At 47.2% G+C, this 71,427-nt stretch overlaps 1 long non-coding RNA gene and 1 pseudogene across 2 annotated transcripts in view; one reads left to right on the top strand and one right to left on the bottom strand.

The window, feature by feature from the left end:
* Window positions 1-23,679: 23,679 nt before the first annotated feature.
* Window positions 23,680-53,709, top strand: LOC149997534 (CDK5 regulatory subunit-associated protein 2-like; annotated as a pseudogene). Its single transcript, XR_016507245.1, has 7 exons — window positions 23,680-23,744; window positions 34,391-34,505; window positions 37,939-38,015; window positions 44,410-44,533; window positions 47,715-47,869; window positions 51,297-52,577; window positions 53,439-53,709. The product of XR_016507245.1 is annotated as a CDK5 regulatory subunit-associated protein 2-like (transcript).
* An 11,596-nt stretch (window positions 53,710-65,305) lies between these two features.
* Window positions 65,306-71,427, bottom strand: part of LOC149997535 (uncharacterized) — a 6,831-nt gene continuing 709 nt past the window's right edge. The window contains exons 1-4 of the long non-coding RNA XR_016514172.1: window positions 71,394-71,427; window positions 66,696-66,892; window positions 65,543-65,682; window positions 65,306-65,359 (exon numbers count right to left, since the gene is read on the bottom strand). The exon at window positions 71,394-71,427 is cut by the window's right edge and continues 709 nt beyond it. This is a non-coding gene — a long non-coding RNA (uncharacterized LOC149997535). The remainder of the gene's footprint in view (window positions 65,360-65,542; window positions 65,683-66,695; window positions 66,893-71,393) is intronic.

Consider the following 71,427-nt stretch of genomic DNA (forward strand, 5'->3'; position numbering starts at 1 on the left):
AGAAAAATATAAACGGAGCCTCTGAGAAATATGAGCCACCATTATGCTTAATGGTAACATCAGATGAAGGAAAGAGAAGGGACAAGAAAAAGTATCTGAAGAAATGCGACCACCCATCAATCTATATGCTATACAAATATAAAGATATACTATGCAAATAACAAACACAAGAGAGCTGCAGGGGCTATGCTAACAATAAACAAAATGAACTTTTAAAAATGTTACTAGAGATCAAATAAAACATATTATAATAGAAAGGTCAATCCAATCAGAAGATATAACCATTATAAACATATAATGAGTTGGGCAGAGCCTCAGAATACATTCCCCAAAATGTTTTTTATAACATTAGTCTATACATTCAAGAAGCTCACCAAAGTCAATCCAGAGAAGATAAAACACAAAGAAATTCACCTTCAGATGTATCACAGTCAAAATGTTGAAAGAGAAAATTTTGAAAGCAGCAAAAGAGAAATAATTCCTTGCACACAAGGGAACCCCAATAAGTTTAAAAACTGACTTCCAGTCAGAAACAATGGTGACCACAAAGGAGTGGGATGGCCATATTCAAAGTGCTGAATGAAGAAGCTGTCAGCTAAAAACATTACATCCGGCAAAACTATGTTTCAAAATCAATGGAGAAACTAAGACATTACAAGGCAAACAGAAACTTCTAGCAGACCCAGTGAACAAGAAATTGTGAAGGAAGTTCTTCGAACTATCAGCAAATGGCACCATACAGTAGTTCAATTCACAAGAGAAAACAAAGAGCTCTGATGAAAATAATTTCATATGTAATTATAAAATACCATATTAATGCACATTTGTCCTTTCTTCTCTTAACTGACTTAAAAACAATTACTGATATACAGGATAGGGCAAAAGTACATTTACAGTTCTGAGTACATGAAACACAGAGTTTATTCTCATATTATCACTTACTAATTATTCTATTATTTTCCACACAAACAACTGTAAACCTACTTTTACCCCATCCTGTATATATCTAAACATATGTGAAGATATAAATTATATATATGTATATCTAACCATGTATCTATTACATGTTGTATATCTAAACATACATAACACATATATCATACGTGCATGTTTGTGTTCTTGGACCTCTAATCTACAGAAAGAGCCGTGTACAGCAGGAGGCGGGGACAAAGCTGCACACTTCCCAGTAACAGTGGGCGGGACAAGGGAGCACGGAGAGGACACCAGGTGGCAATTTGAATTCACAGAAAGAAAGAAAACAAAATTCTTAAATAAAGGGATTAATACAACAAACTCCATAAAAGTACTTGCTCTTCTCTATTCTCTCAGCTTCACTAAAATACACAGAACTGTCGTCGTCGGCAGCCGTCCGTCTCGAGAGACGATGGTGTAGCTTCTCAAGAGTCTATCTGCACCGCCGAGAATGGCTGTGCAGTCCGACTCGGGAGTGACACGGTATCTGTCTCCTCCCGTGTTGAATCAACATCTTGTGATGATGCTGGAGTGTCCTCTCCAGTGAAGCTGAAGCTACAGAGCCTGGGCAGGGTGATATGGAGGGTCTGCTGTTGCCCATGCAGCAGACCCCCCCTCTCTTCGCAGCTGAAGGGTCCAAGGGAAAGACGGAGTCAATACAGCTTGGCTTCAGGTGCGCCGCAGGAGTTGCCGGTGTTGACTACAACGTCAAACCGCCTTAGGGACTCCGGCTCCGGATTTTCTGTCGGGGTTTACTCCCTTAGCCTTTCCCCTAAAGAGGTATGCCGCAAGGCAGCGGAGGTTTTTTTGGAGTCAGAGTTTTCCTTCTCTGATGTGCCCTGACTGGAAGATCGAACCAGCGACACTTAGCTCGCAGGCCGACGCTCAATCCACTGAGCCTAACCAGCCAGGGATATATATGCATTTTCACTAATTTCATACCAACAAATATAAATATATTTTCTCCCCATTTCATTTTCTCAGAAACTGGTGCTGCTCTCTGAGCTCTTTTTTCTTTTTCCCCACGCTCTGTAGTGACTTTCTTTAAGCCCCTATTTTTAAAAGTTTATCTTGCAGGGTTTCACATATTTTAACCATTAATTATTGGCAGTATATTAGAGTTGATCTTTGCTACTTGAACATTTCTTGGAACCTAGGTTTGCCACTTAAATGGCCAATCCAATAATTCTTCCACACAAGTGCAGTTTTCTCTCTGAAGAGAGCTGGTGAATAGCAGAAAAGTCATATTAAGTTTCTCTTTCTGTACATATGAGGGTTTATCTTAAACATAGCACTATGTATTCCAAATATGGGGACTAATTTGAAGTTGAAAATAAAGAAAAATAACTAAACACCTATATAATAACATGACTTGATCTCTGAAACTACAAAAACTACAGACACCATTTGCATTATAAAGAAATTTGGGTAACATATTTTTCATTATTGATTGTATTCACTATATTTTATAGTTAATGTTGGTCTTGAAAGATGTCAGAATATGTCCAAGAATTCTGGTGGACATCTTTCTTTATGAAGATTTCCTAGAAACTGGAGAGTTTCCTCGTTGTACTTGTTCATAGATTTTAGCTAAGTAATTTTAGCATTACTTAGCTAAAATCTATGAACAGAACTATAAAAAGTAATAATTATAACAATGTACTGATGGGCATGGGCATGCAGCATAAACATTATACATCTACATATACATGTAACAACAGCACAAAACACAGTGAGTAGGGACTAGAATTGTACAGGTGCAACATTTCTACATTTTGCTGGAACTGAGATACTATAAATCTGAAGTAGAGTCTGGTAAAATCTATAATGGAGACCTAGAGAAGCTACTAAGAAGCTGTCTCAAAAAATATAGATTAAAAAAAATCAGTAAAAGAATTAACATAGCACAATAAAAATATTTGCTTAATGAAAAAGAAAGCAGTAAAGAAGAAAGGAAGAAAAATGATATGAGACATAGAAACCAAAATATTAGACATAAACTCTATCAATAAGCGTACCATGTGTGAAAGGATTAAACAGTCCAATTAAAAGAGAGAAAGAATGCATAAAAAACAAGACCTAACTGTACGCTGACTAAAGGAGCTACATTTTAGACCCAAAGGTACAGACAGGTTTAAAGTAAAAAGAGGAAAAAGATATACCGCGCAAAGAGCAACCACAAGAGCACGGCAATGGCTGTACTAATAACAAACATACTTTAAAGCAAAGTGCTACATATTATAATGGAACTTATTATAATGAAAAGGTCAATCCAACAAGAAGATATAACCATTATAAATATATAATGAACCTAACAGAGGATCATAACACATGAAGCAAAAATTGACAAAACTAAAGAAAAAAATACACAATTCAACAATAATTATCGGAGACTTCAATATTTCTCTTTCAATAAAGGGGAAAAATGAGAAGATGCGCAAGGATATAGAAGACTTGAAAAACATTATAAACCAAAAGACCTAACAGACAGGCACAGAGAGGTGTTCAGCAAGCAGAATACATCTTCTCAAATGCACATTCCCCCGTTCTCAAATGGAAAATTCCCCAGGATAAGCCATTTGGTAGGCCGTAAAGCAAGCTACATTAAATTTTAAATAATTGAAATCCTATAAAGCACATTTCTGACTACTAGGGAATTAAATTAGAAATTAATAACAGAAGGAAAGTTGGAAAATTCTCAAATAACTGAAAAATAAACAACACACTCTTTAATCACCAATGGGTCAAAAACGTCATAAGAGAAACTGAAAGCACTTTGAGACAGATGAAAACAGAAACACAACACACCAAAACTTACGGGATGAACAGCTAAAGCAGAGCTTGGAAGGAAGTTATGACTGTAAATGCTTATGTTAATTTAATTCTTTCGCTAATTCTCCACCTCGAAAAGCAGAAAAAGAAGAGCAAAGTAAACCCAAAGCGAGCAGAAACAAGGATGTATAAGGTTTAGAGTAGAAATAAATAGGAGTAGAAAAAACAATAGAGAAAATCAGTGAAAGCAAAAGATGGTCCTTTGAAAGCTCGACATTCACAAATCTTTAGCCAGATGAACTAAGCATAACGGAGGGGAAAAAACTTGAACTACTTAAGTCAGAAGTAAAAGAAATAACATCGCCAATGCCATTGCCAAAATAAAAAGAAGTATAAATGAGTACTATGAACAACCATACGCCAACAAATTACGTAATTTAGATGAAATAGGCAAATTTCTATAAAATTGATGCAAGAAGAAACAGTAAATATGAATAGGCCTATATAAAGAAAAGCTCAGGGATATTAGTGGAGTGAACATAAAGTTGGGCCAGGTGGATCAGGCCGACTTTATTAATTTAGGACCACTAAGCAGAGATTCTGGACCTGACGTTGTAGCTCGAGGGGTTAGAAAGCATTCTCAGTTAGTTTGGTCCGTTGGACCAAAAGGGGATGCACACTAAGTGAAGGTGAAACATCGAGGGAAATTAGCCTGTTAGAGTGGGTTTGTCATGTAGGACCTGCCCACCCATGCCAGGAGGACCCAAAGGACGCACTTCTCACAACTGGGAAAAATACATGTGTGAGGGGAGCTCGAGGGTCCTTGAATAGCCCTGTGGCTCCTCTTTTCTGTAGTGAGAAGTTACAGTGAAAGCTGGGGCCACTGAACTGGGATCCTTCATCGCAGGAGAGCTAATTGTGTCTTGGAATGGCAGGGGCCAAATAATGGTCCTCACCGGTCAAAGACAGAGGGTGGCGGAGCCAAACACATCACCAGGACAATCTCATTCACAGACGCCTTTGGCTCTGGCTAGTGGATCATGGTGCTCCTGGAAGAGAAGCAGATGAGCTGTCTGTTTGGTTCTTTTGAAGATTTTCATTTATTTGTTTTTAAAGAGTGGAGAAAGTAGGGAGAAAGAGGGGGGAAAAAGATGTGAGGGAGATACATCCATCAGTTGTCTCTCACACAACCCCCAGCCAGGGACCTGGCCTGCAACCCAGGCACATGCCCTGACCAGGAATTGAACCAGCAACATTTTGGTTCACAGGATGACACTCAGCCCACCGAACCACACCAGTCAGGGCTAACATGGGCAGTCTATTAAACTCCTACCTAATCTATATAAGCAGAAGAGTCCTAGGTCAAGTAAGCAGAAATATCAATTGAATCACCAACACAAAGAGTCATAGCTCCTTAACTGTGTTCCTGACTGAGCCAGTCGGCAGACCCCTTGAGGAAGGACCCCAGTACACTACCCAAACTGTATACTGTTAATTTTTCTCCTGACTTTCCCCCAAGGCACCTACAGTCTTTCACCCATGTAACCCTGCCGTGGGGAAGGAAAATAATCAGACTCGGGAAATTCCTGGCCCCTGCCATTCCAAGACGCAATTGGCCCTCCTGCAATGAAGGATCCCAGTTCGGTGGCCCCAGTTTTCACTGTAACTTCTTACTACAGAAAAGCGGAGCCACAGGGCTATTCAAGGACCCTGGAGCTCCCCTCACACATGTATCTTTCCCACTTGTGACAAGTGTGTGGTCAGCGCGGCTGCGCGGCGAGGCCCGACGGCCCGGTCCGGCGCGCTGCGCGGCGGCCGGCGGCGGCGGCACCATCCACGGCGGGCTCGGGAGACGGAGGCCGGGCTCAGCGCGGGCTCCCCGGCATGCCCCGGCCGGCCGCCGCCTCAGAGACGGGCCGCGAACGCAGGGTGGCTCCGCAAGCGCCGGGATGCGGGCCGGGCCTTCCCTCGCACCACGGTGCTCCGATGCACCGCGCGCCCGGGCACCTCCGCCCCGAGCCCCGCGCCCCCAACAGAGCGCGCGGTCCCTGCCGCCCGGCCGTCGCGGGCCCATGGACGCGGCCTCCTGGGCCCGCTGCCTACCTGCGCTCGGGCCCGCCTCTCAGGTGCCGGGCCGCTTCGGGTCCCTGCGGTCGGGGCGCCACCAGTGCCCCGGGCGCCCCGCGGCCGCAGCAGATGCTACTGGAGCCTCTACGCACTCCCGGGGCGGGGCAGTCTGGTGGGCGGGCGCAGGGGAGGAGGAAGCCAGAGGGGCAGTGATCGGCGGCCCTGTCGGCCAATGGCAGCGCCGATCTTCGCCTACCAAAGGAAGCCCTCGGCCAGTGGCAGCCAGGGGCGGGGACAAAGGGCAGGGGGTAAGGTCACTTGCGTACGGTGGGGCGCGGGGATGGGGCCTTCAGGTTGGGTGGGCTGGTGTGGGGCCAGCAGACTACTCCCAGCAGCGACGGTGGCGGAGGCGGTGGGTGGCAGCGGCCGGAGCGGGAGCGGTGGCGGAGACGGCCCCAGCGGCGGCGGAGGTAGGAGAGGCCGTCGGAGGGGCGGTGGGAGCGGGGTCGGTGGCGCCGCCTGTCGGATCAGCGGCGGCGTCTTTGACAGAAGCGGGGACGGCGACGGAGGTGCTATCGGCAGGAGGGCCCGGAGCGGCGGCGGAGGAGGCGGGAGCGGGGGCGGCGGGAGAGGCGGTGGCCGATAGCACCTCCGCCGATGCCACAGGTCCTGCCGACGCCCCAGCTACCGCCGCCGCTCGCGCCGCCGCCTCCGGCCCCCGTCCCACCGCCGCCGCCCCGGGTCCCACCGCCGCCGCCCCGGGTCCAACCGTCGCCGCCGCCCCCGGTCCCAGCGGCGGCAGAGGTCGGAGAGGCCGTCTGAGGGTCGGCGGGGGCGGGGGCGGCGGGGATGGATCGCTGGGGCGGTCGCGGTGGGACCAGGGGGCGGCGGCGGTGGGACCCGGAGGGCGGCGGCGGCCGCGGGACCCGGTGGCGGCGGCGGAGGTGCTATCGGCGGGAGGGCCCGGAGCGGCGGCGCTGGGACACGGGGCGGCGGCGCTGGGATGGGGTCGGGGGGCCGCGGCGGCGGGAGTGGGGGCGACGGCGGTGGGACCAGGGCCGGAGGCGGCGGCGCGAGCGGCGGCGGGAGCTGGGGCGGCGGTGTGAGCTGGGGCGGCGGCAGGACCCGGGGCGTCGGCGGTGGAGCTATCGGCCACCGCCGCTCCCGCTACGGGCCCTCCCGCCGATAGCACCTCCGCCGTCACCCCAGCTCCAGCTCCCGCCGCTCCCGCCGACGCCGGCCCCGATTCCACTGCCGCAGCCCCCGTTCTCGCCACCGCCGGCCACGGTCCCACAGCCGCCACCCCCGCTCCAGGCGCCGCCGACCCCGGCCCCAGTGGCGGCAGAGGTAGGAGAGGCCGTCGGAGGGGCAGTGGGAGCGGGGACGGCCGGCGGAGGTGTTATCGGTGGCAGCGGCCGAAGCGGGGGCGGCGGCGGCGGAGGCGATGGGAGCGGGGGCGGCCGGAGAGGCGGTGGTCGATAGCACCTCCGCCGCCGCCCCAGCTCCCGCTCCCGGCGCCGCCGTCCCCGCTCTCCCACCGCGGGCGCCGCCGCTACGGGCGCTGACACCGACCGCCTCCGCCACCGTCGCAACTGGGAGCACTCTGCTGGCCCCACACCAGCCCACCCAACCTGAAGGCCCCATCCCCGCGCCCCACCGTACGCAAGTGACCTTACGCCCTGCCCTTTGTCCCCGCCCCTGGCTGCCACTGGCCGAGGGCTTCCTTTGGTAGGCGAAGATCGGCGCTGCCATTGGCCGACAGGGCCGCCGATCACTGCCCCTCTGGCTTCCTCCTCCCCTGCGCCCGCCCACCAGACTGCCCCGCCCCGGGAGTGCGTAGAGGCTCCAGTAGCATCTGCTGCGGCCGCGGGGCGCCCGGGGCACTGGTGGCGCCCCGACCGCAGGGACCCGAAGCGGCCCGGCACCTGAGAGGCGGGCCCGAGCGCAGGTAGGCAGCGGGCCCAGGAGGCCGCGTCCATGGGCCCGCGACGGCCGGGCGGCAGGGACCGCGCGCTCTGTTGGGGGCGCGGGGCTCGGGGCGGAGGTGCCCGGGCGCGCGGTGCATCGGAGCACCGTGGTGCGAGGGAAGGCCCGGCCCGCATCCCGGCGCTTGCGGAGCCACCCTGCGTTCGCGGCCCGTCTCTGAGGCGGCGGCCGGCCGGGGCATGCCGGGGAGCCCCTGCTGAGCCCGGCCTCCGTCTCCCGTGCCCGCCATGGATGGTGCCGCCGCCGGCCGCCGCGCAGCGCGCCGGACCGGGCCGTCGGGCCTCGCCGCGCAGCCGCGCTGACCACACACTTGTCACAAGTGGGAAAGATACATGTGTGAGGGGAGCTCCAGGGTCCTTGAATAGCCCTGTGGCTCCGCTTTTCTGTAGTAAGAAGTTACAGTGAAAACTGGGGCCACCGAACTGGGATCCTTCATTGCAGGAGGGCCAATTGCGTCTTGGAATGGCAGGGGCCAGGAATTTCCCGAGTCTGATTATTTTCCTTTCCCCACGGCAGGGTTACATGGGTGAAAGACTGTAGATGCCTTGGGGGAAAGCCAGGAGAAAAATTAACAGTATACAGTTTGGGTAGTGTACTGGGGTCCTTCCTCAAGGGGTCTGCCGACTGGCTCAGTCAGGAACACAGTTAAGGAGCCATGACTCTTTGTGTTGGTGATTCAATTGATATTTCTGCTTACTTGACCTAGGACTCTTCTGCTTATATAGATTAGGTAGGAGTTTAATAGACTGCCCATGTTAGCCCTGACTGGTGTGGTTCGGTGGGCTGAGTGTCATCCTGTGAACCAAAATGTTGCTGGTTCAATTCCTGGTCAGGGCATGTGCCTGGGTTGCAGGCCAGGTCCCTGGCTGGGGGTGTGTGTGAGAGACAACTGATGGATGTATCTCCCTCACATCTTTTTCCCCTCTCTTTCTCCCTCCTTTCTCCACTCTTTAAAAACAAATAAATGAAAATCTTCAAAAGAACCAAACAGACAGCTCATCTGCTTCTCTTCCAGGAGCACCATGATCCACTAGCCAGAGCCAAAGGCGTCTGTGAATGAGATTGTCCTGGTGATGTGTTTGGCTCCGCCACCCTCTGTCTTTGACCGGTGAGGACCATTATTTGGCCCCTGCCATTCCAAGACGCAATTAGCCCTCCTGCGATGAAGGATCCCAGTTCAGTGGCCCTAGCTTTCACTGTAACTTCTCACTACAGAGAAGAGGAGCCACAGGGTTATTCAAGGACCCTGGAGCTCCCCTCACACATGTATTTTTCCCAGTTGTGAGAAGTGCGTCCTTTGGGTCCTCCTGGCATGGGTGGGCAGGTCCTACATGACAAACCCACTCTAACAGGCTAATTTCCCTCGATGTTTCACCTTCACTTAGTGTGCATCCCCTTTTGGTCCAACGGACCAAACTAACTGAGAATGCTTTCTAACCCCTCGAGCTACAACGTCAGGTCCAGAATCTCTGCTTAGTGGTCCTAAATTAATAAAGTCGGCCTGATCCACCTGGCCCAACTTTATGTTCATTCCACTAATATCCCTGAGCTTTTCTTTATATAGGCCTATGCATATTTACTGTTTCTTCTTGCATCAATTTTATAGAAATTTGCCTATTTCATCTAAATTACGTAATTTGTTGGCGTATGGTTGTTCATAGTACTCATTTATACTTCTTTTTATTTTGGCAATGGCATTGGCGGTGTTATTTCTTTTACTTCAAGTTTTTTCCCCTCCTTTATGCTTAGTCCATCTGGCTAAAGATTTGTGACTGTCGAGCTTTCAAAGGACCATCTTTTGCTTTCACCGATTTTCTCTATTGTTTTTTCTACTCCTATTTATTTCTACTCTAATCCTTATACGTCCTTGTTTCTGCTCGCTTTGGGTTTACTTTGTTCTTCTTTTTCTGTTTTTCGAGGTGGAGAATTAGAGAAAAAATTTAAATTAACATAAGCATTTACAGTCATAACTTCCTTCCAAGCTCTGCTTTAGCTGTTCATCCCGTAAGTTTTGGTGTGTTGTGTTTCTGTTTTCATCTGTCTCAAAGTGCTTTCAGTTTCTCTTATGACGTTTTTGACCCATTGGTGATTTAAGAGTGTGTTGTTTATTTTTCAGTTATTTGAGAATTTTCCAACTTTCCTTCTGTTATTAATTTCTAATTTAATTCCCTAGTAGTCAGAAATGTGCTTTATAGGACTTCAGTTATTTAAAATTTAATGTAGCTTGCTTTACGGCCTACCAAATGGCTTATCCTGGGGAATTTTCCGTTTGAGAACGGGGGGATGTGCCCCGGACCTGGCTCCAGTTCCCGGGCTTGCTGTGCCGGACTTTGGGAGAGTCGCTTTGTCTCTCTTGGCCTCAGTTTACTGATCTTAAGTGTGTGTGAGCCCTAAATGTAATAAAGGGTCACAAGCAGAGATTGGAGAGTAAGTGTTGCTGACCATTCGGCTCCCGGGAATGAGCTTGTTTCAAATTAAATGCGCAAATTACTACTTGAGTTGGGATTCTACAGGTCGGATTTTTCTAAAGGGAGGCAGCACAGGATTATCTGGTGAACTTCAAGCCAGGGTGGAAGGAAGCAAGGCTTTTGGAGGAACATATCGGTGGTGGTCCTTATCCTAGGGAAGCGTAGAGCTGGTTATGGACTCTGACGGTCCCCAAGGGGCCGGATTCCCAACTCCCGCTTAAATTAAGGGACCGAGGCCAACTTTGCCCTCAACAAAGATGGCACGTTCCCTGGCCTCGGCCTGACTGACCTCACCAAGCATGGCCTCCACGCTGTCTTTCCTTGGTCTTGGTGGCCCAAGCGCCGATGTCCTGCCCTTAGTTAAGATGCCGCCCGCCCGCGGTTCCCTGCCCGGCTTCGGGTCCGGCCGGTCGGCTTCACGGCACGCACCGCGGTGGCCACGCCTCGTTTCCGTAGGAAGAAGCGCCGGGAAAGATGGCGGTGGCTGCGGTTTGAATTGCAGCCGCGCCGCCGGAGTCCGAACAAGAGCGGGATTGGAGGGGGCGGGGACCTGGGAAGCCGGGCGGGTCGAGACCGCGGTGGGGAACCAGTGGTGCCGCCGCCACCCCCACCAGTGCCACCACCTCCTCTGTGTCCGCGATGGACTCGGTGTTGGAAGAGGACGTCACCCTCCCCGGGTCTCTCAGCGGCTGCAGGTGCGGCGCGGGTTTTGCGGGTTCGCGGTAACGAGGACGGGGTCCCCGCTGATGGGGGTTCGCTTCAGCGGAGAATTGGGGTTTGATCTTGAGGGTGTGTGAGGGTTTCCGGGCAGAGGCAGGTGTGCATGTTGGGCTTCTTGTGCGGAGGTCTCTTTGGTGACCCGCCAGCTGATACTGACCGGGCAGGGCTGGGGTGCCGGCGCCACACTGGCCTTTCCTATTTCGGGACGTCCTTTGAAGAGGAGGTGAGGGGCAGGTAACAGGCTTCTCTGGAAGAGCGGGAGGAGGGCCACCTCTTGGAGTGTGGCCGTGAGCGGGAGCTGGTTGAGGGGCATGGCCGTGAGGGTACTTGATGGTTCATTCTGGTTTCGGGGTTTGCTTTCATTATGGGGAGTGTAGTTGGTCTGTCCGGACTTTGCATATGGGGTCACGTAGTGGCTACTGAGACCGAGGCAGTGGGACCGCAGTGGTTAGGAAACTTGGTTGGAGTTAAACAGAACTGGATCTCAAATCCAGTCCTTTCAACTAACTGGCGGTGTCACCTTGGTCGAGTCGTTTAACCTACTTTCCCATCTGTAAAATGGGGCGAGTAGTAATATCCACTCAACAGAGTTGGGGTGAGCATTAAAGGAGAATATGCTTGCCCAGCCACTTGCTTGGCAAGGAGAGTGCCTGGCACATAATCAGTGCCTAACATGATTGTGTTGCCGTCATCATCACCTTCTTCATCATCGTCATCATCGTCGTCATCGTCCTCAATAGCAATATAAATTAGGGAATAATGACCAAGAGTGGCCTCCCAATGGGCCTGTTTCAAGAGGCAGTTGGAGGCCACAGTGCTGGTGGGGCCAGGGTCTCTCCTGATGGGGAGGCCTGACAGAGCCTTGAGCTGCTCGAGTGCTGGGCACTGTGGTTGTCTGCGACTCCCGGTTGGAGAGTGGGTGGAAGGATGCGGAGACGAGCGTGGCTGAGACGACGCGGTGTTTATCCAGGTCTGCTGGGGACAGGCTGCTGCTCTTAGTCAACAGACCCTAATGGAAAGGGTAACCGTATTATTTGTTGTGCAAACCTGGACGCTTTGAAGAGTGAAATGGACACAGTATTTATGCCTGGACAGCAGGCATCAATAAGTCCTATATTGAGCAAACGTGGAAAAATACTTTGTTTATTGCCAACCTACTGTGTATAAAGCAGTGCAAGGCCCTTTGGAGCTCCTGCCTCATTGGATCCTGTGGTAGTTCATCATGCCTCTTCCTCATTGTCTTGCTCCCACTGCCCCAATATATTGTGATATGATGTCTCACCCAGATTGTCCTGTTTTCCTTCCCGTCTCTAATATTAATTTACTGTTTCCATGTGTTGCCATCCTAACTCATAAGTTCTTTTAGGAATGTGATTCTGATCACAGTTTGCTGCTTTATGTGTTCATTGCTTCTCATTGCCATTAAGATAAACCCCATTATTATTCTCTCAGATAGCTTTTCTCATCTCAGTGCCAGTTGGCCAGACCTAGCTGGGTGTCAGTCCCAGTTCTGCAACTTAACGGTCCTGTGACCTTGGATGGCTCTCTTACCCTCTGAGCATCAGTTTTCGTCATCTGTAAAGTGGGTGAGCCTAAAAAGGTTAAGCCAGGTGCCTGACCCAGGGTAGCAACTTAACAGGTCACCAGGTATTTTCCCTTCTCCCCCTCTCCCTGACTTTGCAGGACCCAGGGGGCTGTGTACGTTCCTGGCAGTGACTCCCTTATTCACCTGCTTCAGACCCTCCCTGGCTTCTTTCCACACTCAGTGTGAAATTGTTCGATACAGCTTCCAAGGTCCTTCCTAACCTGGCCCCATCTACTTCATAGCCTCCCCGTCCTCCCTCTCCCTAGCCTGTCTCCTCCCCAGGCTCTTCACTCTTTGTCATGAATGAGCTTGCCTTGTTTTTTCTTTCTGCTTGGCCTGTGCACTTGCTGGTCTTGCTGCTTGGATTGCCCTTACTACACCCCTTTGCCTTATTAAGGCCTGTTATTTTTCAGATCTCAATTTAGATGTCATGGCCAGGAGACCTTCACTGACATTCCACCACCCCTTCTGGGGCCCTCGTTACTCTCCTAGCTGCCCCATCCATCACCGACCCTACCTCAGTCCTTATCTTGCTGAATTTTATTGACTGGCGCTGTCCAATAGAAGTATATATTCAGCCTCATATGTAATTAAAAATTTTCTAGTAGCTAAATTAAAAAAGTAAGAAGAAACAGGTGAAATGAACTTTAATATATTTTATTTCCATATTTCCATATATTATCATTCTAACTGTAAACAAGAAATATTATTAATAGTTATTAAAAAGAATTTGCATTCTTTTTTAGCTTACTGAGTCTCTGAAGTCCGGTATGTGTTTTGCACTGACGGCGCTTCTCAGCGTGGATTAACCAGATCAGGTGCTCAGCAGCCTCATGTGGCCGATGTCCCCTGTACGGACGGTGCAGATATGCTGTTCACTTGTCTGTCTCCCAGATTAGACTATGACTTATTTGAGAGCAGGGGCTGCATTTTGATCGTCTTCGTAACCCTAGTTCTTCACCTGGTAACTGGCTCATAAATGGGGCTCAGTAACTTTGTTAAATCACTGAATAAACAGCCGTTGTTTGACAGTGTTACCCCCTTTGTATAGGTGAGGACACTGAGGCTCAGAGATGGGAGGTGAACAGGTCTGGGATCCACCAGAAGTACCTGATTGAGCCAAGATTTCATCCGGGCTTGCTGACTCCAAAGCCGGGTTCTCAGCACCCTATCCTGCCTTCTGACTAGTTCTCTGTACCCATTCTGACAGGCTTCTGGGAGGATTTTACAGAACTGCTGGTACTTGAACTGGCCTTAAAGACTGGCAGAAACATCCTGAGAGATTGGCTCTCCATTAGGTGGTCACAGAGGAAGGGAAAAATCCATAGACTAAAAATCACCTCATCATCTGCTAATGAGAGCACTCTCCTGCTTGGTAATTTCCAAGCCCCAGTTTTAGAGACTAAACTGGAGTCCAGTTTGTCCTTAGACTTTTGTTGAATTAAGGTTCGTGGTGCGTCATTCTCCCTAAACCCGATCACCTGTGGGTGTCCCAGAGCACTCCAACCTGGTGACATTTAGGCCCAGATCCGGGCCCCGGGGGCCTCACCCAAGCTAAAACCTTTTATTAAGCCCTACATGGTGGTGTTGAAAGAACCTGGGCTTTGTGCTCAAATGACTGGATCTGAATCCTGCTTTAGCCAGCTACTTACTAGCTGTATTGCTTGAGTAATTTACTTAATCCTTCTGAGCCTCCGTTTCTCTTCGGTGACTTTATCTGTGTAGATATTACCGGATAATATCTCTTTTATTTGGGTGTCTGTGTAGATTAATGGAAATTATTAGAGCCCGGCACGTACTGGGAGTGTATTAAATGTTAGTTGTTTTTCTTATATCGCTACCGTGTTGCACTGTTTCCTGGACAGAATCCTCCGATCCTCACCCCTGGGTCAGTGGCTTCGATTTCTTGCCCAGGATTCTGCCTCTCCCTAACTGAGCTTACGAAGACCCGGGCTCAGTTTGTTCACCTATAGGTCCCTCCGTCGTGTGGCCGCTAAGTGCTTGCTGTCTGCTTAGGGGCAGACCAACAAAGAAATGTTTTCTTATTAGTTTGTGTTTTCCTAAAAGTTTGTACACGGTTTGTTCTCCATCAGACAGAGGGTGCCTTTGCGGAATTTTGTAGAAGGGGGTTGAGAAAGGGGATGGTGGAAGGGAATTTTCAGTGAAGGCCTACGAACTTGATCCTAGGCTGACCTTGGATCAGGGGTATCCCTAGACTGTGAGGTTTGAGGGGAGCACTCCTTGTCACCCGTGTAAACTCTGAGGACAGTGGCACGCCTGGCTTGTTGCCCACTGTATCTTTAGACCCAGGACCATGTCTGGCACATAGAGGCTCAACAAATATTTGTTGAATGAATCAATTTTGTTCATTCTCTGTGTGAAAAGATAAACATTATGTAAATATAGGTCGGTTATTCAGTAGTGAAATGCTGCTTTGTAATCACTGAAAAAGTGCAGTGTCAACTTATACAGTCTTTCTGGAACACAGCTTGGCATCTATTAACATTAACAATGTGCCTGTGTGTTTTTAAATAGCTTTATTGAAATATAATTTATATGCCATAAGGTTCATCCATTTAAAATATGCTATTTAATGACTTTCCAGTATTTTTACAGTTGTCCAACTGTCACTACAATTTAATTTTAGAATTTTTCATCACCCCCAAGATATGCCCGTTAGCAGTTGCTCACTGTCTTCGTCGGCTTGGGCTGTAAAAAAATTACCAAAGGCTGTGTGACTTATAGACAACAGGAATTTATTTCTCATTGTTCTGGAGGCTGGAAGGCCAAGGGCAGGGTGCCAGCACGGTCCGGTCTGGTGAGACTTCTCGGGGCTGACTTCTCATTGTATCCTCGTGTGAAAGAGAGTAGAGAGGAAGCAGGCTCTCTCTCATCTCTTCTAAGGACACTGTCCCACTCCTGAGGGCTTTGCCTTTATGACCTCATCTAATCCTAATTCCCTGCCCAAAGCCCCACCTCCTAATAGCGTCACATGGGAAGGGTAGGGTTTCAGCTTGAATTTTGGGGGGGACACAACGTTCAGTCCATAACATTCCCCATTCCTCCTCCTTCCCCACCTGAGTCCTAGGCCACCGCACAATCTACTTTTTGTCTATAGAATTTCCTATTCTGGATGCTTCATGTAAATGGGATCTTATGCTCTGTTGTCTCTGTGAGACGGAACCATGTCGTAGCATGTATCGGTACTTCATCCCTTTTTATGGCTAAATGATACTCCATTGTATACATGTGCCATGTTTTGTTTATTCATTTATTGGTTTGTGGCATTTGTCTTGTTTCTACTTTTCTGGCTATTATGAATAACATTGCTATGAACATCTACTTGTATACAGGTTTTTATATGGACATATTTTTATTTCTCTCTAGATATAAACCTGGGAGTGGAATTGCTGGGTCATATGATAACACTATATTTAACATTTTAAGGCACTAACTCTTTTCCAAAGTGGCTGCACCATTTTACACTCTGATTGGCGGTGTATGAGGGTTGTTATTTCTCCATACTCTCACCAACACTTGTTATTGTTTGTCTTTTTATTGCAGCCGTCTGTGAAGGTATGGCCTGGGATTGATTTGCATATCCCTAATGACTAATGATATTGAGCACTTTTTCATGTGCTTATTAGCTATTTGTATATTTTCAAATCCTTTGCCTGTTTAAAAAAACTTGAATATGATTAGGTCTCGCAGTTCCCCTTGCTCTCTACCCACAAGAAATCCTCATGCATGTGCACAAGGGGATCTGTATGAGGATATGTGTCCAGCATTGTTTGTAAAAGGCAAACTTGGAACAAATTGAATTATCATGAGGGTATTGTGTAAATACAGATCCTTTCAAAAGTATCTTTCAGACTGTGGCCCATAGCAGCTCATGAAATTCAGTTGCTTAGGTTGCAATCAGAATTTTACAAGATGCAGTAGAATAAAACAGAAAATATTTCAAGAATGAAGGGTGCTATGTTTCCTTCTATGGGTTGTGGGCAATAAGTTTGGGGAAAGCGTGCTTTAGAATGCTCTGTGGGAGTGAAGAACATTGAGGGAGATCTGTTCGTACCATCATGAAAATATCTTTTGGACGCATTCAATGAAGAGAAGATGCTGCAGAATAATATGTAAAGTTTGATTGCATTTATTTCTTTTTAAACCACAAAATAAAACTATGTCTGTCTCTGTAAACACATAGACAGAGGTCTGGAAGGATACATGTCTGGCCGCCAGCAGCGGCTACCTCTCAGGAGGCGCTGAGATGGGAGTGAGGAGTGGTCAGGGAGAAGTTTAGGCTTATCTGTGTTGTGGTATTTATATATTTCTTCTCTAAGGATACATAGCATGGAAGGACGAATGTTGACAGGCAGACGGAAGCGCACTTGCTGGCGTGATTGTTTGCTGAAAGGGACGTCCAGACCCATCCGCAGCTCTCACAGCACTTTACCCGTGAAATGCTCAGGCCTTGCTGGGTCTGTGGGGTGAACGGACAATTGTTGCTGCACAAACAGACACAGGAAGAGATCGCTCCTGTCGGGTGGCTGTAGAGCGGGACAGGAGGATGAGATGGAGGAGCTCGGGCGAGTGGCCACTTATTCGTTCAACAAACAGCTGGCAGACAGCAGTCGGGGTGGCTCTGCGCCGCGGTGAGCGAGCACTACAGACCCTCTGCCTCGGTGCATTCGGCCCTTGCCACGGCCGCCGGAGGAAGGTGCGAGGGGTGCCAGGGTGGTTGTAGAGGTTCAGAGCATGGAGTTTGAAATCCGGCCAGCTTGGCTTTTGCGGCTCATTAACTTTTCTTGGCCTCTGTTTCCTCATTTAAAAAAATGACAACATTTAAAAACTGCCACTTTGCCCTGGCTGGTGTGGCTCAGTGGATTGAGTGCCAGCCTGTGAACCAAAGGGTCACCGGTTTGATTCCCGGTCAGGGCACAAGCCTGGGTAGCGGGCCAGGTCCCCAGTTGGGGGTGCGTGAGGGGCAACCACACCACACATTGATGTTTCTCTCCTTCTCTTTTTCTTTCCCTTCCCCTTGCTCCAAAAATAAATTTCAAAACCTTTAAAAAAATAAAAGTAAAAACTGCCACCTACCACAGAAGGGCCATGGTGAGGCTTAAATGGGAGGCTGCCTGTCCTGCCCTGTCCTGTTCTGAGTGTGGTGCCTGCTCAGCGTGGGTGCCCCACAGGCTCAGCTTGTTGTGTTTTGCTGGATTTGATCTCGGCTTTGCCACTAATGCTTTGTGATTTTGAACAAATAAATTCCTCCCCTTTTCTGGGCCTTGGTCTCTTCAGTCTATACCGTGATAAAACCATATCTGAGCCCTCTTTTTTGCTTGCATAGTTTTGATATCTTCTGAGGTTCCATGACTCCCCAACCTTAGTTCCCAGGCTAAAAACAAGTCATCAGAATGGGAAGAGCAAGCTACTTAGAGCTGAAGGGGTGATTGGAACCAACTGGAGTGTGCAGGTGACAGATTTATAGCATCTTAAAAGTGGGTAAAGTGTCCATCAATAGACGAGTGGGTAAAACAACTGTGGGACGTTTACACACTGGAATACTACTCCACTGTAAAAAAGAAAAGTTTACCCTTTGCGACAGTATGGATGGACCTGGAGAACATTATGCGGAGTGAAATAAGCCAGTCAGAGAAAGGCAAATGCCATATGATTTCACTCATATGTGGAATCTTATGAACAAACCGAACTAAGAAGCGAAACAGAGACAGACTCCCAGATGGAGAGCAGATGACAGCTATGGTGGGGGGAGGTGAGCGGGTGGCGGGACTGAGGAAAAAGGACCCATGGATGTGGACCACAGTGTGCTGATTGCTGGGGGTAGGGGGATATGAAGGGACTAAATGGTAATGGAAAAGAATACAATAAAGATTAAATAAAAATAAATAAATTTTAGGAAAAAAAAGTGGGTAGGTAAAGCCGAAGTGGAAACTGGGCAGGAACCAGACGGGAATTTCTGCATCACATAGTGGTTTCTTCTAAGAGCTGGGATGTCAGATGTCATTTTTCACACTTCAGTGTTTGCCTGTTGTCTCAGACCGGATTCTTTGGTTTTGCCTACCAGGTAGTTTTCAGTCATGATTGATCTTGGCTTGAGTAATCGATGGACATTTCAGCCAGTGGGAGTCATTCAGTGACCGTGCTGGGGAGAAACCAGAGGGGGAGTGTAGAGACTAGACTGTAGGCTGAGCTTGACCGTCACCTGGTGTGTGCCCTTGGGCCTTTGGGCCACCATCTGCCAAAGGTGGCGATTAAACTTGATTTTAATTTTTAAGAAAATTCAGTTTAGAAAATGGAGTTTGTCTTTCTAGTGATGCTTATTAGAGGAAATTGAGAATAATAGAAAATAAAAAGAGGAAAGTCTCTCTCATTTCCATAAATTATGATTTTAAATATTTACTTTGTCTTGTTAATATTTTTATACCCCATCTAATTTCCAAGAAGGATTAGAGGTGACTTTAGTGTACATGTATTTTTTTAATTTTAATAATTGAGGGCACATTCTACTTAAGTTTTTTCCCGTTATCTTTATAGCAGACACATTTTATGTAATCATTCTCTTGATGTTGGAATTTTATGATATCCATTTTTTTTTCATTTGCTTGGCACTCATCTTGGAGTTGCACGCCAACTTTATAAGTTTGGTGATCAGGCGAAATGGGCTTCGGAAGAGAATGGATTTAGATTTAGAAGTATGGAAAGAGCAAGCTGCCAGGAAGTCAAGCTGAGCTTCCATTAACTCCTAGTTTACAGCTTGGGACAGAGGTGCATCGTTGGGGGTTAGACACCAAGGGCCTGGATTCTGGACTTGGTTCTCTACCTAACTACCACACAGCTCTGGATAGGCCACTGAAATTATCTGGGTCCTAGTGCCTTCCTTTGAAAAATGCATGGACCCTCGAGGAATTGGGTAGTTCTTGTGATCGTAAATCCTTTATAAACTATAAAGCGCTGTATGTCTCTAGCTGACAGGGATATTTTGCTTCCGTTTCTGGGGTACCCAAAACATGCAGGTACCTTGCTGGGCGCTTGTGTCTTGTTTAATTGTCAGTTTCTCCTTTCATAGATGAAGCAGGGCCTGGAGGGGTATGTGGCAGAGCTTAGAATAGAATCCAGGACAGTGTCTTTCGTGTTAAATCACTCCTTCTGTCATGGTTGAGTTTTATGACAATGTCCCCAGATCTTCACTGAACCTATTTTTATTTATTATTAAAAAAATGTTTTATTTATTTTTAGAGAGTGTGGGAGGGAGAGAGGGAGGAAAACATAGATGTGTGAGAGAGACATCTTTCAGTTGCCTCTTGCACACCCCCAGCTGGGCACCTGGCCTGCAACCCAGGCATGTGCCCTGACTGGGAATCGAACCAGCGACCTTTCAGTCTGCAGGCCGGCGCTCAGTCCACTGAGCCACACCAGCCAGAGCTGAACCTCTTTTTATATCAACATTTCACGTAGTAACACTTCCTGAATCAGTAAATTTTGCATTTTTGTTTGACAGTCTTAAAGCATCTGAATTGGTGTCTGATTCTTGGAAGCTGATTTTTGGTTGTGATAGATATATTAATAATAGTAATGACAAAAGAAATAGATGCCACTTATTGCATGTTTACTATGCTCTTTGTGTTTGTTAACTCATTTAATCTTTACAGCTAGAGGGTCGTATTCGCATGTAACAGGTTAAGAAAGTGAGACTGCATCTATCACATATATGGCATACAGAACACTTGGTGTACGAGTGAGTGAATGAATGAATGAATGACTGGCCTTCCTGAAGGTCACTCTGCTATTAAGTGTTAGAGCCAGAACTCAGCTCCAAAGTCCAAGTTCTTAACCTCTGCACTGCATGCCTCCCAGGTAGCTCAGCTGTGTGCCCCTCCTTGGCCATGGCCTGATGATTGTCATCTGCAGTCTGGTCAGTCTTCACAGTCTCTGTTGTTCAAACACTAACTCATCTCTTATGCATATATTCTCTCTTGGTGGCCTTGTACCCAAGTTACCAGATGACCTGAAAGGCATCAGCCCCATTGCTGGTTTAGGAAATGGTGGTAAGTATGCAAAACTGGGCATGTTTTTATTTTTATTTTTAATTTAAATTTTTATTGAGGACAAGGGAAGTAGATACCAGTCCACGAGGGCCTTGAGGCCTTGAGCCTGGGAAGGGGCTGTGATGTCTCTGGGACCCAAGCCTACCCTTACCTGCTAGGTACTCACCGTAGGTGCTCAGTATTTTATGTATGTGTTGATCCGTTATTCATCGCCTGTCATAAACAATGGACCAGAGGGATCGATGTCCTCTAGGGTATATTTCCCAAGTTTTTTTCTTGCTACCAAGCTTGTCGGGATTCAGTCTGTGTTTGCTAAACTGCATGACGGCGTGGAGGCTGGACATGGGGTGGGTGACTAGGGCAGGCACGGAAGGTCTGTTGGTCCCCACTGCTGAGTGGCTGGAGGCTGAGGAGAGCTGCTGTCTGAACTTCCGTGTGCCAAGGCCTTCCTGGCAGGCTGCTGGATTCCCATCTGCCAGCGGAGGCCCAGCACTCCTACCCGGGCCTGCCCTGCGGGGGCAACTAGCGGGTTAGACCACAGGAGACAGCGCTCAGTGAATAAGCAGTCTGTTGTGGTTCGGCTGGATTATCAGGAGACTTCTGCTTTACATTCCTCATAATTTTTGTTCCGAGGAAAGCGCAGGCTATCGGAAGTATCTGTGGGAAGTGCTGATAATTTGACTTGTTGAAATATCTTAGAGATATTTTGACTTGTGTTTTATTCTCTTCTCCAAAGTGTTGAGGTATGTGCAGAAGGAAGAAGTGTTTAGAGCAGGTCCTATAAATGTCACAAGGTCTTTTGTGGAGAATACTTTAGCTTATAGGTCACTCTTAGGTTTTCCTTCAGAATATGTTAACTTTTACTTTTAACGCAGACCCAGCAATTCTTGTTCTGCTCTTCCTGCCCACAGACGGTTAGAAGCAGGGAATTGGTAGGCCCATGTGTACGTCTGTTTCATGCCAGGCTCTGCGCTGAGCACCGAGGGTTCAACCTTGAACAGGTTCCAGTCAAGCCGAGAACACAGACAATTAAAGAATTATCATGATAAATCACATGATGACTGTAATGAGCGAAGAAGTATCAGGTGCTGTGAAAGCGAGTAAGAGGGAGGTTTATGTTGGTGAATGGAGGAGGTGGGTCAGGCAAGGGTTTCCCAGGGAACTGGTACTGGAGCCAAGACTTGAAGAATGAATAGGACCTGGATAGGGACACAGACACAGGCGACTGAGCGGGGCCTGTGTGAGGAACAGGAACACGAATCTGTGTGCCCTGAGTCTGGCGTACAGGGCTCCACACAGTCTGCCCCTGCCCACTCGTGAACCTCTTCCCTGCTGAATGGTTCGGATCACCGTGCCCAGTCCCACCTCTGGGCCTTTGCACGGGACGTTTCTTTTCCTTTTGCCCCTCATCTGCCTGCTGCCTCTTTAAGACTTAGCTTGCAACTCACTGCCTTCCCTGGTGCCCCTCCACCTGACTTAGGAGTGCTTTCCTCTCTGAAATTTATACGTTTCATTTCATTTCATTTCGTTGCTTTCTGTTGGCTATTTTTAAAATACCCGGAATTGGCCCACTTCTGGTCTAATTCTGACTCAACGCTTTGCCACCCTGGTCTAAGCCTCTGTGAGCTCTGGTCCAGATTTTCCCAGTGTTCTCCTGACTGGTCTCCTCATTCCTAAGCGCCTTTCAGTCTGTTCTCAGAGAGGCAGCCAGAGGGAGCCTATAGGAACTGAGTCCGAGCCTGTTACTCTTTAGTTCTGAATCCTCTGTTGGCTCCTTAGAGTCCAGAGAAGAGCCTGCAAGGCCATCCCCCAGTACCTCGCTTTCCCGCTCTCTGTCCCTCTTCGCCCACTGGCGTCCTGGCTGGTCCTCAGGTCCGCTAGACATGCTCCCACCAGAGGCTTCTGTCCAGATGTCACCTTCTCAGTGAGACCTTGCTTAGTTTAACCACCTTATGTGAAATTGAGTTCCTTACCCCAGCCGTGGTACTTCTTCTCCTCATCCACTTTATTTTTCTCTGGCATTTATCACATTTTAACACACTATGAAATCGCCCTCTTGTTTTGTTTATTGTCTGTCTCCTCTTTCTAGAATACCAGCTCCGTTTGTTTTGTTTCCTGATCCAACCACATCTAGATGATGCCTGGCAGAGGAGAGGCCCTGCATGCGTATTTGCTGGAAGGATGCTTTCCTTGGCCAGCACGAGTTTGCTCAGCAGCTGAGAAATACCAGGCCCTTTGTGCAGCGTGACGGCGGGTGCCCACCTCTGTCTTGCCCCCTAGATCAGGGACCTCCTGGGCCCAGGATCAGTGTCTCTTTTACTGTTGTTTCCCCAGCACCTGGCACGGTGCTCGGCACAGAGTAGGGAAGTAGTAAGTGTTTGCTGAATTCAAGAAGCTGGGGGGAAGTTTGGGTTCTGGCAAAGTCTTCAGTCGTTCTGTAGCGGCGATCGGCAGTTTCTGACCCTCTGCCTGCTTTTGCAAATAAGCTTTTGTTGGAACACAGCTTCTTTATTTGTTTATGAATTGTCTGTGGCTGTTCTTGTGCTTCAGCAGAAGTGTCCGTATTACTATATTGTCACAGATTTCAGGCTTCGTATATGGCCCACAGAACCTAAAATGTTTGTTGTCTGGTGTCCTAACAGTTTTGCCGGTCCCTGCTGTCAGGTCACTTAGACATACTTTGTTTTAGTTGCCGACATGTGAGATGATATCCTGGTTAGCCAAATAATTTTATGACAAACAGTAAGGAAGTACATATCAGGACAGCTTTGCTTTGCCACATGCCCAGTGCATTTTCTGGGTCCATCCTCTGACACATATATTAATACACTGGTGCTTGTTGAAGTGATTTGTAAATATTTGAAACCTAATGGTTTAGAGCTTTCCCTGGACGCCAATCAGTATATCGAAACAGACAGAAAGTACCAGCAGACTATACTGTGGAAGCTGTTCATGTATTTTCTTCTCTGGGCTCTAGTCCTTAATGGGGATGCTGACGATTTGCATACCGTGATATTCGGTGTGTTTTACCTTTTTAGAGTGCTCCCAAAGGTGTCGGAAGAGAAAGTGTCTCCCACCGGAGCCCGGAACATGAAGGACTTTGAAAATGTAAGTGGAGTTACCAAATTTCTTTCCCTAAGAAATCATGCCTGCTGCTGTCGTCTAAGCAGACCCAGGAGGGAGCTGTATTTCTTGACGAGTGTCTAAGCTGGATAATGTCAGAGTTTGGAGGAATGCCATGTCTCACGGGCATTCTCTCTGCAACTATTACATACCTGTGCAGTTGGCTCTTTAATACGTGGGCCGGTTATGGGTTCTAACAGGATCAGTAATTTCCAACTTAGGGGAAGGTGGTGTATTTCCGGTGTCCCGAAGGTGAGGATATTACCGTACTGCACAGTTGAGAGGAGCTCATATTTGTCAAAGGCTTTCTTATAATGTCAGGCACCTTATTTATGGTCCCTATTTAATCTTTGAAACAAGCCTGTGAGGTATTTTATATTACCACCATTTTGCAGATAAGGGATCACATGATACTTTAGCAGCAGAGCTGGGATTTGAATCCAGGTTTTTAATGACTCCAGAACCATTATTTTTCCCACCACTTCGGGGCGACTCCTTGCGTTTTGTAGGCTTCGTCTCTGTTGCTGCTGAGTGATGTGTGAGCAGCCTGGATCCTTGGTAATTGTCTGAGGATGGATTACTTGGTGATAGATTTGGCTTCTGTGCCTGATGTCTTTGGGCACTGTGTCTTTCATTTGTTAGCGGAGGGGGCTCGTTGGCAAATAACAGGAAAATAAGGTGATTTTCCCAATTCCAGATCTTTTTAACAAGTTACCTGTTCAACACTCTCATTTATCATGGGAAGAATTAGACCCTTCTTCACTTGTAACCAAATGAAATCCACACTACGCGAGATACGGGAGCTGTTTATCCGAGAGGAGACGGAGGATGCAGAGACAAGGATGCTCCATTATGTCTCTCTCCCCAGTTGTCTTTCCCGAACAGAGCGGTACTGTCTCTGGATTTAATTTAGAATACTCATTACTGCTCACAGTTATCTGCAAACCACCAGTGACCTATTGAAGAAATGACTTGTCAGATCTCTAATGGAAACAAGTAATTTCTGAGCTTTGAGTTGTTATAATTTCAACTGTACAACTTGATCTATGCTGTGGGGTCTGGGGCCTCAAACGAAGGCGATTTGATTATTTCACATTGTGTATAATTAAAATGTGCTCTGCTATTAAAAGGTTGTTCCTTTTTTATCGTAAGAGTAACAATGGCTACTGTTTATTGAGCTCTTGCTCTGAGCTGGGCACTCATGTGTGAGGCTCTTCCTATAGCAATGTGTTACATTGATATTAAAGCAGCTCCACAAGATGCAGAGTTATTTAACTTACGAAGGGCAGCCTTCTGAATTTTATTTCCAGTTGGAAACATTTTACAGAATCCTGGCATTTTGTTTCACATTTTATCGCCTGCCTTTTGACCTGGGAGGAAGCTTAGAGTTGAATCCACCCGTCTTTACTGTCTTTACTCCGTGTAGGGGAAGCTGAGGCCCAAGGGTGTGACCACAGCTTCTGGAGCCAGACTGCCTGCTCATCCCCTTCCGCTGGGTGGTCTTGGGCCAGTCACTTAGCCTTTCTGTGCTTCCCTTGCCTGGGAAACGGGCATGAAAATCGTGTCTGTTTCGTAGTGCTCTTGTGAGGATTTAAGGAGCGAGGCTGTGGGAAGGACATGCCTAACTGAGTTCACCTTATGTGTCAGCTCTTGATCCTTCTTATTGGCATTGGTGTATTAATTATTGTGAATTTTTTCCTTCTGTGCATGTGATTTAAGTTTTCCTCGCTCAGACGTACTCTTGATGACCTAAATACTATTTTTCTTAAAGGTGAGGGGAGCCTTCTATGCCAATATATCTTAGGATTTATGTTTTTTGGTTTGTTTGTTTTTTTTGTTGTTCTTGTTCTTTTATGACTGTGGTCCTTTGGCTGCTGTTAGGTTTTTGTGGCATTAATATCTTTTACTATAGCATTTTCAAGAGCAAATTCTTCAGTTGAAATTGATATAGTCACACTGTTCTCAGTGTCTCCCTTTTGGGTCTTTAGAAGCCACTGAAATTTTTCATCTGACCTGAGCTACCAAATACATGACTTCTGTGTTGCGGTGGTCTGAACTTTCTGTGGGGGGCTTATAGGAAATGCTCTTGGCATCTCATGCTAATTTTAGAGTCAGCATGCATACTAAAGAGGAGGCTGGAATGCCTTTGGTTTGAAGGGGAAATTTATGATTCCTCTTCTAGTTTCAGGTAACGGGTATCTGAACGTTAGGGTTTGTTAGCTAGCATCTATCAAGACGTAGTCCTCCTTCTTGTTTTGCTCAGAGTTCATCTGTTCGTCAGTCAATATTTTCAGGTATATACCCTATGCCAGGCTGTACCAGGGCTGGGGAATTTGTCGTAGGTTAATACTAGGCACGTCTCTCTGTCAAGAGGCTCACTGTCTAGTTGGGGAGATGGAGAGGAAAATAGTGCAGTGACAGAGGTAAGTACAGGGTGCTGTGCGGCACAGAGGAGGGGCCCTGAACCTGGCCTTTGGGTGTTCAGGGAAGCCTCCCTGGAGGAGGTGTTCCTTGAGTTGGGTCATCAGGGACAAGGAGGGATTTGCCAAGGCAAGAGGACTGGGAGAGCATCCCGGACCCACGTGTAAATGTAGGGAGAAGCATGGGAGGGTGTGATGAGTTGGGAGAACTGTAAGTTCTCTTTGGCTGGAGGGGGGCGGTTGGGTGAGGGGCCTGAGAGGAGCGAGGCGGTTGCAGCGGGCAGGGGCCAGCTCCTGCATGTTACATTTTTTTGTTGGATTTTGCCCTTAAAATGAAGGGGAGTAAATGATGGATTTTAGTGTGGGAGGGAAATGAACGAATTGCACTTTCAGGCCGCTCAGACTGGCGACAGCAGCGAGGCAGCAGGGCTGGTGGCGGTGTGGTCAGGTAAAGGGCTGCCGTGTGTGGCCTTGTGGGGGTGGGGATGGTTCTGGAGCTAAGGGATAGGGTCCCAGGATGTTTAGAAGGAAGTCAGAATTTCAGAGCCAGAGGAATGCCAGAAGTCCCTCCACCTGACACAAGGGGACTCTGAAGCCCAGAGAGTGGGAGCGCTTCTTCAGGCCTTGAACTCTGGTCTCCTGGCCCAGGAAGTCTTTTTTATTCCACTCTGCTGTCCCGTGCAAGCCTTCACTCTGACACGTGAAAACCACATGCGTTCTTCTTGGGTGTTTAAACTGGGAATCCGTTGCCTAGTGCCTTCATTAGCTGAAGGTGTAATCACCCCTATGGCAGGCCTTATGTAGGATGTTGGCAGATCAGTTTGGTCTGCAGTGGGGGCCTGTCCTGTTGGACTCAGAGTCTGGTTCAGCACATACGGTCAGTCCAGTAGCAATCTTTATTCGTGCATAGAAGACCTTAATTCCGGCTTTTTCTGTGACTTCACTGACAGAGAATGGCAGAGGTAGCTTTCCACCTCTGTTAATACTACTGATGGATACTATTATTGAACGACGGTCTAAAGTTCATAAAGACATTAAAAGGAATGGATTGGACCATAATTTATATAATCTTTTATTGTGGGACATTCCAAATTGTTTCTAAGTTTTCACTACTGCAAACAAAGCAATGATGAATATCCTTGTGCATATATCTTTTTTACAGATACATGATTATTTTCTTAGGGTAAATTCCACTGCTCATGTCTCACACCCACCTACCCTGAGGTGCTGGTATTCTTGTATCCAGGACCTTGTTCTTTCTTGTTGAAAATTCTTGGTCTCAGCTGAGGCAGTTCGTCAAATTTAATATTTTATCTGAGGAATGGCTGGGAGGTTGACATCTTCCAATTTGTGCTGTTACCTCTATGTTGCAAATTACTTATTATTACCTGGGAATAAATAGCTTCCTTCACCTCCACCCCTGCTTTGTTTGTCATAAAAAAATATTACTCAGGAGCCCACTAACTCATTTTGGGAAACTATCCTCAGGAAACAACCCAGTAGAAGGAAAAAGCGCTGTGTGGGAGGTTGTTTGTTGTCACATTGTGTATAATTATGAAAAATTGGGAACAAAGGAATTATATTTTATGTTTGTTATTTCTTTGGCTTCTTTTAAAAAAAAATTCTCACTCAAGTATATGGTTATTGATTAAAAAAAAAAAATAGAGAGAGAGAGGTGGGGTTTGGGGAGAAGGAAAGAGAGACATCAAGTGTTAGCCTCCCGTATGTGCCCCGACCGGGGGTCGAACCTGCAGCCTAGGCATGTGCCCTGATCAGGAATTGAATCTGCAACCTTTTGATGTGTGGGACAGTTCTCCAACCAACTGAGCCTCCTAGCGAAGGCTCTTTGCAGTCTTCCAGTAAGCTTGTGATGAAGGTATTTCACAGATGAGGAAGCTGAGATTGAAGAGATTAAGTGACTTTCCCATGAGCTTGTTGTGATTGAGAAACTCAAAGGAGGCAAAATTCAAGCCTGGCCTTTTTTATTACAAAGCCCGAACACTTTCCACTGGGTCACATTGGCTGCATAGATGCTCAGTAGGGAAATGTGAGGTAATTGATAGTGAGTCAGTTCGATAGAGTTGAGGGCAGTCATTTTAAGTGATAATTATGTGTAATTCTGCAACAACAATTTAAGATACCAGGGGAAAGCAATGGAATATCCAAATTCACTTATTTTATACTTTTATAAAAAAATGTATATTTATGAGTGAAAGCTACAAAGAATATAACAAGAGTTGATTTCATAAGTTGATTTCATTATATTCCAAATATTGTTTGGGGTTCAGCTTTAAAATTCTCTTACTGCTACAGTACTGGTTGTTAATAAATAGACGTTTGCCTAGGAACAGTTTTCTTGATGACTTGGGGACACCGGAGGGAGTATTGGAATCAGAAACGAACTCCCAAGCGTCCTCCTCGTTTTACTGACCCTACTCAGCTGCTGCTGGCAGAGTCACCGTACGTGCGGCGCTGTTTGCCTGAGGTGGACTCTGGGCAGCAAGCGTTCATGGGTTTTGTGATGTTCAGGTGAGCTGTCTAACGGTTTTGGGGTTTTCAGAGAGGATGAAAAATGGGCGGTGGCCCGAAGATCTGCCTCCAGAGGGCTGCGGGGGACATGAGTTCCTTTTGAAAGCCGGCCTTTGCTCCCTGCCCGCTGATGCCGGGCTCCGCCAGTGCTTTCGCGCCTTTGCTCGTCACCACGCCCCTGGGAGGTAGTGGATCTTTATCCGCACTTTATAGCGGAGCCAACAGAGATGTGAAATAATTTTCCCAAGGTCACACGGCTCACCGGTGGCAGCATTGGGAGTTCGGTCCCTCCTGCTGGCCCCAGGGCCTTGCTGCTAGCCCTTGCTGCCTTGAAGCAGAAGGTCATGTGGCGGGTGAGCCTCAGCGTTGGAGGCCCGGGCTCTTGCAAGCCTTTGGAACCGCTCACCAGACTGAGGTGCCTTGCTTAGTTAAGGTGGGCCTGGTTGGAGTTGCCTGGATTTTTTTTTCATGTTGATTTTTATTTTTCTTCCCTTTTTGGCTAAAACAGGACCTGAGCATGGATGGTTCCCTTTGCGGGGGGTTGCAGTTCCACAGTAACACTTGGGTTCCGAAGGATGGGATGTGCCAAGTGCAGCCCTTGCACTGGCTTGCTTTTTTTTTTTTTTTTTTTTTAAATGATTTGTTTGTTTATTTTATTTTTAGAGAGAGGGGAAAGGAGAAAGGGAGAGAAACGTCACTGTGTGGTTGCCTCTCACTCGCGCCCCCAACTGGGGACCTGATGTGCAACCTAGTAATGTGCCCTGACTGGGAATCGAACCAGTGACACTTGGTTCGCAGGCCGACGCTCAATCCACTGAGCCACAGCAGCCAGGGGCTTACTTTTGAGCATTAGGTTTCTGAGTCCTGTTTGGTGGGTTCTCCATTTTGAGATATTTGTTCCTACTGTTTTCAGTTTTTCCAGCTCAAGTTTAAAAATTTTTTTGAGCTTATTCTCTTAAAGGGAGAAATTCAAATGAGAAGGATATGATTATGTTTTAAGTTCTTATGCTGTGCTAGGCACAGTACTAAACATTCAGATTAATTTATTCTAATCCTTATAATAGCTCTCTGAAATAGTTATTATAATCCTATTTTTATAGATACAGGAACACGCATACGGGAAAATGAACTTGACTAAAGTCATACAGCTAGTAAGGTAGTCTGGACTATATTTATTGATTAACTTGTTCATTCATTTAACAAATGTTGATTAACACTATGTTCTAGGTACTGTGCTAAAACATCAGGGCCATGAGTTGGTAAGGCCCATGCCATCAAAAAGTGGATTATTTTCATATAATAAACATAATAAATAATGAACATGTCAGTGAATAAGGTGAATCCAGATCGTGGAAAGTTCTAGCAAGACAATAAGAGTTACGTGTTAGAGCGTGACTCGGTGGAGGTGGTAGAGATGGGGGCCACTTTAGGTTCGATAGCTGGCAAGGGCCTCTTTGAGTCGGTGATGTTTGAGTTGAGATGGAAAGGAGGAGACCGAGCCACCCTGGCAAGTGCTGCAGGAAAGGCGATGCAGACAGATAGGGGCTGGGCCCATCTGAGGACCAGCAAGGAGGCCAGTGAGGCTGCAACCTTGTGAGCAAGGGAGAGGATGTCGAGGATGAGACCGAGAGGCGGGTGGGAGCCTGATGACGTGCCGCGCTCTGTGGCCGTGGCGGGGAGTTCTCGTCCAGGGGCGGGGGAGCAACAACAGTGGTGTGATAAGAACCAGATCTGTCTGACTGATGCCTCCTTGCATCGTATGGCCTTTGGGAAATTCTTACATGGATTTGTTCACCCGTCCAGCTGTTGGGTATTTAGTAACTGTCCCTTACGTGTTAGACTGGAATGCACAAGAAGATATGGTTCCCGATGTCTTAGAGATGGTTTGGGTAGGAAGGCCATCCCCGGCTGGTACAATGCCGTGTGTTAACGGCTAGGATGAAGAAAGTGGACGTGGTATGGAAACATTTAGAAGGGCTGCCAGTCCAGCCCGTTGGGGCTTTCAGAGAGAACTCGATGAGGGAAGTGGTAGTAAGCAGAGACCTAGACCGGCGTTGTTGTGAAGATGGGTCTGTGTTGCTTTTGGGCCTGTCTGGCATTCTCAGTGACCTTCTGATGGCTTATTACCTTTCTCTTATTTTTAAAGAAAATGTCTTTACCTATAAATAGGACAAATATTCTTTCAAGTGTTGTGAAGAATTTTAGCAGTGTGTATAGTGTGGGCATTTTAAGCAAGCTCCATAAATATTTTATTGGTAGCTGAGTAACAGAATAAGGTTCCTCTTTATAGGCTGCAGCTGGCAGGGCAGACGTTTTTTGTTTGAATGAATGTTTTATGTGCTGTTTCCTTAAAACATTCAAAAGGAGGCTTTAGCGAACCTCCCAATTGTTTCTTGTGCTGTTCTTGTTAGTCACAAAATTGTTAACAAGAGGGCCAAGGGCAGACTGTTTGAAAACATAATGTAATATCTGCTTATCATGTTCTTTTATCCAGTCATAAAAGTATGCTTATTAAATAGAGTACTATATGCTATTACCCATTATTTTTTTAAATGCTGAAAAAATCCCAGTGGGTATATATGTGTCGGGATGTACTAGTATTCAAATGCAGCTATTAATATTTTACTGTATTTCATTTTAGTTATTTTAAATTCAACTTTATTGAGATATAATTTACATAAAGTGAAATTTACCAATTTTAAGTGTTGGGTGAGTTTTGGCAAATGTATACTCTCTTGTGACCTGTCGTAATCAAGATATATATATTTACACACACATGTATATAAACATACGTATATACATGTATATGTAGTTATAATTTTTTAAATACGTCTATACTGTTCTAGGTTATGACCAACATCACAATCAGATTATAGAACAGCTCCATACTGCCAGAATGCCCCCATGTGTTGTGTCTTTGTGGTCAAACCCTCTCTTTACCCCAGACATCTGGTAGCTATGCTCTGTCCTTCGTCCCTGTGATTTTCCTTTTTCCAGATGTCCCATAAATGGAATCATAGAGTATGTAGTCTTTTGAGGCTAGCTTCTGTTCCTCAGTGTAATGTCTTTGAAATAAATTCATGTTGTGTGTATCGCAGTAGCTGAGTATTATTCCATCATATGGATGAACACTGTTTATTCTTTCATCCTTTGAAGGGCACTTGGGTTCTTTTCATATTTTGGTAATCGTTAAGGAAGCTGCAGTAAGCACTCACATACAGGCTTTTGTGTGAACATGGGTTTTCATTTCTTTAGGGTAATTACCTAGGAGTGGAATTGCTAAGTCATATGATAAGTGTAGTGTTTTGGGTAAGAAACTGTCAAACTGTTATCCAGAGTGGTGGTGCCATGTTGCATTCTCATCAGCAGAGTGTGATAATGCCATTTGCTTCACATTCTCATTAGCACTTGGTATTATCAATTTAAAATTTGTTAAGCTATTCTAGGAGGTGCATAAATGGTTTTAATTTGCATTTTCCTAATGGCTAAAGGTGTTGAAAATCTTTTCTTGTGCTTATTTATCCTGTGTATCTTCTACTGTGAAGTTTCTTTTAAAATCTTGCTTTTTTATTTTATTTTTTTAGTTTTGTTATTTTCTTACATTTTGAGAGTTATTTATGTGTTCCAGCTACAGTTTCTGTATTGGGTATGTGATTTGCAAATGTTTCTCCTAGTGTGTAGTTTGCTTTTTTATTCTCTTAACACTGTTTTTGAGAGCTAAAGTTTTAAATTTTGTTGAAGCCCAATTTATTGTTAAAAAAATTTTTTTTAATGGATGATGCCTTCAGTGTTATATTTAAAAACTCTGCTGAGCCCTAGGTTCCAAAGGTTTCCCCCTATGTATTCTTCTAAAAGTTGTATAATTTTACCTTGCCTCCTTTGTCATAGATAAATTGACCATATAAGCGTGGGTTTATTTCTGGGCTCTCTGTTCTGTTCCTTTGATCTGTGTGTCTGCTTTTGTGCTGGTACCAGACAGTTTTGATTACTATAACTTTATAGTATAATTTGAAATCAGGGAGGATGATACCTCCAACTTCGTTCTCCTTTCTCAAGATTGTTTTGATTATTCAGGGTCTTTTGTGGTTCCATATAAATTTTAGGTTCTTTGTTCTAGTTCTGTGAAAAACGCCATGGGTATTTTGATAGGGATTGCATTAAATCTGTAGATTGCTTTTGGTGTGGACCTTTATAGGACATTAATTCTTCCAAATCCATGAGCATGGTATAGCCTTCCATTTATTTGTGTTTTGCTCAGCTTTCAGAGTACAAGTCTTTTGCCTCCTTGCCTGAATTTATTCCTAAGTATTTTACTCTTTTTGATGCAATTGTAAATGGTGTTGTTTTCCTCATGTCTTTTTCCGATAGTTTATTATTTGTGTATAGAAACACAACAGATTTCTGAATATTAATTTTGTATCCTGCAAATTTACTGATTTCATTTATTAGTTCTAATAGTTTTTTGGTAGACTCCTTCCTCCTCACTCATTAGAGAGTTAGTTGCAGACATTTTGACAGCACCCGTAAGTACTTCACCATGTAGCTCTCACTTAGGATATTCTGCTACAGAATCATAATACTATTGTCTAATATAAAGTTGTTATTCAGATTTCCCCAGTTAATTCCCACATAGCTTTTTAAAAAAATATTCAAGATGCACTGTATGATTTCATTGCACTTAGTTGTCATCCCTCAAGTACTTCCATTTATTTAGAATAATTCCTCAGTCAGTTTTGACTTCAGATTGTCATTAAGATTTTTGAAGAGTACAGGTCTGTTATTTTGCAGAAAGTCCTTTTATTTGGATGTGTCTGATTGGCAACTTTGGATTAGGTTCAGGTTAAAGGTTGTGGGCAGAAGTATTTTAAGTGAAATTGTTTACTTGCAGTGAGTTATTTCAGGAGGCACAAGATGCCACTTTGTCCCACCAGGGCGATATTAAATACAGTCAACCCTCTCTATTTACATCTTTAGCATCTGGATTTGACCAACCATGGATGTATTTCCTTAGAAAATATTTTCGAAAGTATAGAATATAGTCAAATAGTACACCATTTTACGTAAGGGGCTAGAGCATCTACTGATTTTGGTTTCCTTGGGGGTTCCTGGAACCCATCCCTTGTGAGTACCAACGGACAACTGTGTGTGTTCTTGATTAATGTGATGCCTGCTAGGTTTCTGAATTTTCAATATACCTTTTCCTTTTGTTATTAATAAACCACCTCTGGGGTGATGTCTTGAGATTGTGTGAATATCATGTTGTCCAGTGATCTTCCATCTGATTCTTTTAGCGTTGATGAGTCCTCCCCGAGGCAGTCATTCCTGTAGTGGTTGTGTGGTGGTGGCTTCCTGTTCCTGTTATTCTTCTGTGTTTATTAACTGGGTCTCTTTTGTAAAGAAGGGGTTCCTTTCTCTTTTTACTTTCTTTCTTTCCTTATTATCAATGTGAAGTCTTGAATTCTTCCTTCTCTTGGTCATTATTCATTCTGATGCTCACATGGTCCTAAATTTGTTTGGAGGGAACCACTTAATTCTGGGCTGGCACAATTGTAGCACAGGCACGCTTTCTCTAGTGTTTAACATTTGAATCCATTTGTAGCCCTGGAAGCTATCAGAATTAATGTACGTGACATCCCTTAGATTTTTACTCTTTTTTGATAACCACCTGTGCTTATTTTCCAGCAAATCACTGAATTGAAGAAAGAAAACTTTAACCTAAAGCTTCGCATCTGTTTCCTTGAGGAAAGAATGCAACAGGAACTCACTCGATGGCCCCACGGAGCACATCTATAAAACTGTAAGTGGCCCCCCTTCTTGCTGCCATCCCTGATGTCTTTTCTCATGGTGCTCCAAGCAGAAACGTGATTAATATTTGCTCTCAGAGTGAGCATGGATAGATAGAGCTGCTTTCATTTAATTTGCATTGATTATGGGGAGTATAAAGACAATAAGATGACCTTAGTATTAAGTAAAGAGATACAAGATTAATTTTAAGGGATCCTTTTTCTCTTCTTAAAATTGGACTTCTGATTTGCTGTATTTCAGTTGGCTTTTTAAACTTATCCATATTTAGACAAAGACAGTGAAATGGAAGAATGTCTTTGGAATTGAAACTTATTGTTACCCACTAATTTGTGTAACTGTAGGCAAGTCACTTCAGCTCAGCTGGGCTTGCTCCAGAGGGCAGTGATAATCCCTCCGTCATAGGGTCATTAGTGTGGATTAAAATGAGATGACAGATGAAAAGTCCCAGCACGCAGTCAAGTGCTGGACAGTTACCATTGTCCGATTGAGGCTTCCGCGGGCAGCACAAAGTTAGGACTGTCCATGTTCCTGTGCTGTGGTTCTTCCGTGGGTTTTATATACTTGCTTATAACTGTCAGGAAAAAGGTTTGTTTCCAGCCGAAAGTCTTGGCCTGGAGGCTTCTGCCTGAAAACAAACCTTGGTTCTGAAACTTGAAAAAGAACTTGGCTTTCTTGAAAAGACATGAGTACAAACAATATTTCAGCACCTATTTCTTGGCTTGCTCCAGTAGATTAGCCCTTGGCCTGGGAATTAGTCCATTGTTTTCTCGTCTGAAGTTTGCACCAGTGGAAACTTTTGAAGGAGGAAAAAGAACTCTGCTTGAGTTTCAGTGAATGAACTTAAATGGACTTGTCTTGAAGAGAGATTGTTCTGTACTGTACTTTGAGCCTTTTCAAGAGTTGAAAAGCTCCCTTGTCCCGCAAGACACAATTTTTTTTCTTTGTTGTGGGGGTGGGAAGACAATGAGGACATCCCCTTTTCTGGAAGGAAGTGGTGATAAAAGAAAAAACAACAGCCTAAAACATTTTATTTGTAAGTATAGTTATCATCTATCTCAGCACTTCTAAGTGATAGGAAACCAGAGCATGTGAATTGCCTTCTTTGTGTCAGGCGCTGTCCTGGGCCTTTGCACATCAGCGCCTTATTTTACTTTTCAAGATGGCCCTTTGCAGCAGCGATGAGCTCACTTGCAGGAGAGGAGCCTGAAGCTCAGGGGGCATCAGTAACTTGCTTGATGTCCTAGCCACTGTGTGAGGTGCGTTGGAGCCCAGGCCTGCCTGTCTCATTGTACCACGCTGTTTCAGCTACTCTTTTCCGTTGTCTGATTAGCTGACCCGACTTCGTCGCACTTTTATTTCAGTTTAAGTTTTTATATAGCTACACATGATTCAGAGTTCAAAAAGCGTAAAAGGTGTACTCTGAAAACACTTTTGTCTCCTAGTCCCTTAGGTCTAACCAGATTACTGGTTCCTCAGGCAGAGAAGTTTTATGCATATGCAGGCAAGTGTGTATGTGAATATATATGTGTATAAGCCCCCTTTTTATATCAATGGAAGCATGTTCTGTTCTGTAACTTGCAGTTTTCCTTAATAATATCTTGGATATCTTTCCTTAGTAGTGGGTTAAAGCTTCTTTATTTATTTATTTTTTAGTACCGATATTCTATTTTATGCTAATAAGGTGTTTTGATTTTTGGTTAAGAAATTATGATTGTCATATATTTAAGTTTATAACTTGAGGTGTTGGGCTTGCGAAGAATAGTCTAGCGGACATGTTAGCTCTCTGTTCTACTAAATTTGCTCGGCTGGAGTGCCAGCTGGTGCCTCAGAAAGCAGAGCACTCAGAATCTCTGAAATCAGCTCCTATGTAGCTCTTTGCTCTTGTGAGAGCTGGAAAGGAATCCTCAGTTCGAACGCTGTTCCTTCCTGTCGTTTTCACAAAACTGCCATTGAAGGCATGGTGCACTGTCACTCGGTGTCCTTTATGCAAAGATCATTTCCTTCTAGGAAAAAGTCCTGCCGCATAAGTGACTTCTTTAGTTCCTGTTGTTTGACGTTGAAGACAATAACATGTTCATTAGTTCACTTAGTCCTGAAATCCCCCCCGTTGGGTGGACTTTATGATTTTCTTTTGCCACTTGGGGGATCTGCAAGGAGAAACGTCGCTTTCTCACCTCCTGCACTTGTGCTTCTGAGGACAGTTATAGGCCTACACTTCCAGTTTTCTGTTCAGTGTTCGCTTGAAGGCAGAGCCTGTCTGCCTTGTTTACCTGTGTCCTCGGTGCTCAGCCCAGTGCTTGGCACGTCACAGGGACGGTAAATGTCTGCGAAGAGAGGGAATGAATAAATGAGCGTCTACTGATTTACTATGGTTTCCATTTCGTGAAGAGTGGAGGCAGGATTTGAACCCATGTCCTCCTGGTCCGAAGCCCATGACCTTTCCTTTCTGGCTGACTTCTCAGCCTGGGGATCCCCCAGAGCTGCTTGGCTGAAAGGAGGGAGGCATATCCTCCGAGACTGTAAATTTTACTGGAAATGTTATTTTGATTTAAAACGATATTCATGTATTATGGAGTAGAATGTAAACTTGGCATGAATTATTAAAAGAGGAGCAAGATTTCAAAGAGAACCTGGAATTAGAGCAGTTCTCTGAAAACTTTTCAACCAGACCCGTTTCCACTCCGTGAATTCATCTAACACTGTCTGGGCTACATTTACGGACTGGTTTGAGAAGCCAGCCACCGGCCCACTGTCTCACGTTGGGAGCCGCTTGCTGAAGACTCTGTCTTTGGATTCGCATGTGAATCGTGAGCCCCAGGCCACGTGCGACTCCCTTCCTTCTGGTCAGTTACAAGGAAGGCATTTGGTTGGAGAACGCAGCGGTGTCCCTAATAGCCAGCTTGTCCGTGCAGCTGCGGCTCTTTGGTGAGAACCCTGGAATCTCCCACTGAAATGAGACAGGCAGTGACGAGGCCTCCAGTTATGCACCCACATGTTTTCTTTTTTGAAGCTGTAAAGCGTTTCCACTGCCACAACCAGCACACGTATGATGGTAAACAACCAGAAGTAATTGCCTTGGACTGGTAAAAGCAAACTGCAGAATTGCTTGTAAATTTGCTTGGTGGAGGGCAAACAATTTTTAAATCGGCCTTTCTCATATGACATTTATGCTCTGGCTGTTCGAAGCTTGCAAAATTTACATAATTGTTCCAAGTCTTGTGAAATCTGGGGCTTTCTTTTGAGACCACCAGGGTTTGGAAATTCCCTTTTCCCTGTGCCCTGAGGCTAATGAGGTTTGGAATCTGACGGCTGCCTATTACAAGCGTGGTGTGATCAGTCCACTCTGAAGATGGTTTCCCCACTGTAGGCACAGTATGGCCTGTAGTTTTACACTGTTTCTTTTCTTCCCTAACCTCGTCTGGAAGAATATCGAGCTCAAGGTGGAAGTGGAAAGTCTGAAGCGTGAGCTCCAGGAGAGAGAGCGGCTGCTCATCAAAGCCTCGTGAGTACCCGTCATCCTGTCACATGCTCGGGGGTCGCCCAGGGCCCCCCTGTGGCGGCTGCGTGGGTCAGTGAAACAGAGCCTCGTGCTTCCTAAGCCTCTTGTTCCCCAGCTGGGCTCGGGGGACCCCAAGGAGGCTTTGTTTATATATCATTATTTTTCAACCAACTTTTAAAGTTTATAGGAAAATGAACAGATCTTACACGTACAGCAGGATGAATTTTCTCTCAGCAGAGACCACCATCCCGACCAGGAACCAGCACATCACCAGCCCCCAGGAAGGCCCCTTTGTGCTCCCAGAACTTACCCTCCTCCCACAAAGACGGCCACTTTGCTAACTAGCAGTATCGCCATTGCTTAGTTCTGCCCGTGGTAGAAATGGGATCCTACACTATGCTTTTGGGTCTGGTCCCTTTCCTCAGCGATACATTAGTGAGATCCGTTCATATTTTTTAAGTATATCATTAGCTCACTCACCTCTGTAGAAGTCCTGGGGGCATAAAGGGGACCTGAGGGACTCCTGCGGCAGGTGAGGCAGAGGATGGGGCTTCAGTCAGAGTAGCTTGTTTTTCTCTCTGTTTTGCTTAAAGAACATTTGAAGACTATTATTTTAATTAATTATTTATTGAACAACAAGCACAGTTCAGAGAATATAACCTATGACTCAATTGCTCATTCATTCGTTCATTCATAAACATTTATTATGTAATTACTCATGCTACACATGGAGGATTTTTGAAAACAGATATTTCCTTACTTTAAGAGCTGATCAGAGACTGGTGACAACTCATCCTAGGAGCCAAGTGTAATGGAGGTGCAGTGATAGTTTGTGGGGACAGTGGGGTACCAAGTGTGCTGAGTTTCAGTTGGTGAGCGTGGCAGAAAACTGCCCAGGGTGGACTCGCCAAGGATCCAGCTGAAAGCTTATGTTGATATGCTTCGTCTGTCACGGCAGCAGAGTTCCTGCGGGACGTGGAGCCGGGAGCGCGGAGTCTTCCGCTTAGGGCGCAGCTGCACTCTGGGCCGGGCCATGTGGCTCCTTTTACTGCCACAGGGCCGGCAGCCAGAAGGCCGACTGCTGTAGCCTTGAGCGGACGGCAGGTTCCCAGGCCTCGCTTGACCTGGCACGCGTGGCATGTTCTGAGTGAGTGAATGAATGAGTGAATAAACGGGGAAGACACGTTTTTGTTCTTGTGGCTGTAGTTTCCTTTTCCTTTTTCAGAAGCACATCATTCATCATTCCCTGGGCGAGGAGTCAGACCTCCTTTACCAAGCCCGGCAGTCAGTGTCGCGCTCGGTCCCGCTCCTGCTCGGCGCCCTGCCTGCTGCAGATCTGGACCCGGACCGCTTTCAGTCAGGCGTGCGCACAGGGAAACCCAGACTCCCCAAGGCTCTGCGCACGCAGGGCAGCACACGGGGCTGGGTGCTTTGGGGGCCTGTGCACGTTTGTCTGCATAGATTCTCTGAACCGCCGCAACTAGTGTTCAAGACCCTTTTGGTCTGATCTTACTGGTCAGTTTATTGAGAAAATACTTCTTAAACCACTGTTCTGTGCTGCACCGGACCCTGCTCCTGGGGATGCAGTGCTGAGCCAAGCAGGCACGTGGGGCTTGCGTTCCAGTGGGAGCGATGAGGATGAAGCGCTTCAAGAATGTGTGTATCAGTGAAGTTGGGAGGAGAGCGGTGAGAGAAACAGGGAGCCGTGGGAATGGGTGTGTAATGTGGGTCCCCAGCAGGGAAGGGCCTGAGGACGTAGCATCAGAGGTGAGATCTGGGGGGTCGGGAGGGACCAAGCAGTGAAAGGGCGGAGAGAAGTGTTGAAGGGGAGAGGAGCGTGCGGGACTGAGGGCAGGGGAGAAGTCCAGGGGGCCTTGCCTTGCAGGGTCTGGAGGCCTCATCAGAGATTTTGGTCTTTATCCCGAGATCAGAGAGAAAGTAGTCACGGGTTTTAAGGAACTGACACAATCAGTTTTGTTTTCTAAAAGGTCAGTCGACGCTGAGTGGAACATGTTTTATAGAGGGAGCAGGCGTAGAAGCAGGGGGACCAGTTAGGAGGCTAGCGCAGTAGTCGGTGACGGATGAGTGACAAGAGATGGATAGGGGGATTGGAAAGACACTGAGGAAGCGGGATCAACAGGGCTAAGTGATGGATGGGCAGGGAGCTGTCAAGGGTAGGTTGGGGGTCAAGGTCCTGAGCTGTGTTTAAGAATGCTCACAGTGACTTAGCTGCCCCAGCTTTCTCTCCGCCGACTTTCTACTGCAAACACAGCTCACAGACACTGAAACGCTCTGCCTTGGCCCTGACAGCCCTCCCCCCCACCCCCCCCCGCAGGCCCTGTTGTTCACCCTGCAGAAGGCCTCCTGCGGGGCCACACGTGGCTGCCTCAGCCCACTTTCACCAGCTTCTCTGGCATGTAATGACGGTCCCGTTTGTGCGCAGCGCTCTCCAGTTCATAAAACACTTAGCATCTTTTTGCAGTCCATCATTATCCCGAGGGCTCTTCAGACCTTGAGGCAGACCTCATTTGAGAGAGGAGGGAATTTCTGTTTGGAGAAGGGAAGGGCCGTGACTAGAACCGCTCAGCCAGAAAGATCATAGCTGGGATTAGAGCTCAAGTTTGTGACTTCTGGTCCAGCACGAGGTTTCATCTTCTTTTTTTATTTCCATGCGTGTTTCTCATTTCTTCAGAGTGACCGTACATCTCAGCCAAGGGCCTCTTTCTTAGTGGGGTTCAGGGCCGGTGGAAAGGGCAGGGGCTCTGGGCTGGCTCTAGCAATAGGCAGGACTGTGGCCTCCGAGCCCTAGAGCTGCTCAGCTGTTCCTGCTCCACAGAGCCCTTGTGTGGGTGACCTGCCGTAGGACACGCACGCCGTCTTCCGCTGACCTGCTCAGCGTGCCGTTGCCTTTACCTCTCACTGCTCGGCACCTCGCGGTGTGTGTGTGGTGCGTACCTGTTGATGGAAAAGTATCTTTTTGTTAATGCCCTCCACTTCCTTTTTGAGTTCTGTGGTTGTTTCTGTTTTGGGTGGTCGGCTTTTCCCTGAAGAACTATAATTAGAATGGAAAGAATCAAGAGGAAATGTTGATGGTTAGGAAGAGCAGCGAGAGGGGTGTTTACAGAAGGTTCATTTTTGCATTGGGTGGAAAGCTGGATGAGACCAGTTTCTCTCAGCCTTTCCTCTCCTTAGGTCTTGCTGTCTGTCTCCTTGGGAACAACAGGCTGGCATGCAGCACTCGGATCAGAGAGGAAGGAGCCCTGTCCTATGAGGGTACTTACATTTTTGGAGAAGCGTCTTAGCCTCTAAGCGTGTGCCTGGCACTCGACATGCTATATCGCATTTGCTTTTACAGCAGTTATTTGAGGCAGCCACAATTCCCATTTAAGTGAAGAGGAAAGTGAGGCTCAGAGGAGCGGGGAACTCGTTCAGGCTGGTAACAGATCTGGAGCTGGTCTGGTTCAGGAGCCCACTCTGCCTTGCTGTGAAGTAAACCTATGTGCTCTCTGACAGTCCATTGTTCTATTTGTCAGTTACCATAAGGGGACATTAAAAACAAAAGCAGACATATTGTTGGGAGTAAATTTTATTTCTGTAGCTTTAAAACACAAACAAAAATAATAATTCCATTAGTAGAGGAAAATTGCACTGTACTGCTGAGTGTAAATTTTATTGCTACAGTAACTGTAACATACAAAGATGATAAATGAAAAGTTGGAACATTTATTATTGGGAGTATATTTTATTGGTATAACTAAAATGCGAACAAACTGAATAATGCCAGTACTTGTTAAAAATTGTAGTCGGCCGCTTGACAAAGTACAGGAGGCTGACTGTAAAACACCAAGGTCTGATCTGGGCGGACAGGAGGGGCTGGTGTATTTGCCCTCGCTGGCTGGAGTGGGGCGTGGGGTGGGTTAATTGAGGGAGTGACCCTTTTCTAGAGGAGGCTCTAGAAAACCCTGGGGCTAAAACCTTTGTGGTGGTTTGAGGAAGCTCAAGACTGGAAAATTCTGGATCCAAAGCTCAGGAAGGAAAAGCGTCCAGTCCAGCATTCTTGCAGCCATATAGCATGCCCTCTTGCGAAGTGACAGAAATGATCGGGAATCTGTGAACTCCAGACAGTATTGGTCAGGAAATGAGCTGAGGGAGTGGGCTCAGGACGTTTCATGGCATTACTCAGGAAGTGGCCGTGGTGGCCTCAGTTCTGGCCAGCGGATGATCCTTTCTCAGCGCAGACACCAGCCGGGGGCAGAAGGAGGCCGCTCCAGGCATCTCAGCGACGCAGGCACTGCGCTGGCCTTGGCGGCAACAGGCTGCCGTGCAGCACTCGGATCGGAGAGGAAGGAGCCCTGTGCTGTGACCACCACGTGTCTTAGCATGTTCATTCCAAGAAGTCACCGCCTCATTTTTCCCAAGAGGAAACTGAGGTCTCAGAGGTAATTCACCCGGAGTCACACTGAGGACAAAACAGTGAGAATTTGGAAGCGGATCTGTTCAGCTTCAGAGTCTATGTTCTTTCTTTCCAGCTGTTCACATTGAGTCCCATTACAGTGATGTCACGGCCCTGGGGCCTTCGGAAGGCTCATGGTGAAAGGAGACACGAGAAGAATAAAGTCTTTATTTGCAGGCAATTCATGTTTGAGGCTTGGGCAGCAAGGATGGCCCTCTTGACTGTCCCTTGTTCTCAGTCCCAAATTCACATGGCCTGTACATGTGCGTGTCCGATCACATATCTTGGTTGGGAAAGTCTTACACAGCCCTCAAGTAGGGCTTGGGAGGCTGCTGGTGAATAGATGTGTTCTGTTGCAGTTTCTCTGAGAAACCAGCTTTAGGTGGAGCCATTTCCTTTATATTATTCTGCCTTTAGGAAACCCGCAGTCATTTCAGAAACCGATGAGACCTGCTCTGGGTACGTCTCACAAATGCATATCCGACCCTGTTCTTCTTCTGGGGAGGACCAGAGTGGAAGGCGTCAGTGGTTTGGTCCTGCGTCTGATGTGGGTGTGCCCTCCCCCCGCGGCTTGTGAGGCGGGGGGCGTGCTCCATGGTGCCACAGCAGCAGGACTCTGCATTTTATGTTTCTGTAGCACGGGGTGTGGGCTGCTCGCCCCTCTCCTCTCCTCTCGCCCTCAGTGCCAGCTGGTGCCCACCTAGGTGGGCTGTAGCTAAAATGCTCCCCCTCCAGCCGGCAGAAGACGAGGCATGCAGTCCCATGACTCCTCAGATTCAGTTTTGTTTCATTCTTTTCCCTGTACTTTGGTTTGTCAGACCAGCTCTCTGCCGTTCCTACCCCCGGTGGAGGTGTACTTTATTGGAAGTTTCCTGGTGGGAAATTTGGCAATAATTGTCAAAAAAATCTTCAGAGTGTTTACACTTTGACCCAGTAATTCTCTTTCTAGGATTGACCCTAAGGAAAGCACTGGATAGTATACCCACGGGGATGCTTTCAGCATAACGTTGCTTATAGTAACAAACAATAAAACTGACAGTTGTGGAACACTTCCTGCTGACCACTGTTCCCAGAGCTTCATCACTGTCATCAGAGAAATGTGTAAAGTCAGAGGCAATCTAAATGTTTTAAAAATAGGAGTCGATTTAATGTAGTACATTTTATACAGCAAATTAATTTGGAGCCTCTAAATATTAATGTATATTTATTGACACAAAAGGATGTTTATACTGTGTTCAGCAATAAAGTCAGATCACAGACGTATACTCTATGATTCTGTTTTTGTAGAAAACGCCTCAAAGGCTGTATACTAAAATGTTAGCGTAGCTATCCTGAGATTATAGGTGATTCTTACTTTATTTTAAATAGTATGTATTTTTTTAAACATTTTTCCTTAATCCTCACTCGAAGATATGTTTATTGAGTTTAGAGAGAGAGGAAGGGCAGGGGTGGGGTGTGCGGGGAGAGATGTCGATGTGAGAAAAACATTGATCGGTTGCTTCCCATATGCGCCCTGACCGACGATCGAACCCACAACCTAGCTATGTGCCCTGACTGGGAATCAAACCCAAAACCTTTCAGCCATGGGACAATGCTCCAGCCAGCCGAGCCATACCGGCCAGGGCTCATCGGTTGCTTCTTGTATATGCCTTTGGAACAGAGATTGACCCCACAGTCTTGGTGTATAGCGATGATGCTCCAACAAATTGATCTACCCAGCCAGGGCTAAATAATATGTATTTTTATTGATACATCATTCACATATAACATTGTGTAAGTTTAAGGTGTACAACATGTTGATTCGATACATTTATATATTATATTATCAGTGTTTTTTGAGTTACAGATACTAATTAATGTAACAGGTCTGTAGGAATATTCCTTGTTTCTTAGGGTGAATGCAGTCACCACCTGATGGTCACCCTCATTTGCCTCTTTTTGCAGCAAAGCAGTTGAGAGCCTCGCCGAGGGGGGTGGCTCTGAAGTTCGGCCGGTGAAAGAGGATGCTCAGAAGAAGGTGAAGCAGGTTGAAGATCTCCTGACCAAAAGAATATTCCTTTTAGAAGAGGCAAGTCTGGAAACCCCGAGGAGAACGTGTTCCTTCCAGTGGGTTAATAACGGAGTGGGCAGAATTCTGTTCTTTTCCTCATAAACTGTCAGAGTTTCTGAAGACATGACAGCCATCCTCGTTGAGCATCTCCGTGGTTCCAGCCCATTCTGGGTGCTTGACATACAGCATTTATACCCTTACATCCTGCAAATTGGCCGTTATTGTCTCTTTCCTACAGGCGAGGACACGGAGGTGCGGAGAGAAATGCTAACCAATCCAAGCTTAGTCTTGCCTAGAAATGGGTGACTGATCTAAAACCCCGTGTTCCCGCTGCACCACTCCTCTTGTGAGCTGGTTTAGTGCCGTGCCTTTCTTTCCCTGAAGAGGACACCGAGGCCCAGAGAGGGGGAGTGACTCACCCATCATGGACATTATGTGTCCATGCCGCCCGTCCCCAGCGTCCAGCCTCCTTGCCACCATCCCAGCGTCCCCAGCGTCCAGCCTCCATGCCACCATCCCAGCGTCCCCAGCGTCCAGCCTCCTTGCCACCATCCCAGCGTCCCCAGCGTCCAGCCTCCATGCCACCATCCCAGCGTCCCCAGCGCCCAGCCTCCATGCCACCAGCCCAGCGTCCCACCAGTGTTGATTGAGTGCCTCTTTTCCGGGGGGCACTGTGTATAGCTCCTCATCTTCCTGATTCTCAGGTGCTTCCTATGACTGATGGGAGTCAGGATGTTTCTTGGTTAGAAAATCCTGGTTCAATATGTTAAAAAGGTTGCATAAATTAGTTACTTATGTCTTGATCTTTGGAGTCTGTTGTTTCATCTTGCTTTCTCTATCTGCGACCCTGATTCTTCTAAGCAGACATGAGGAGAAATAGCACCAAAAAGCACGTCTGAATTCAAAGAGTGGGTATATTTGTACTGTATTTTGAAGCTTACAGTGTCCTTCTCCAGTTACGATGTTCACTGGAGCCCTTCTGTCAGCTTCATGGGGGTGTGTAGATATTAGGTTGATCAGATAGACGAGGAAATGGGCCCAGAGAGGGTGGGAAACGAGTCATGGTCATGAGTGGTAGAGCCGGGACCTCTGTGAGTCCAAGAAGGGTCTCTTGAGTCCAGGTTCTGACTTTTAGTTAAGATAATTGTGAGCCTTTTAAGACGCTTAACCTAATCTTGCTCATTCATCTTATTTTTCTCAGTAAGTGCTTCCCACTGTCTTAAGGTGCCCGCACAATGGGCAGTACTAGGTTGAATCCCTGCTCTGTCACTTACTAGCTTTGTCACCCTAGATAAAGCAGTTCCCTTCCCTGAGTCCCTGCCTCTTGCTCTGTAAAATGAGGCTAGTGCTACCTGCTTTGCTGTAGTAATTGTAATAACAGCGGTGCTACTACCAGTTTCTCAGGGGCTTACCGTATGTGAGGCATCCTTCTCAGCGTTTTGCATACATTGATTTAGGTGATCCCCTCAACAGACCTAGAAGGTAAGTGCTTTTGTCATCTTTTAACAACCAAAAGGAAAACGTGACCCTCGCACAGAGTGGCTGAGTCACTTGCTTAAGGGGACACAGGAAGTAAATGCCTGGTGGTCTGGCTGCAGAGCCTGCACTCTGAACTGCGGTAGTCTGCCAGTTGTTAGGGTTGAGTGAGAATCAAGGGTATTTACAAACAGAGCTTCTTGTAAAGCCCGGTGTCGAGTAGGCTCTCAGTATCGTATCGTATCGTATCGGCAGCCGTCCGTCTCGAGAGATGATGGTGTAGCTTCTTAAGAGTCTATCTGCACCGCCGAGAATGGTTGTGCAGTCTGACTCAGGAGTGACACGGTATCTGTCTCCTCCCGTGTTGAATCGACATCTTGCGATGACGCTGGAGTGTCCTCTCCAGTGAAGCTGAAGCTACAGAGCCTGGGCAGGGTGATATGGAGGGTCTGCTGTTGCCCATGCAGCAGACACCCCCTCTCTTCGCAGCTGAAGGGTCCAAGGGAAAGACGGAGTCAATACAGCTTGGCTTCAGGTGCGCCGCAGGAGTTGCCGGTGTTGACTACAACGTCAAACCGCCTTAGGGACTCCGGCTCCGGATTTTCTGTCAGGGTTTACTCCCTTAGCCTTTCCCCTGAAGAGGTATGCCGCAAGGCAGCGGAGGTTTTTTGGAGTCAGAGTTTTCCTTCTCTGATGTGCCCTGACTGGAAGATCGAACCAGCGACACTTAGCTCGCAGGCCGACGCTCAATCCACTGAGCCAAACCAGCCAGGGTTAGGCTCTCAGTAAGTCAGAGGTTTTGTTGCTTGGTCTCAGAATATTGGGAAATGATTTTTCCCAGCTACCACTATGATTGACAGACAAGTCTCTTGGGAGACAGTGTTGGGGGAGGTCCTAGAGGGGAAGGATTGGGGGGAAGAAGCCACATTTTTCTGAGTTTCCTGTGATACAGCAGGCATTTGGCAGGTCTCACAACAAGTCTCTGGTAAATGGTTGTTATCCCTGTTGTGTAGATTGGAAAGATGGGGCTCAGGGAGGTTAAGTGACTACCCAAAGGTCACACAGCAAGTAAGTGGGAGCTGGGCTTTGTACCCAGTATGATTTGACTTCTGTGTTTGTGATGTGATTCGAGGCGGTTGGCTTGAGTAGTCCCAGGTTACTTTCATGAGCCCCAGGTCCCTTATCCCTAACACAGACCCTGGCTGCGTGATTTAGATAACTTCCTTGCTGGTTTCTGTGAGCGCCTCGGAAGAACCTAGAGTTTTTCACCACCTAAATCTCTTTGGTGATACAGAAAATGTACTTTAGAATTGTGTAGTCATTACCTTAAAAAAAGCTAGTGGGGGCGGTGGGGTGTGGGATGAATTTGTGTGGAGATTATGGTGACTCTTTGAGATTTACGTATGTTTAGGTATTGAGAGGCGCATTTCTCCTTGTTCTCATTGAGCTGTAAATATTGATCTGATTTTTCAAAACCAAAACAGTTCTCGTAGAGTTGAGTCTTTTCCATAGGAAATGCCTATTACTCTTCAGGATACAAGAAGGAAGGATGACTGGCAAATGTATTTATTACTGATTCTCCCCATGTATGTATAGTACAATTCAGGGAGGGGAAATGTGCCGGAGAAAAAGTCATAAATATTTATATTTTAATCCAATTTCCTTTCAAAGTGTTCCCAATTGTATTGGAAAATTGCATCACATGCATTTAATTTAACTCTAGGATGTGAAAGCCGCCCAAGCAGAACTGGAAAAGGCCTTTGCAGGGACAGAAACGGAGAAGACTCTGCGGTTAAGCTTGGAAAACAAGCTTTTGGAGATGAAGAAGATGCACGAGGGGACCATGGACATGGCTCTGGGCCTGGAAGAGAAAGACAGGTCTGGCTCTGTCCCTCCGATACCTGACAGTCATTTGTCTGGCAGCATGGGGGAAGAATTGTCTCTTCCCTGTCCCCTTCCTTTCCTCCTTGTTCCCACAGTAAGGACACTAGGATTCTGAGGACTGAGAGAGAGAGGTAGTAGATAGAAATTCATGCTGGGATTTTCCACTCAGATACTGAGTATAGCATTTGGCTTTGGCTGTAAGCTTCCTGGTAGCCAAAGGGAAAAGGGAAAGACTATTTTGATTTCTCTTTTTCCCTTAATCTTGATGATGACAGGATTAAGGTGACAGAACTAGGGGATAAGAGAGAGATATATTTTAGAAGGTAGAATCACATGTTGGCGCGAAGGGCTTGGTGGCTGATTGGATTTGAGACTGAGGGAAAAGGCTGCAGAGATAGCCCCTCACCCAGGTGAGCAATAGTGGGATGGTAGTGCAGTTTGCTGAATTTAGGGGGGAAGAGGGAGAAAGATGTTTGGGGGCAGAGGGGCTCGGAAGATGAGCTTTCAGCTGGGACATGTTGGATTGAGGGACTGTGGGCATCCAAGAGGGGAGTCCAGAACATACTTGGGTATATGGATTAAGGCCTGAATTAGAGGATTTAAGGATCCATTCAAGAACCAGCTACTGAGCAAGACTGCGTTGGGTGTGGGCAATGCAGAGAGGAGCACTGTCTTCCTTCTATGGAGTCCCCGCGTGTGAGAGGGGACAGAGGTACAAACAGGGTTCTGTGCTGAGACCTAAGTGAGGGAGTGCCCAGCTCTGCTTGGGCGTGGCGCAGGGAAGGCTCATGGGAGGAGGCGTGATGGGGTTGCGGGGGAAGCCTTGCCTCCCCGAGGGAACGGCATGAGCAGTGGTGTGGAGCCTGGCTCAGTTTCTAGGTAATTCCAGAGGAAAGTGCAGAAACTTGGATTCTTGTCTTTTGGGGAAAGGGAGCTTGGGAAGGCTTAATGCTTATTGAGTAATCACTGGTCCAAGTGGTGGGGTGTCCGTGGACGTGGGTTGTCTGGTCAGGGCCTTGCTAAAGGCTTCGTCTTCCTGGGGTCTCCCGCAGGTCTAGCTGGGTAGGCGCAGAAGCCTGACTTGTCGGAACTGCGAATGCGTCTGACGCAGGGGTAGGTGCGCCCCAGCCACGTCCCAGAGACTCAGGCAGCAGGGAGTCCTCTGGGGCTCTGCTCGCTGAGGGTGTTGTGTGCTTCCTCCCTGAAGGCAGGCCTGTTTAGGAAGCTGAGCCAGTGACAGAAGGTGAGGGCTCAGCACAGAACTGGAACAGGGTCCCCGGTCAGGCCCTGGTGACGTCAGATCTGCCACACAGTTTGACGGGGCTTGGGGCAGCGCCCTCACAAGGATGTTTTGCGCCCTCACCACCCTTTTCGAAGGTACATGTGTTAGCTACTTGTTGTCCTTCGATTGGACTTCAAAGCTAGTCTGTATCTTCCAGGCAGCTGACAGTGGGGAGCCCTGCAGGTCAAGTCTGGCCAGCAGATATGTTTTATCTGATTTCCTTTTTCTTTTGAAGTTTTAACTAGTCACTAATATTTTTAAAAGTCTTAATTTTATGTAAGAGCCTGGGTTTCTGGATGCTCTTGGAAACCAGGAAGGTGCTGGAGGATGGGGCCATGGTCCTGCCCGAGCGCTGCTGCCCCCTGAGGTGGGCCCGGCCCCTCTCATGTCCCTCCCCGGCTAGAACTTGCTTTAAGGTAACTAAGAAATCAGTGTTATCAAGGTGTGAGTTGCACACGACACAACACCCATTTTAGTGTACAGTTGGGTGACTTTCTGTCTCTCCCGTTGATTATGTGATGATTTCAGAGCCGAGCCCCTAGAGGGCACTCTTACTCCTCTTCCTGGTTTTGGGAGCCTTGTACTGGTGCTGCCGGTTCCCTCCATGTCCGGTTGTCTTAATCCATTTGGTGCCATAGCAGAATACCCCACTCTGGGTCGCTTATAAACAACAGAAATTTATTTCTTACAGTTTTGAATGCTGGAAGTCCAAGTTCAGGGTGCCAGCATGGTCAGGCGAGGGCCCCCTCTCAGGTCCTTTTTCTCATTGTGTCCCCACTGGCGAAGGGGCAAGGGATCTCTGGAGCTTCACTGATAAGATACCAGTCCCATTCATGGGAGTTCCACCCACATGACCTCATCTCCCAAAGCCTCCCCCCACCCCCATAATGCCATCACTTTTGGGGAGGTACAAATGTTCAGCCAATGCACTGAGGTGAGGTGACAGGACACGGAGGGGCACTTTAATGAGCAGACCGGACTCTGGGAGATTCAGTCCCCACGGCTCACCCACAGTCTGCTTCTCAGTGTTACCCCACCCCCACCCCACCCCACCCCGTCAGCAGAGGAGTGAGCAGAGCCTCCCTCTGCAGGGGGCGCCGCCAGGGGCTCTGACTGCCCTTAGCCCCCTCCTCACCTTCACCCTGGGAGCCGGTCCTCTTTCCGCCCCAGTGCGTTGCTTTTTAGGCTCAGCTAGAGACACTCTTCGTAGGGTCCTTCGACAAAATGCTCATCATCGCGTGCTAAAAGGAAAAGTAATAATTATAGCAACTGTCATTTGTTGAGTTCTGCCATGTGCCTGGAGCGGTGGAGGTTCGTTTTAAATAGCTTATCTCCATTCCACATAAGCAAGTTATCCACATTTTATAGCTGAGGAAATGCAGGCTCAGAGAGCCGATACAATGCGGCTGTTGTCAGAGAACAGGTGATAGAGGTAATTTGGTGGCCTCGAGAAGGACGTGTTCGGCTCTACCTGAGGGGCCGCCGGGGGTGTCGGTTGGCAAAGGCCCCCCTAGGAGAATAATGCCGAGCTGAGCCTGGCAGGACTATGGGTGTTTATCAGGTGGAGGTGGGAGTGGGGTGCAGGGAGGCGTGTGCGCCAAGGTCTGGGGGCGCAGCACAGCCCGGCTTCTGTCCTAGGCCCTGAAAGCTCGGCCGGGCCCCCTTGCGGCGGAGGAGTTTGGTCTTTATCTCGGAAGACAGTGCATTTTAACCTTTGACCTGAGATGCCTTGGAGAGACATCCTTCCTTTTTTTTTTTTTTTTTTGCATTTACCAGAATAGTCTGCTTTATTGGTCATGTTTATTTAGCTTTCAGTGCCAGATTTTTATAGGAAAGGAGATTTCTTGGCCGAAGAAGTAGTAATCCACTGCTCTCGGTGGTGGGGCTGTTGGATGTCTGAGCAGGGCTGTGACTCAGTCAGACCCCTAGTCTGGTGCCTGGGAGGCTGGGGGTGAGGGGACAGTTAAGGTCACGTGAATTCTGGTCCTTAATCTCCGACTTGCAAAATGTGATTTCATTCGTGTTCAGTCATTGGATGTGTCTACTTTGAAGATGCATGGCCCCATTTCCTACCTCCTCCTGCTCCACTGAGCTAAGAGAACAGCTTAGAATTAATATTTAAATTTTGTTCTCTTTTAGACCGATTGAGGACTTGAAGCTGTCTTTGAAGAGCAAACAGGCTTTAATTGAGTGCCTTCAAGAGGAGAAATCTCAGATGGTGTCTCCTGATGAGAACGTGTCATCGGGAGAGCGCCAAGGACTTTCTGCTGCTCGGAGGGAGGAAAAGGAGAGAGAAAGTGAGGTGAGGCGGGAGGACACGGAGCGGGGACTTTACTGAGCAGGCCAGACTCCGGGAGATGGGATGCCCCTTCAGTCCCCACGGCTCACCCACAGTTCGCTTCTCAGTGTCACCCCCCATCAGTGGAGGAGTGAGCAGAGCCTCCCTCTGCCGGGGGCGCCGGCACATGCTTCCCCTTCCAGCCTTGTGTTCATGGAGGGGGTTAAGGAAACAGTCCATACCTGCGCGCCTGTTGCACTGTGTGTTAATTTGTTGCTGCCCAGAGACTTTATTTTCATCCTTTGGGTTTTCTTGGAATGACGTTATGGTACTTACCTGGCTAGAGGCAGGCTGAAGGCCATCTCTGGTCTGAGACTTCAGAGGCAGCGGGGCAGGGCACTCACTGGTTTGGGCGGCAGCCCGCGGAGGGATTCAGTGCGCCGCCTCATTTAATCCTGGCCGCGGGTGAGGCGGGGATCACGGCCCCTCGCCTTGGCTCAGAGCAGTTGCTATATTTTCCTAGGCTCCAAGAGGTGGGTTACTAGTACTGACCCGAAAGCCTCCCTGGACCCCTCCCCACACTGGGTGCCCTCCTCGGCCAGCTTTTGGAAGAGGGTGGGCAGGACCTGGACGTGCAGGTAGGCCTAGTCCACACCGTCCCGTTTTTGCTGGAGCCTGGGTGGCTGTTGTGTGCGGTATGTTCTCCTTAGGAGACACTCTGGGTGCTCATGGAAGGTCTCAGCTTCTTTACGGAGCAGGGCCTCCTCTGTCCCGCACACAGCAGTGAATTCTGTGGCCTCACCAGTTAGATGCTGGCTGTCCTCAGCCGTTGTCTCTTGCTCCTCAGAACCGTCTGTCTCACTTCCTCGGCCTTGTCCCTTTTCATTGTCCAGTGGCTCCTTGGTTTACTCTGTGTGGGTTGCTCATCTTCACATTTTTCTTCACTTGGGTGGGACAGGAGTGGGCACTTGCTTTCCTGAGTTCCACAGCAAGGGGAACAACAAGTAAAGGAGGTGCTTATTCTTAGGGTTCTGGGGAAGCTGTGGATTGTGGGTCCCTTCTGGGCACCAATTAATGCGTTTTCATAGGCTGCACAAATGGAGCGCCAGACGGAGAGAAATCGCTTTGAAGAGAGGATCCAGGTATGTTGATACAATTCTTAAAAATGTGTTGAAGATTTATCCTTGGCTCTTGCTTTATTCTGAGTGCAGCAGGTAATTCTGTGTGGCATTAGCTGTCACTCATCGAATGCTACTGTCTGCCAGTCGAGCTTTAGGCCCTATGGAAAAGGTTTCTCAGCCTTTGTAATAACTCTGTGAGGCAGGCCTTCCCATCTTGCAGATGTGGCCCGTGAGGCTCAGAGCAGTGAGGTCCCTCATCCAAGGTCACGTCGCTTGGCGGAGGTACAGCAGGGATTCAGACTTGCAGTCTGATTCCAAAGCCATTGCTCCGCAGTCCCTTAGTCACGGCAGCTGGCTCTTGTAGAGCACCTGCCAGCTTAGAAAGTACTTGCACGTCCGTGATCTCATTTGATCCTCACGACAGCCTGGGAGGGAGGCAGCAGTGATTATCTTTAGAAATGAACTCAGACGATAAATGTATATGTTCTGTCTCCATCAAACTAAGTTCTCTGCTCGCTTTCGTAGCATTAAGGAATGAAATTAATGATCTGTTGTTTCCCCCAAATAACCTGGTGTGGTTTCAAAGACACCGATGTGACTGCATTCAAATTCCAGAAGGCACTGGAATCCTTCCTGTAGGAATAGCTGTCATCGTTCTAACTGATCTGATCCCCTTCCTTCCCCCCGGCCCTGCTGCTGTGAGCGGTAACACAGTGACTTGGAGCTGATGCCACTACGTTCGGCTCTACTTGGAAACATTAATCACAGGCTGACAGGAATAAGATAGAATAACTGCATTTGAATGTGCTCTTAAAGATATATTTACAATGCATTTTGGTTGGAACACATCACTTTAGTGAATCTTTTTCTAATCTAATTTAGGCACTTCAGGAGGACCTGAGAGAGAAAGAAAGAGAAATTGCTACGGAAAAGAAAAATAGTTTGAAGAGGGATAAAGCCATTCAGGGTCTAACCATGGCATTGAAATCAAAGGGAAAAGAGGTATGTCTGATACACCTCAAGTGAGATTTTTCCTTACGAGCTTCACACTGAGTTTCTTCCTGGCTCTTGCCTGCCGGGCCCCAGCCTGCCAGGCCCCTGCCCGCTCTGTCCGGCTCAGCCTCCTCTGGTCCTGGAACCTGGCAGCACCCTGACCTCCCCGCATTGGCCTCATCCCCTTGCTTTGTCCCCCTAATTCCTTAGCTAAAGTGCCATATGCCAAGGGGAGCCTGCTCAGGTGTGGTTCCCATCCCCATTCTATCCCCTCGCCGCCCTGGCACTTGGCATTCGTGGCATTTTGCACAGGGTCATGTCTGCTGCTTCCCTCCGACGGACAGTTCCGTGAGGACAAGGAAACCGGTAGAAGATTTACTGTTGGACACGGAGCTCCCAGGGCAGGGCAGGGCTGGAGCCGGGCCCCAGAAAGCCTCAGCTCGGAACCAGGGATTGGTTTTCCTCCTTACAGAAAGGGGCAGAAGCCCCTGTACCCTCCGCCGCTCAACCAGGAGCCTGCTCACCTCAGCACAACCTCCACCGCGCCCCCCAGCTTCACCGCTCCATGCAAGGCAGAAGGGGAGCCTTTTCATTCAGAAGGAAATGTTTCCCCAGGCTGGTATGTCTCAGTGGATTGAGTGCTGGCCTGTGAACTGAAAGGTCACTGGTTCGACTCCCAGTCAGGGCACATACCTGGGGTGTAGGCCAGGTCCCCGGTTGGGGGCGTACGAGAGGCAACCTGTCCATGTATGTCTTCCTTTCTTTCTCTCTCCCTTCCTCTCTCCCTAAAAATAAATAAATAAAATCTTTTTTTAAAAAGAGAGAAAATTTTTCGTCCTCCTTGTTCTCGTTGCCATGGAAACTGATCTTCCTTCACCTAGCCTGCCAGTTATGGTTCTGATTGAAGGGGGCGAAAAGCCCCGTGCAGAGAGGGTGTTCACTCATTCCTTCCTGTCGCTTGACGAGACCACATAACCAAAGGTTGAGAATTCAGGTGTTAGCTCTGGCTGGTGTGGCTCAGTTGGCTGGAGCAGGTTCGAGTCCCAGTCAGGGCACATGCCTAGGTTGCAGGTTCAATGTCTCGGGCTGGTGTGTGTGAGGGAGGCAACTGATTGATGCTTCCCTCTCTCTCTCTCTCTCTCTCTTCCTCCCTTGTACTCGAGTGAGGATAAAAAAAGTTAAGTTGACAAAAATAAACAAATAAAAGAATTCAGGTGTTAGAGTCAGAGATCCAGGGCTTAAGTTTCTGCTCTGACTCCTCCATCCCGAGCAAGATTCTGAGCCTCAGTTTTGTCATCTGAAATGGGAGTAACAATAGTGTCTACTTCATAGAATTGCCTTGAGGGTGAAAGAAGAATAAAGAAATGCACTTAGCACACACATCGTGGGCAGATGTAAGCTGTTGTATCCATGAACATGAAGTGTCAGGCATTGTGACAGGTACTGACAGACAATTGTGGCAAGACGATCTAATTTGGAAGACTTGTTTCTAAGTGTTTCTCTTTCCCCAGTCTTTCCCATACTTTCAATTTAGTTTTCCTAAAAATACCAACTCTTGCTCCTCCCCCCCATATTTCACTGGTGAAGGACATGACTTCAGTCCCCTACCTGCAGTAACAAACACTACTGGCATGAATAGACTTGGAAACAAACACTTCTGACACTTGGGAAACAAGCAACCCAGCTAGGGGACCCAGGTGAACAGGCAAACTAGAGCGGTGAGCCATTGTAAAATCCATGTAGTAAATTGTCACCCGCATTTTTAAAAAAATAGATAAAATATCAAAGGACATTACACATAGTCAAGTATTGTTTCAGGAAACGTTTGTTTCCATTACGTATACGAGTATGTGTGTGTGCTGGGGTCTTACTTGGGTACTGATTCCCCTGAACATGATATTCACTGTGCAAGAAGTCCCCCCCACACACACATATACACACACAGGCACACACTCAAACACACACATGCTTTACTTGGTTAATTCATTCTCTAGGTATCAGCTTTAAATGACTATTTTTGTTTCATAATTTTCTTGGATTAATTCATTATTGGTACCTTGATTCGTTAATATCCATCTCTCCCCACACACTAGATTTGAGCTCCAGGAGGTTAAGGACGCATCTGCTCTGTTGACTTCCATGACTCATTTTTAGCACAGTGTTTCATCTATCAGACACCAGTAGGTATTTGGAAAGATCCGAGAGGGAACATGGAGAAGGAGGCGGGCCAGGAGAGACCAGGGTGATGTTTGTTGGGGTGTTGATTTAGGTGGTGCAGAGCGCAGGAGGAGCTGGGCGGCCAGGAAGTGGTTAAACACACCTGTCTGGGAGAGGTGCAGGCTGAGCGGAGGCAGTGAGGTGCAGTGGTGAGAGGCATGGACCCTGGGCCCAGAGTGGCAGGTTTGTGTACACATACTAACTGCTACATAATGACTGTGGCAAACTGGGAACAAACACAACCTCTGCATACCCGAGTCTCCTCATCTAGTCTTAGGCTGCAAGGAGAGTCAAATGAGTTCATAATAATAAGGTGCTTGACTCAGGTTCTTGGTGCATGTAACTTGTCCCATGTGTGTTCAGGATTCTCACCATCCCGCGTGTGTTGGGGGCGCGGGGGGAGGTGGGGGCTGTAACTGAGGCCAGAGGGGTGGGTGTGATCACCCAGAGATGAAGAGGAGACTAAGGACAGAGCTTCGAGGAGCCCCTCAGCAACGGTGGCTGGGGGTGGGGGTGGGGCGGGCCGAACCAGATGAAGATGGCACCAAGGAAACCGAGGGATGGAGTTCAAAAGAACTGAGTGGCCAGCGCGGCTCTGAGATCCAATAAAGGAGGGACAGGGAGCGTGGTGCTTTCTAAATGTCATAATTTTTCGCTCGTTTGGATGCTAAGGGGAGGGAGGCATTCGACTGGAGAGAGGGAAGAGGTCAATGAGCTGAGGGAGCGGAGGTGTGCTCCCAACTGTCCGCTCTTCCAGGATGCATTTTTAGGGGGTAGAACGGGGGGCGGCGAGCATGGGGAACATGAGCGCAAAGCTTTGTCTCAGGAAGGCAGAGGGTCAAGAGGGAAGTTTGAAACAAAACCTCCACGGGAACTCAGGCCCCCAGTTCTTTGTGACAAAACCTCTGAGACCTCCAAGCTGGGTGGGAGGGGTTCCCGAAGCGCCCGGAGCTGAGCAGAGAGGCGGCCCAAGTCCACTCAGCTGATGGAAGCCCAGGGCATGACCAAGTGCCACCAAGAGGGCAGGTCTGCCTGCCTCGTGGCCAGTGCAGTCACCAAGTGCCCTGGGCTTGGTCCATTAGCAGAGCCAGGCTGAGGCCACCATGGGCAGGACTTTCGACTATGACTCTTCATTTGCTATGTGACACTCGGCTTCAGGGCCTGCCACTGTGCACCACCGGTAAGTCACTCTCAAGTAGCAGTCACACAGAGGGACACTAGGTGGGTGGGAGTGCCCAGATGGAGCTCGGCAGGAAGCAGAGGCCCGAGGGTGAACACAGAGCTGCCCAGTGGAGAGGTGGTGTGCTGGCAGCCTCGCCCGACCTCTGCCCCCGCTGCAGCCCCAGCAGACCTCTCGAGGCCAGGCCTACCACTCAGTGCCCCTGCAACCTTGGGTGAGTGACCTCATCTCTCCCAGCCTCAGTTTCCAGGTCCAGCCAACAGAATGTGGACCCCTTCCTTCAGGGGCTGTGGGGAGGGGAGGGTGCGGTGAGAGCACGCAGCAAGGTGTGGGGCTGCCCGACCTGCTCACCGAAAACCTCATGGGGACTCCCGCAGGTGCCAAGCACTGCTTCCGGCACAGGTGTGCAGACGGAAACAAGACAGACAACAGTTCTGTCTTCCGGAAGCTGACATTCTAGCACAGAAGAGAGGCAAGTCTTCAGGGTGAGAAGTGCTGATCAGGATGGAGAAGGAGCCACCCTCAGGTCCTGGGAGAAGAACATTCCAGGCAGAGAAGGACAAGTGCAAAGGTCTTGGGGAAAAATGAGATTTGGGCATTTGAGGAACAGAAGGAAGGTCTCTGCAGCCCCACTCTTGGGAGTAGCTTACCTGTCCCATTCCTAGGGCCTTCAAGGGTCCCTTCCACTGGTAATGCATGGCTATGCCATCAGCTCTTTTTAGAGAAGAAGTTCCTTCCGAGATCCAACCAAAGTTCCTGAGGTTGTTGCAACTGAAGGCTGAACCTTCTCTTTTAGTGCCTCCTGGACCCAGTGCAAACGGGTTCTTCCTGTGTTCTCCTCACTGGCTCCAAGATGGTCATCGTGGAGGGGAAACTTAATAAAACGCCAAATGACTTAAGCATCTTCCCATCAGCCCAAGACAACTAGACGGGCCTGTGTCATCAGTCCCGGGGACGCAGTGAGAGCAGCAAAGCCCTGGAAACGAGACTGGACCCCAGCCACCAAAGGGAGCCTGGGGAACGGGTCTGAGTGATTGCTCAAGTGGCCTGTGGGGGAGGGGGGACAGATGGGTCGTAGGAACGAAGGTGTTCAAGTCAGTGCCCAGAAACCAAGAGGAGAGGAGAGGGGAGCTTGGGGATCAAGTGAAACTTAGCTTCAGCACCCTAAGGTTTGGGGTATGTCCGATGGCTGTGGTTTGGGGTATGTCGGTGGCTGTGGTTTGGGGTATGTCTGGTGGCTCTCTCCCTTCCCCCCTCATCACCGGAATCACAGTCACCTTCCTCTCACTAGGTCTCCCTACTTCCACTCTTACCCCCCTCCCCCATAAGCCATTCTCTCTGTATTTTTAAAACTCTGTCACCCCGGCTTAAACTCCCCAGGGCTTGCTGATGCCCTTAAAACAAAGCAGAAACTCTTGCCAAGACCCCAGAGGCCTCCGTTTACCTCCCTGGTCCCATCTTGCCCGCTTCTCCCCTCACTTTCTCTCTGTCCCTTGAACACACCATGCTGATTCCTCCTCACAGACTTTGCACCTGTTGCTTCCTCCTGGGACACCAGCATGTAACGGCTCTCTTGCATCAGGACAGCACAGATGTCACCCGCCCTGGCCATCCACCACCCCAGCCATTCTGTTCACTCTCCAGACCAGCGCTGTCCAGCAAGGCTTTCTGTGATAATGGAATATTCTCTTTGTGTGCCGCCCAGCACAGTACCTACCGTGTGGCCCTGACGAGCAGCAGGAATGTAGCTACTGAGCCTGGGCAACTTCTCATTTTACTTCATTGGAACTTAAATTGGCCAGTGGCTACCGTGTTAGACAGAGAGAGTCTAATGTACCACAGGGTGTACTTTTCTCCCCAAGCCCTAACAGGACTTGACATGATCTTATTTCTTTGTTTACTGTCTGTCTCTCTAAATAGAGTGTAAGCTCCGTGAGGGTAAGGGCTGTTCCTGTGGGGCCCACTGCTGCGTCCCAGGGCTTAGAACTGGGCCTGGTGTGTAGTGGATACGAATGAATAGCTCCTACGGACCGTGAACTCTGGAGCTACCCAGCACTCTGAAGAGAATGTGTTTTTCCCAGGACTTGCTGCGTGGCCTCAGGTGAGGACCTTGCTCTCTATGTGCTCAGTATCCTCATCTGTAAAAGAGTGGACTGGATCAGAGGTTGTCCAAGGGCCTCTCTGGCCCTAAGTCTCTGAGACTTCCTGCTTCTCCTACTCTGCCCAAGCTGCCCCCCATTTACCCATCTTCTTGATTTCCCCTGTCCCCCTATCCCCCCAGTTATAGCACAGGAATGGTGATGAGACTAGCTCCCTGTACCCAAAGCCTGTGTTTGGGGACCGATCAAATCAGGCTGGGTTCTGCTCATCTCCTATAAAGAAGTGGATGTGACATAGATTTGTGGGAGTTAATGAAGTGTGGCATGCTGTGGGGGCTGTGTCCTGGATCAAGTCTTTCTGGCCGGCCAGGGGCGAGGGCCCCCCAGGAGCTAGGTAGGCCAAGGCAGGCCAGCAGTTGCCCTGTATGTGCACCAGGAGTGGATTCCAGGCTCTCTAAGCCCAGACCCTGTAGCCAGTCCACTGCTCCCCTTTTCACCCGGCGGGTAGGGCTCAAAGGCTGGACCCTATGAGCTTTTTATGAGGACTTGCAGGAGCCGAGCACAGGGAATCAAGAAGCTGGTGCTAATTGTGAGTGGCTTGAACCCTGACCTCCCGGCCCCCAGCATCCAACACTCACACCCACAAACACTCACACACATACACTCAGCCAGACACATACACAGCTGCAGACACCGACATATACCCACAGAGGCGTGGTCACAACTAAACCGCCCATCTGTACAGCAGGCATGCAAGTAAACACAATACAACAATACACAGACAGATGCATTTGTACAATTCGCACATTCCTTCATTCCATCACAGACCGATGGATAAACATGCCAATACACACATAGACAAATAACATGGTCATGCCTAGATATACACTTGAAGTCCTCCAGACCCTACCTGGATATGCACAGAAATCCCCAAAGAAGTTCTATATCCATAACACGCACATGCACGCACACACACACACACACACACACACACACACACACACACGACAGCCCTGCAGTGATCTGGTGAATCTGAGGGTCAGAACCCAGGCATTCAGGCGCCAAGCAAACCCCACCTCCCAGCCTGGCAGCATGCAGATCTGCCGGCCAGAGGAGCTGCAACCTCTCCCTGCCCCCTGCTTTGGCTAGTGGGCCACCCTTCCAGTCCTGATGCAGGTGGTGGGGCCTGATGGGTGGAGTCCAGCTGGTGGCCTGTGATGCCTGCCCCTTTTAGACCAAGCCCTCTTTTCCTTCACCATGTGACCCTGAAGGCCTTCCTCCTTCAGCTTAGTGAGCCCTGGAAATTTGTGTAACAACCAGGATTTTTGATTTCTTTTGAAAAGAGAAATCTGCTGGGACTGGTGCCAAGGGCTACAGGTCTGCAAGAGGCTGGGACCACAAAAGCTGCTGCCCATTTTAGAAGGATCATGAACACCCCAGCTCACCAAAGCCACTGAGGTTCTCACCCACCTGGCTCCTGAAGGCTTCTGAGTCTGAGCCCCAGAAATATATGCTTCCAGACTTTGGCTTTCCTGCATGTGTATGTATATTTTCATGTGTACCTCATTGGTCTGCTCTGTTCTGTGCCAGTTTGCCGCAGCCTGCATAGGTCTGCTCTCCTCCCATGAGACATCTTCTGTGTTTCAGCTCCTAGGGAAACAGCCATCAGTCTCTGGTGGAAACAGAACACTTTCAGAGCCAGAGAGGAGCTGGCTTATATAGACAGAAGTCCCCACTCCTAGTTCCTGATTGGTCTCTCCTCATGCAAATGAGAATGCCAAATTCTTGCCGTTAGAGTGGTCCAAAAGGCACTTTTCTGATTGGTCAGAATGAAGCTGCTCTGATTGCTCAGTGCAGGTGTTGATTGGGTTAAGCTATGTAGCTCCAATTGAATGGGGAAAGCCTCAATCCTATTGATTAAAATGGGATTCCAGAAACTCCTTTACAAAGGCTGGCTCAGAGGGCAGAAACCCAGGCAGTTTGGTGCAGAGGCGGGTAGTTCAGTGCTGACTTCTCCATAAAGCGCAATTTGCATGGGAGGCCCTTGTGTAGAAATGGCTGCCGGACTGGTTTTTAAAAAATTTGAGCCCACTTAGGTACCAGGAGCCTTTCTTAGTAGGTATCTTCTTTCTTGGGGTCCACAGTATCTCTATATATTTAAAAATGATACTATATTTTTAAATAACTTTAGATTTAGAGCAAAGAGAGCACAAAGAATTCCAGTATATTCTTCATCCAGCTTCCCCTAATGTTAACATCTTACATAACCTTGGTACCTTTGCCAAACTAAAAATTAACATTAATAAAATATTAACTAAACTGCAGACTATATTAGGATTTTTCCAGTTCTTCCACAAATGTTATTTTTTCTGTTCCAGGACTGCATCCAGGACCCCACATGCATTCAGTCTAACTTGTTTCCTTCAGCTCCTCTGGTCTGTGACAGTATCTGAGTCTTTCCTTGTTTTTCATGACCTTGACAGCTTTGAAGAGCACTGCTCAGGTGTTTTGTAGAATGCCTCTCAATTTGAGTTTGTCTGATGTTTTTCTCATGATGAGACTGGGGTTACAGTTTATAGGGAAGACCACATTATATCAAGGGGTGCCTGATAGCCACATGATTTATCACTGCTGATGTTAAGGTAAGGGAGCATCTGTTGGGGTTCACCCTTGTAAACATACTATCCCCCTACCTTTCATTCTACATTCTTTGGACACCAATCATGAAGTCCACACCACACTCAAGGGGAGGGAGACTAAGCTCCACCTCATGTAGGGAGAGTATCTACATGTGTTATTACAACCTGATTTTAAATGACAGAACAAGACTCCCATTTCATGGATCTGCCTTCACTGATTTAGCCAGTATCTTAACATCATACATTTCTGTTGCTTCAGTTTTTCCTTTTAAAAACAAGGCTGCAAAGAATCTCAACTTCAGATTCAACAATATTTTTCAAGCCACTTCTCTGAAACAGGTACTGCACACTCCAGGGAACAGTGTCTGTGTGCCTCTTGCACTTTGTTTTCTTAGAACAAATTAATGGGTTAGGATTTCTGGATCAAAAGATAAGCACATTTTTTAAGGCTTTTGATAAGCATCACTAAACAAATCTCCAGGAAAGTACCAATCTACCCTCTGGATTGACACTTTTTCTTTTTCATTAAAAAAAAAAATTTACTTATTTATTTGTTTGTTTATTTATTTTTAGAGAGAGGGGAAAGAAGACAGAGAGGGAGAGAAACATCACTGTGTGGTTGCCTCTCACTCGTGCCTCCAACTGGGGACCTGACGTGCAACCTAGTCATGTGCCCTGACTGGGAATCGAACCAGCGACATTTGGTTCGCAGGCCGACACTCAATCCACTGAGCCACAGCAGCCAGGGCTCATTTTTTTTCTTATCACAAAAATAATTCATGCTTTTATAAGATTACTGGAAATTACTTACTGGACATTTGATAATATTAAAGAATTATTGTGGGGGTTTTTTAGTGGTGATTATAGTATTGTGGCTACTTTTAAAAAATAGTCCTTATCTTTTAGAGACATGCACTGAAGTATTTATGAAAGAAATAATATGACTTGGAGATTTTCTTCGATATGATATGGAAGAGGACGGGTGGGTGGGGGTATGCCTGAAACGATACATGTCATAAGTTGATTATTAAATCTGGATAATAGGAATACAAACCTTCATCATGCAACTCTCTTTCTATTAATTAAAAAAACGTCTGTTAAAAATTTTAAACACAATATAAATCTATGGCTTGGGTGAGAGTCCCCATTCTTTTTCCTCCCAGAGTTAATTATAACAGTTGTATATGCCTCCAGTTTTTCCTATTTAAAAGCTAACTATGTGTATTGTAGAAACATACATACTTATAACAGGGATGAGCTATACCACTGTACACACCATTTTCTCACTAGCTTTTAAACTTCACTGTATTTTGCAGATGGTTGGCCACTTCAGCACTCTCTCATTCTTTAATAGCTTTGTGGCACTCCCCTGTATCAAAAAACCATAATTTATTTATCTGATCCCCTAATGGGGGACAGCTGGCACATCTCCAGATTTTTGCTGTTAAGAACAGTAATGCAGCGAACATCCTTGTACATAACATACTTTTGTGTACCCAGGTGGGCAATTCTACAGCCTGTCTTTGTACAAGTGCAATCACTAGCCCAAAGGGTATACAAATTTAACACTTTAATAGTATGGCTACATCGTCTTTCTGGTGGACTTTTTACGTCTAATGCCTGGCATGCTGTTGTGGTATACAGCTCAGGACTGTTATCACTTAGCACCCTGGAGTCAGAGCTGGAAGGGGCCTCTGAGGTCTTCTGATGTTGCTTCCTGTTTTTAGGCAGCCACCTTAGCCTCGAGGAAGGGCAGGACCCAGGCTTCCAGCACTCCCAGCAGGCAAGCAGCATCCTTGGCTGCCGGCTGTGTAGGGCAGTGGTTATAAACATGCTGCCCATGTCTGAACCCAGGCTTATAATTTACTGGTTGTATAACTTAAATATGATACTTGTCCTCACCTGTAAACTGAGAATAATACTAATTCCGATGGCACTCAGGGAAGGGGTAGGTTTATTAATTAAGCACATATTAATTAAAATATATACCATTTAATTAAAGTATATGTTTATTTGGGGTAGCTTTGAGGAGACTGACAGAAGATGGGGGGAGGGTCCTAATGACCCCTATCAGGCACCACTTGGCACTGCCAGAGGTGACTTCGAATGTTGATAGTTGGATTTAGTGAGATCATATGTACTGGATACCCAGCAACCAGTACAGAGCCCAATATGCTGTCAGTGCTCCAGGGCCATGGAACTCCCCAAGAGCTGACATCTGGCTGACAGGGGCTAGACCACAATCAGGGAGACTGATCTTTCTGAGAGACTGGTTGGGAAAGGAAGGCCCGAGCAACAGGAGAAGAGGGGACCCAAGAGAAATGGCCAAATCTAGACCACTACTTGTTATTACAAAGCCAGTACAGAGCATATGGGGCTCTGTACTGGTTGCTGGGTATCCAGTACATATAATCTCACTAAACCCAACCATCACCATTTGAAGTCACACTCATTTATTTATGTATTGTCTATGAATGTTTCCATGTGACAATGGCAGAGGTGAGTAGTTGCAACAGAGACCGTTCAGCCTACAAAGTCTAAAATATTTACTCTCTTGCTCTTTACAAAAAAAATTTGCCAACCCGAACACAGGGATTATAGTTATAATAATAAATAATTTTTGAGTATTTACTATGTTTCAGGTACCATTATAAAAAGTTCTCATAAGGCCGTTTTTCGTTTGCACTGATGGCTGAGCGGGACTGTGGAGATTGGATTGAGGGGTCCCTACGAGCTGGAGCTCGCCATGAAGACAGAAACGGGGCAGGGACACATCTCAGTGACTCAGCTGATGGGGCAGCAGATAAGCAGGAAGGGGAGGAGGAGGAGGATGAAGAGAAAGGCACTTCATCTGGTGAGAGAGTAAGTGAGGATGCCTCCCGGGCGTCTGGCTTGGTCAACAGGACAGAAGGTCAGCGCAGCTTCGGGGGGGAGGTCTGAGAGGAAAGGAGCTGAACGGGGGCGGAGCCGGATGAAGTGTGAGCGCTGAGGGGAGAGCAAAGCTCCTTTCCTGGGGGCAGACCCAGAGGCCGGAACAGGGCACGCGCAGGGGCACTGGACTTTGCTTCGATCTGCACTTCCTATGTTGGAGGCAAGATCAGTTTCGGGGCGTGGGGCGTGGGACAGGGGCAGGGGCTGAGCAGGAGACTGGGAGACAGAGGGTCACGCCCAGCCTGCAGCTGACCGCTCTTCCCTGCGCCTCACCGTGGACGATGGCGATGGGGGGCGTGCAGGCGCGCGGCCCCTCTGCTTCCTCGGCTCATCCGTGCGATGCCACCATGCGAGCCATCTGCGTGAGAGCCACAGCTTGGTCCTCGTTTAACCTGTGCTCCTGGATCAGCTCGCCCGCTAACCGCAGTGCTGCTTCGAGGCTGGGCAGCTCACGTTTGGTGTTGGCAGCTGAGAAGGCTGGAGGGATAAATTTTCTTCTGTCCACTCTCTTGTTGCCAACTGCAGTGGATGAAGGCCTAATACAGATGCAGCAAACAAAACCAAAGGAAAAGGAGGGGCTTTTGAAATAGAATGCACAGCATCCAGTTGCGCGGTGGTGTGCTGGGGGCGCGCGAGCAGCTGTGGAGGAGGCCCGGCCTGCGGAGCTTCACCCCGAGATGGAACAGACAGGCTATGAGGGGACTCACCGCGGGAGGGGCCCCTCCAGGCACCTCGGCGCTGGGACTGAAAGGAAACCAGGATTTTAAAAATCCCTTCAGAAGTTGTATTTTTGCTGCTCTGGGAGAAATTAAAAGTTCTTGTTAACTAAATAAAAGTAATCAAATTTTGAGAAAACATGTACAAATACATGAAGCGTTTCCAGGGCTGGACACAGCTGAGAGGCGCCCACAAGACCCACCAGCTTACCTTTGCTGTACGTTGAAGAACTTTCCTTCCGACTCAGCTTGAGATAAAGTCTGCTCTTAGGTTCATTATAAAACTCAGGGTTTACAGTTGCAAACTTCTTCATTTTGCCATACTGTTTTCTTTGAAAATCAAATCCTTTTCTGCAAAATGAGTAAAAAGCAAAAATGAATTTGAATCTTAAGGTACCAATTTTTTAACCGAGACATAATGAGCATATATATACATTACATTAGTCCCAGGTGTGCAACATCATAATTCTATGCACGCAGTGACGTGATGCCCGCGGTGGGTCTGGTTAACACCCATCAGTACACAGTTACGGACTTTTCTTGTGAGAACTTTTAAGGTTTCCTCTCTGAGCGGCTTTCACATACACTCAACACAGTATCACTGACCACACTCGGCATTCTGGCCACCGCACTCCCAGGACTTGCTTTAGAACTGGAAGTTTGAAGGTACAATTGTTTTTAAAATCTTGTTTTAAAATACAGTAGGAAAAGAAAAGAACGAGGAGGTGCCTGTTTTCATATTCTTTCATACATATATACAAAACAAAAACATATTGTGTCCAAGGAAGAAGGCAGCAGCCCTCATAGAAGGGTGACCGTGTCAGAGACCGAGACAGCAAGAGCATCTAGAAGCACCTACGAAACTGAGCTGCCGCAGCGGTGACGGGAGTGACGAGCTAGCCCCGCACGGCCACCTCCTACAGGTCACAATGACGAACTAAGACACGCAAAGTGCTGGACCTGTGAGCTCCCAGCACGTGTCACCATTAAGTTACCAAGCAAGTGCTCGTTATATTTACTTTTTGGGTGATCCCACGTCTATGAGACGTGTTTCCAAAAACCAGCTCTTTTACCCCGAACACCTCGTCATTCGGCTCGTGCAAGGCGCCCCGTTATGCCGCCCTGACCCAAACCGCACGTGTGGTCTCTCCAGCAGGTTTCCCTTGGGACTGTGAGCGTGCACCAAAATGGCCAGAAGAGTCGCGGTCCCGCAGCCTCCCTGATACTGTGACACTGCTGACTCTCAGAGGACAGCTCCCCTTTGGAGCTTCTGTCTTTCACTGCTTTTAAAACTGACGATAGTTCTGTGATGTTACGATTTCCTGACATAAGTGGAGGCAATGATTTGTTTCCATAAAACGCACCTCACCAAAAGCTGGCATTCCTCATAGAGGGGCACTTGCTGGCTTCTCAAGTACATGCCAATGCTCTTGGCATCACTCAACACGGTGGCAGGCGGGGATTCTTCCTGTGATAAATGTCCTGAGGTCACTTGTTCGAGCCACTTAAAAAATTTACATTGGTCACCTTTGGGTGCATCACAGGTGTAAAAAAGACGACCCTAAGCGAAGAAGGTAATAAAATTTAGTGAGAAAAAAAAAAAAGTTCTCATAAAAGCTCTATGAAGTAGACACTATTTGCGGTAGCTAGTCTCAAAGATGGCCCCGGTGAACCATTCCTCCTGGGATTTGAACCCTGTGTAGTCCCCTCCTGCCTGGATTTGGGGGTCAGCCTTGTGCTGATTAAGAGAAAGCAGAAGAGATACTGCACTAATGTCAGGCCTAGCCTCTATGACAACTGGTAGCTTCTGCTTCCCACCTCTTGGAACACTCTGAGGAATGCTGAGGAGGGACTTAAGAGACTTGGGGAGAGCCCTGGCAGAGTGGTTGGAGTGTCCTCCAATACACCAAAAGGTTGTGGGTTCGATTCCTGGTCAGGGCACACCCCTTGACCAGTAGCAGGTTTGAACCTGGTTGGGGTGCATAGAGGGAGTGGCCAACTGATGTTTCCTTCTCACATCGATGTCTCACTTCTCTCTTTCTCTCTCCCTTCCTCTGTCTCTCAAATCAGTGAATGCATCCTTGGGTAAGGATTAATTGATTAATTAATTAAAGATACTTAAAACAGAGAGAGAGAGACTCAGGAAGAGACCATGGGGAAGGAGAAGCTCTGAGGAGCAGGGAAGGGAGCAGTTCAGCCTGGTCACCACCTGATTGCACGCGCATTAAAGAACCCCAAGCAGGACTCAACAGAACTGCTCAGCTGAACCCAGTCAACTCACAGAACCATGAGAGGCAAAAAAACAGTGGTTAAGCCACTGCTCTCAGTAGGGATGGGGTGGTTTTATGCAGCAACAGCTACCTGAGACGTGACCACCATTGGGATTATCCTGAGTCTGTGTGACCTCAAAGCCTTTTCCTCTCTACTGTCTCTTAATCACTGGACATCAGAATCTCCCAACCAAGAAGCTTTTTCCAGATGTCAATTAAATCAGAATGTCTGGGAATGGGGGCTTTGAGTAGATATTTTTTAAATCCCCCAGGATTTGAAGACCTTGGCTCCAATCACTGTTTCTAAAACTTACCTAAAGATAAGAAATCCTGCCTGGCACACTTATTAAAAAAAAAAAAAATCCTGGAAGTTCCGATTGTTTTGTTTTGAGATTAGTTGTGATCCTTTTTATGGTTGTGCGAGGAGGCGAAGTGTGTCTACCTATGCCTCCATCTTGGCTGGGAGCCTGAAATCACCAGTGCCTCATTGGGCCCGTGTGTTGCAATTGCCATGTTGCAGCCAACAATCAAAAATTTAAGAAAGAAATATTTATCCAGATGACCCCACAAAGTGATGAAACGGGTCACCCAGCACTGACAAATACCTAAGCTCTGCCCCTTACAACATAATAGGATGCCAAGTAGCTCTACTTAATACACAGGAACAAACACAGGGAGGCTGCCAAATTGAGGAGGCAAAGAAATACAGCCCAAATGAAAGAACAGATCAAAACTCCAGAAAAAGAACTAAGCAAAACAGAGATAGCCAACCAATCAAATGAAGAGTTCAAAACACTGGTAATCAGAGTGCTCAGAGAACTCATCGAGTACAGCAAATGCATAAGCGAAGAAATGAAGGCTACACTCAGAGAAACAAAGAAAAATCCATAGGGAACCAATAGCAAAGGGAAGGAATCTGTGGTTCAAATCAATGACTGAAACACAAGGAAGAAATAAACAGTCAACTAGTACAGAATGAATAGATAAGAATTCAAAAAACAAGAAGAGAATAAGAAGACTCTGGGACATCTCCAAAAGTGCCAACATCTGAATCATAGGTGCTAGAGGAGAAGAGCTTCCTCTTCAGCAAGAAATTGAAAACTTATTTAAAAAAATAATGAAAGAAAACTTCCCTAATTCAGCGAAGGAAATAGACATACAAGTCCAGGAAGCACAGAGTCCCAAACAAGTTGGACCCAAAGAGGACCACACCAAGACACATCATAATTAAAATGTCAAAGGTTAAAAAAGATAAAGAGAGAATCTTAAAAGCAGCAAGAGAAAAGAAGATAGTTACCTACAAAGGAGATTTCTCAAAAGCAACTTTGCAGGTAAGAAGAGACTGGCAAGAAGCATTCAAAGTGTTGAAAAGCAAGGACCTACAACCACAATTACTCTATCCAGCAAAGCTATCATTTAGAATGGAAGGGCAGATAAAGTGCTTCCCAGACAAGGTAAAGCTAAAGGAGTTCATTATCACCAAGGCATTATTACATGAAACATTAAAGGGGCTTATTTAAGAAAAGAAGATCAAAACTGTAAACAGTAAAATGTCAAAAAACTCACAAAATTTAAGAACTGAATCTGAAAAAATAAAAAACAAAACAAAGCAAACAACTAGAACAGGAACAGAACTGTAGATATGGAGATCATATAGATGGTTGTCAGCAGGGAGGGGGCATAGGCAAATAGGTGACAAGATGCAGGGATCAAGAAGTATAACTGGTAGGTACAAAATAGGGGGATGTTAAGAATAGTAAGGGAAATGGAGAAGCCAAAGAGCTTATATTGCACAACCCATGGACAGGAACTAAGGGGGTGGGATTGCTGGAGGGAAGAGGGTACTGGGAAGTGGGGAGGAAAAGGAAAAATAATTGGGACAACTGTAATAGCATAATCAATAAAATATACTTAAAAAAACTAGATTCCTGAGCTCCAAAAGATATACTGATTCAGAATTTCCATGAGAGGGCACTGGTAATCTATAGAGTTTACATGTGTGTCCCCCACCCCACACTCCTGCCTGGTGAATTTTATTATCAGTTATTAAAAGATAAAAGGTAAGAGGAGGTCCTGCTCTCAGGTTGGGAGAACTGTTTAGCAGTTTCCTATTAAGGTAAATATACATTTATGTTGACCCTGAGAATCAATGTACCTGTTAAGAAGGGCTTCTGGTGGCTGATTGGGTTCAAATTTAAAAACAGAGCCTAGCAGCCATTGCTAAAGACACTTGCAAATCACACTTCCAGGAGAAGCCTGCACTGAACTGCCTGCCTGCATGCACTGTGTTCCTGCCCTCTGAGCCAGCCCTTATAAAGGAATTTCTGGAATCTTATTTCAACCAATAGGACTGAGTCTTTCCCTGTCTAATGGGAGCTGTGCTACTATAAAAGTCTCATTAGCCTCTTCACCAACCAATTAGAGTGGCTCCATTCTGACCAATCAGGGCAGTGCTTTCTGGATCAAACTGTGAGGATTTGGAGTCCTTATTTGAATGAGAATGGATCAATCAAGGCCCAGGGCTGGAGATTTCTGTCTCCATAAGTAAACTCGCCTCTGGCTCAGAGAGCAAAGTCTCAATTCCTGTTGAAGACTATCTTTCAGGCTCTCACCCTTGCCAGGAATAGCCATGCTGTTCCATTATTGGGCTGTATCACAGTTGTGCTATTACATAGCCAAACTACATTACATTTGAGATGTTTTCAGGCAATAAAATCTCTCCCCCTTCACTGAATCCCAAACTGGGGACTCCTGTTGTTATTGAGTTGACAACTATGATCTTTGGTTGACACCAAACAACCCCACAATCCCCCTCTTGGGTGTTCCCAATGGAAATAAATACTTACGTCCACCAAAAGACATGTACAAGGATGGTCTGAGATCTTTATTCATAATGGCCCAAACTGGGAACATCCCAAACGGCCAACTACGGAAGCATGGATAGATGAATTGTAGTATGGTACTTCCACACAGTGGACTACGTGGCAGCATGAAGTACCAGCACACACAACACAGATGAATCTCACAGACCTACTGCTGAATGAGAAAAGCCAGACACAGAGAGTGAAGAGTCTACTGATAGAAAGTTCAAGAATAGACCAGACTAATATGTGGTGATGGAGATCAAATAGTGGCTACCTTTGTGGGTGTGTGCCTATGTATGTGTGTGGGGGTTCTATAGCTTTCTATGAGAGTGGGTACTCCTGTATGTAATTCTGCTCCCTCACAGGATGCAGGGACACTTTCCCGTGCAGCTGTCAGGTGCACAGAGCAGAATTTACCTGCATTTGGGGCCCACTTGAGAGGCCTTTGCATGTTTGTTTCTTTGTTTATTATTTTTTTGAGATGTACATTATACTCATACATTGAGATGTATACAATAGTGTGAACACACCTTAAGTGTACAGCCCATGAATATGTTCACGCTATTTGCCCTTGTGCATAGTGTTGTTCTAGGCCCCTGGAAATGGAACCCAAGACTATAAAACATAGACCCTTTTCCATGGATTTTATAATCTGGGATGGGAGATATGAGAATAAAAGACAGAACAGTAAGTTTTCATTTATTTACTTGTTGTGTACTTTTTGAGAGTCTACCCTGTGCCAGGTACTGAGTTCGGTACTAGAACTGCAGCAGAAAACTGGATCCAGTCCTGCCCTCATGGTGTTCATAGTATAGTCAAGTTTTGGAGATAGTACAGTAAAAGGTTAAATGTAGCTATTCCACCTCCTAAATATTTCCCACATTCATTCTCTTCTCCCACTGACCCTTTACTTAGTTCATGTCCCTACCTTCTCTACTCTCTGGGCTATTGTAGTAGTTTCC

Source organism: Furipterus horrens, unplaced genomic scaffold, assembly GCF_987537825.1.
Source record: "Furipterus horrens unplaced genomic scaffold, mFurHor1.1.pri manual_scaffold_11, whole genome shotgun sequence".
Taxonomy (NCBI): Eukaryota; Metazoa; Chordata; class Mammalia; order Chiroptera; family Furipteridae; genus Furipterus; species Furipterus horrens.